The sequence below is a fragment of the Salmo salar genome, chromosome 14, assembly GCF_965601325.2.
Source record: "Salmo salar chromosome 14, fSalSal1, whole genome shotgun sequence".
NCBI classification, from domain to species: Eukaryota; Metazoa; Chordata; class Actinopteri; order Salmoniformes; family Salmonidae; genus Salmo; species Salmo salar.
Genome location: NC_138304.1, coordinates 14047603 through 14119691, shown reverse-complemented (window position 1 = coordinate 14119691; position 72089 = coordinate 14047603). Strand labels below are relative to the sequence as shown.

At 42.7% G+C, this 72089-nt stretch overlaps 4 protein-coding genes and 1 non-coding gene across 5 annotated transcripts in view; 3 read left to right on the top strand and 2 right to left on the bottom strand.

The window, feature by feature from the left end:
• Positions 1-2752, top strand: part of plvapa (plasmalemma vesicle associated protein a) — a 5835-nt gene extending 3083 nt beyond the window's left edge. The window contains exons 4-6 of the mRNA XM_014139858.3: positions 1380-1698; positions 1800-1860; positions 2054-2752. Coding sequence (XP_013995333.1) covers positions 1380-1698; positions 1800-1860; positions 2054-2066 — 393 coding nt within the window. The 3' untranslated portion in view covers positions 2067-2752. The remainder of the gene's footprint in view (positions 1-1379; positions 1699-1799; positions 1861-2053) is intronic.
• Positions 2753-24705: 21953 nt separating this feature from the next.
• On the top strand, positions 24706-55525 carry LOC106569005 (anoctamin-8-like). The gene is made up of 17 exons (XM_045693913.2): positions 24706-25027; positions 30485-30595; positions 31779-31911; positions 36091-36229; positions 39139-39235; positions 39548-39664; positions 39878-40005; positions 40585-40746; positions 41935-42087; positions 42648-42774; positions 45057-45112; positions 45252-45326; positions 45428-46084; positions 46321-46512; positions 49805-49936; positions 50732-50842; positions 54155-55525. Exons 1-17 carry the CDS (start codon positions 24949-24951, stop codon positions 54827-54829), a joined length of 3144 nt encoding a protein of 1047 aa, XP_045549869.2. The 5' UTR covers positions 24706-24948; the 3' UTR covers positions 54830-55525.
• trnak-cuu (transfer RNA lysine (anticodon CUU)) lies at positions 41493-41565 on the top strand. Its single transcript has one exon. It is a non-coding gene; the product is annotated as a tRNA-Lys (tRNA).
• Positions 55526-57193: 1668 nt separating the features above from the next.
• LOC106568965 (DET1- and DDB1-associated protein 1) lies at positions 57194-62712 on the bottom strand. The gene is made up of 5 exons (XM_014139859.3): positions 62107-62712; positions 61641-61721; positions 61342-61393; positions 59353-59414; positions 57194-59228 (listed from the first exon to the last, which is right to left on the bottom strand). The coding sequence occupies exons 1-5, from the start codon at positions 62113-62115 to the stop codon at positions 59124-59126; spliced, it is 309 nt and encodes a 102-aa protein (XP_013995334.1). The 5' UTR covers positions 62116-62712; the 3' UTR covers positions 57194-59123.
• A 322-nt stretch (positions 62713-63034) lies between these two features.
• mrpl34 (mitochondrial ribosomal protein L34) lies at positions 63035-67199 on the bottom strand. The gene is made up of 2 exons (XM_045693916.2): positions 66985-67199; positions 63035-65762 (listed from the first exon to the last, which is right to left on the bottom strand). The coding sequence occupies exons 1-2, from the start codon at positions 67041-67043 to the stop codon at positions 65444-65446; spliced, it is 378 nt and encodes a 125-aa protein (XP_045549872.1). The 5' UTR covers positions 67044-67199; the 3' UTR covers positions 63035-65443.
• Between the last annotated feature and the right edge of the window lie 4890 nt (positions 67200-72089).

Sequence of the window (72089 nt, the reverse complement as noted above, 5' to 3'; positions counted from 1 at the left end):
GAGAGAAGAAGGGTTCTCCCATCCAATGACAATACAAAATCAAATATTTCAAAACATGTTAGGCTACAGAAAGGCCAAGGGCTGTAATAGCAGAATTTAAATTGTACTACAAATGTATTGGGGATGCATGGGACAGACTATGATAGAGTCACAGCAGAAGAGCTGTGACAAGTGTATGGCTCAAGGTATAATGTGTAGGCTTAGTGCCAGTGCCCCTCCCACACGCCCACTGTTTGATAAATGGGCGATGCGTTTTCAGAAAAGTGGTGTGACCTACACAGATCATTCCTTGGAAACATAGGGAAGATCTCCTAGGACCATTTAACTGCTATCTCACCTTTCACACAGGACTCTACCCTATGTTGTGTCATTTTGAGGGTGCGCTCCAAGCCTTTACCCCTTCACATAGGACAGTCTATTGTGCATTTTCTTTGCCACAGGAAAGCACCCACTTTTCTGTCTACCCTACGCCTGCAAACCGAGTGAGTGGGTTGCAAGTGCTGTCAGCCCGCCCGTTCATGCTTTCAGTTTGCCCCGGCGTCCTCCTGGGTACCTTGGAACCCAAACTCTGCCTGTATGCCTGGGGTCAGCGTCAAACTGTGTTGTCTCTCCCTGGAGCTTGTGGTTACACCCGCCTCTCCAAAATTTGTGTCCAGCATGCGTCTTGCGCATTTGCTTGGATGAAAGCGAGAGTATTGCACTAGAGCGACAACGACTCCTGCATTTTGTTTGGGCTCCTCCCTGCAAGAGAGGCCCCCTAACTAGTTAAAGGCTATCTTTGGATAGTGGAGGATATTGTATTGTAAAATATAATAGCAAGGCTTACAGCCCAGAAAGGGTCGTTCCACCAGAGGTATCTGAGGAACCAAAGGGGTGCTCATTTTTCAAATGAGCAACTCATAATCCTTTATATACATAGTTTTTTATTTTATTTTAGTCATTCAGCATACACTTTTCCAGAGTGACTTACAGGTACAATTAGGGTTAAATGCCTTGCTCAAGGCCAAATCTACAGATTTCCCCCCTAGTTTCCGACTTTTCAGTTACTGGCCCAACGTTCATAACCGCTAGGCTACCTGCCGCTCGAGCTTTGAAAGCCCAAGCTTTGATGATTTGAATCAGGCCTGTAGTGCCAATGCAAAAACGTGCATCCCTTTGGGTCCCCAGCACCAGGATTGAGAACCACTGCCATAGTGAGATAGCTCACATATATTCTCATAGAACCGCGGTTTACGAAAGTCACCTTAAATTATATGCTTTGTTTGTACTATTATTATTATCTGTGATTATAAATGATGTATAACTCATTCTTATATTTGACTATATTTTATGACAGTATTTTAACCTAACATCATTCTCTTTGTCTTATTATGTTTCAGACCGGAATCGGTAGCCCGGGTGCAACTGGTAACACAGGGGTGGGCTGGGTAGGGTCGAGTGCAACAGGGCAAGGTAACAGGGGGTCAGCTGCTGGAGCAGGTGTGATGGCAGGAATAGGTGGGTGGGGCGCATCTGCATCTGCAACAGGAAACAGCAATACAGTGTTTGGCAACACAGGAACGGGCGGGGCAGGGTCAAGTGCAACAGGAGTGGGTACTAGGGGATCAGGAGGGACAGGACTGAGTGGTGCCGGGTCACCATCAGGTGTTGCAAAGAAAATCGGACCAGGCTTGGGTAGCCCCAACGGTTACAGTTTAGGTAAGACATACTAGTATCAAGGCTTGATATAAACATCACTTCTTATTAAGACTGATATGCTATGGGTGATGGCTAATGATGTTGTTCTGTTGTTTCCACAGCAAATATCAATCAATACTTACGCGAGCTGCAGCAGTATTCCAAACCCAACTCCGGCTCAGAGTGAGTTCAAACCCCCTGTACAGCAAAGTGACCCGTAAATAAATGTGCTTGTGCCAAAAATTACCATGTTTCTAGACCTTTTAATTCAACATGGCTGAGAGAACATTTAGTGATAACATTCAAATGTGATCTGCTGCCTGCAGTAGACACAATGAACTGAACAAGTATTTCTATTGTTTCTTCTTGTCTGCAGAGTATCTGGGTAATCCATGGAATCTCAGAGGAAATTGGAGAAGGAATGGGACCCTCTACTATAAAACCCAGTCTCCTCATATTGAGTTATGGTATGTTAATACACTGAGTGTACAAAACAATAAGGACACCTGCTCTTTCCATGACACAGACTGACCAGGTGAATCCAGGTGAAAGCTATGAGCCCTTATTGATGTCACTTGTTAAATCCACTTCAATCAGTGTAGATTAAGGGGAGGAGACAATTGAGACACGGATTGTGTATGCGTGCCATTCAGAGGGTGAAGGGGCAAAACAAAAGATGTAAGTGCCTTTGAACGGGGTACGGTAGTAGGTACCAGTTTGTGTCAACAACTGCAACGCTTCTGGGTTATTCACCCTCAACAGTTTCCTGTGTGCATCAAGAATGGTCCACCCCCCAAAGGACATCCAGCCAATTTGACAGAACTGTGGGAAGCATTGGAGTCAACATGGGCCAGCATCCCTATGGAATGCTTTCTACACCTTATAGAGTCAAATCCCCGAAGAATTGAGACTGGGGGTGCAACTCAGTGTTAGGAAGGTGTCCTTAATGTTTTGTACACCCCGTGTATGTATAATATAATTTCTATCAGCAGCAGCTGCATTGTAATATATCATAAAAGAAGATCTGTTGCTATTGTGACATGTATTACATTTTTGCACTTTTTGGGGGCTTGAATGTCATTGATAAACAAATACGAATGTATATTATTTGAATATGTTGATTTAGTCAGGAAAAAGGCATGAAAGTCATAAATATTCTGTTTTTAATGTACTATACATACTTTTATTAAAACAAAAGGGTAGTTATTGTAACTCCTGTTCTATGAATGATGTGTGATGACCTCAATGTTTAAGGCACTACTTTTGAATTTCACACCGCTGATTTCAGAAACATGTACCCCATCCAAGACGGATATGAATTGTTTGTCCCCACTTGCGTCACCCATTGTGAGGATAATAGTCCCACTGCTGACAGTCCCTCCCCTTCGTCACGTTACAGACATCATTTACTGGAAGACAATTTTATCCGACCAAGATGTTTATGTTTATGTCTGCCAACCTGTCAGACCAATTGGAGCGGATGGGAGGGAAAGGTACAAACACTGGTGTATACAAAACCCAACATTAACAATACCTCTTGGGCTGGCTACAGACTATATATTTCCATACACTTAATAAGAACATGAAACAACTCTAATAAAAAACATTGAGAGACGGACGGATAAAGTTATCCATCAAATCTTCAGTATGTTCTTTCCCCAAAACCAGCCCCTAAAATAGCCTTGAACACCAAACAATGTTTTATTTTGTTATTGCTGTGTCTATGGGATATATAAACTATTGGAAAGAGTATCCCAGCAACCCCTTGTCCAATAATACAAACACTAACTTTATCAGTCTATAACAGCATTCTTGCTTCAATGGGACAATAGCATGCTTAAATTACATCTAGCAACATGCCAACCCAGATATTATACAGTATGCCATTAGGCCAACAGCTTTTATCCAAAGCAACTTACATTTTATCCAAAGTAACTTGCATGCATACATTTTTGTATGTATAGGTGGCCCCGGGAATCAAACTCACTATCCTAGCATTGCTAGAACCATGCTCTACCAACAGAGCTACAGAGGATCATCCATTGCGTGCCACAGTTCCATTTCAATTTGTCTCAAAGGAATCTCAAACGACCCATAAACCATTTGCACGGCGTTATTCTATTAAATTAGCACATCCTGTTCAATTCCAGAATCAAATCAAACCCTATCTGGCACACCATCTGGCATAAATTAAGCACAATTAAAGTAGAACAGTAGGACGACTGAGAAATGTTGGTGGCAAACACCCTGTTGGAAACAATGCCCAAGGGAACCAACTGTTAATTCAAACATTTTAAATACGTAAAGTGGTTTGACTGTTTACCAACTAATATATGGTAGAGTTCAGGACGAGAGACCTCTATCCTGTCTAAAGGAAATCCTTTGTTTAATTAACATCAAGTGTTTTTCCAGTCAGGACGATTGGACCTCCAATTCACCTTGAGAGAAGCCATGAGGAGATTGTATGTCTGTGTTCTGATCTGATTCCATGTGGTCCAGTGTGGCACACTCTGCCACACTGGACCACATTGTCTCTTACTCTTTCCATTGAAAATACCTGAGATAGAGACATCAATACTGCAGATGTTGCTGATTTCAAATAAATAACTTAAACTCATCAAACGTACGCTGACTTTATGAAGCAGTGTTACTGGTATCTAGCAAAATAGTGTAGGAGTGGTATCTAACCTGGTTGACTGTATTATTTTTTTTTTTAATAACTCAAGCTACCTAGCTGGCTAACTTGACTAACTTTGGGGTGGAAATGTCCACTTACTTACAGTTAGCCCTGTCCAGCCCTGCCCAGAGGTGCGCTAGTAGACAGATGCTGCTGAAACTAACCAAACAACCAAAATATGGACTTTAAAACTGGATCAATCAACAACAACCAACAAAAGAATAGAAAATCTTTTTAAAATGTATTATAGGTGAACATCCCTTTAAACCTGTGTCTACTCATCTTAATTTGATTTACAGTTGAAGTCGGAAGTTTGCATACACCTTAGCCAAATACATTTAAACTCAGTTTTTCACAATTCCTGACATTTAATCCGAGTAAGAATTCCCTGTTTTAGGTCAGTTAGGATCACCACTTTATTTTAAGAATGTGAAATGTCAGAATAATAGTAGAGAGAATGATCTATTTCAGCTTTTATTTCTTTCATCACATTCCCAGTGGGTCAGAAGTTTACATACACTCAATTAGTATTTGGTAGCATTGCCTTTAAATTGTTCAACTTGGGTCAAATGTTTCGGGTAGCCTTCCACAAGCTTCCCACAATAAGTTGGGTGAATTTTGGCCCATTCCATCTGACAGAGCTGGTGTAACGGAGTCAAGTTTGTAGGCCTCCTTGCTCGCAGCGCTTTTTCAGTTCTGCCCACAGATTTTCTATAGGATTGAGGTCAGGGCTTTGTGATGGCCACTCCAATACCTTGACTTTGTTGTCCTTAAGTCATTTTGCTACAACTTTGGAAGTATGCTTGGGGTCATTGTCCATTTGGAAGACCCATTTGCGACCAAGCTTTAACTTCCTGATTGATGTCTTGAGATGTTGCTTCAATATATCCACATAATTTTCTTTCCTCATGATGCCATCTATTTTGTGAAGTGCACCAGTCCCTCCTGCAGCAAAGCACCCCCACAACATGATGCTGCCACCCCTGTGCTTCACGGTTGGGATGGTGTTCTTCGCCTTGCAAGCATCCCCCTTTTTCCTCCAAACATAACGATCGTCATTATGGCCAAACAGTTCTATTTTTGTTTCATTAGACCAGAGGACATTTCTGCAAAAAGTACGATCTTTGTCCCCATGTGCAGTTGCAAACCGTGGTCTGGCTTTTTTATGGCCGTTTTGGAGCAGTGGCTTCTTCCTTGCTGAGTGGCCTTTCGGGTTATCTCGATATAGGACTCGTTTTACTGTGGATATAGATACTTTGTACCTGTTTCCTCCAGCATCTTCACAAGGTACTTTGCTGTTGTTCTGGGATTGATTTGCACTTTTCGCACCAAAGTACGTTCATCTCTGGGAGACAGAACGCGTCTCCTTCCTGAGCGGTATGACGCTGTGTGGTCCCATGGTGTTTATACTTGCGTACAATTGTTTGTACAGATACAGATGAACGTGGTACCTTCAGGCATTTGGAAATTGCTCCAGACTTGTGGAGATCTACAATATTTTTTCTGAGGTCTTGGCTGATTTATTTTGATTTTCCCATGATGTCAAGGAAAGAGGCACTGAGTTTGAAGGTAGGCCTTGAAATACACCCACAGGTACACCTCCAATTGACTCAAATGATGTCAGTTAGCCTATCAGAAGCTTCTAAAGCCATGACATCATTTTCTGGAATTTTCCACGCTGTTTAAAGGCACAGTCAACTTCGTGTATGTAAACTTCTGACCCACTGGAATTGTGATTCAGTGAATTATAAGTGAAATAATCTGTCTGTAAACAATTGTTGGAAAAATTACTTGTGTCATGCAAAGTAGATGTTCTAACCGACTTGCCAAAACTATAGTTTGTTAACAAGAAATTTGTGGAGTGGTTGAAAAACGAGTTTTAATGACTCCAATCTAAGTGTATGTAAACTTCCGACTTCAACTGCATGAAGAATTGCCTACTTATCCCGCTGTAGTGTTGTAGGTTCAGTAACATGAAAGCATGATGGGTAGTATTCACAATAACCTTTTTAGGTTATCTCTGCTTGTCTTCTACTGCCACGGGTCATTTGCTATTGGGCGTTCCCAGGTATCTGAGGCCGATTAGGTCAAAACCCTTCTAGATGACGCAGATTGGTGTCACAATGGTGTCTGAGAATACTGGGTTTGCTCTGGTCTGGGGGACTTTAGTGGCCATTTGGAGCCCAGAAAGGCCAGGGGCGCCACGTCTCCCCACTCCGCCCAAAGTGCAGGAAAGGAATGGCCGCTTATTATTGCTACCTCCTTCCTACCCGGGGTTGCAGAACTCTGACCCCTTTTGTCTCTGGCTACTAACGTTCCCTCTTGACCATGATTGCTAATTACACTTCCTATTTGGCTGGCCCCTTCAGTCCCGTGGCCGCCAGACTGGTAAAAACATTAGAGGGCAAAACCTTTCTCTTGTTGATAGTCGAGGCTGTGGTAAACAGTGGAAGCAGCTGGAAGGAAACAATGAGCCTCGATGGCGTCCCTGGATCTGTCCAACATACATAACCTGAGCTCACCTTGGCCTCTTGTGTCAGGTCAAGCACTTGTCATTGCATTACTATCAGTTACATCGGCACATTTCATTTTAGATGACCCAGTCATCTATGTTTTTTTGAGGGGGACCTTCAGTCCTGTATCGCTGCTCGGAAGTGTAGTATCTTTTCATTTCTAATCGTAAAGTTATTGTAAGCAATTGAAAATGTATACTAAATTTCTCACTTGTATTTCAAAACGAATGTTACAATCCTATTCAAACTAAGACTAAACGGAAATGTACAATGAATTCTAAATACATGATTAAAACCTTTTTCCCGGTACATAGACTCATGGCCTCTCCTCAACAAAAGGCTAACAAGATCATCAATAATCCTCAATGGCAATTCTGCTCGATTTTAGCATATCACCAGACTAGATTTACTGTAATCTATCAACCCCATTGATTTTCCATCAAACAGAGAGACCCAATTGTATTTCGCTAGAGTAGGGAGAGACAGTGGACTACAGATCACCAGTCAGACACTACCCCATATCTGGGCCCATTGCTGATCTAGGATCAGTTGAACCTTTTAGACCATAATTAATAAGATTATGTGGACATGGGGACCTGATCCTAGATCAACACTCTGACTCTAAAACCCTTTATGCATACCGGCCCAGATCCTTCACCCAGTGTTCCCTAGAGGAGGTTAGGGGCTAAAGGTAGCAAGCAGCCTGGCACCTCATCAGGGTTTTCTGGCTCTTGCCCTCTATACCAACCAATAAGAAGTGTATCTCTTTAGGCGTCTGCATACTAAGTTCAGTTTGTTCCTAACAGAACGTGGCCAGGCAAAGTGAACATTTTTGCCACGCATACTCCTTTAAAAGACCTTCGCTTGAAAAACTAGAGAAAAATAGTACTGTTTGTCCATCTTGAGATGCCGTAGCCAGTATACACTTCTTCAAGATAACTCAAGAAATCTGTGATTTTGGACATTTTTGCAGAGGAGATCTTAGTCAAGCAATTTTACATCTAGCTAAGATGTTTGGTGCAGTATTTCTCAAGTGAAGAAATGTGCATGAAAACTAGTTGTCTCTTGTTGAATGACAACAAACACTTAATTCAAGAATCCCTACTGTTGACCAATCACCGTCGAAGGGCCGTAGACTTCGGATAACAAAAACATGTTGCGTGCACAAACAGCCCAAAAAAACCTTGCCGAACACCAAAACGAACAAAAACGTCACAAAATGTCGTCATAATATATGTACAAACTGTTTTGGATGGGAAACATGCCTTTCTCACACTTCAACACAACTTCTCTCTAGCGGCCATTATATCGTAATGGAGGATCTGAAATACTGTATCTGATGGAATTGAGAAGTAGGATCTTCTACAAAGTGGTGCCTCCAATGGATTTCAGAGGGACTTTTTAAACACAAGCTATATCTATTGCAAAGACCGGTTTCTCATTGCCAATTGCATCTATAATAATGACTTGCGGATCACAACATCAGCTCATGCTCACCATTTTCTGTTATGCACAAGAGTTATGACAGGGTAGACTTTTTGATGTGAGGTAAGGGGTCCTTTTGACATAAAAGTACTCTGAATGGCTCATGTTCTTTCTTCTCTTACAGTACAATACAAATGTGGTTGGTTTGTGTAAAATATATATATATATATATATATATATATATATATATATATATATACACACTGCTCAAAAAAATAAAGGGAACACTTAAACAACACAATGTAACTCCAAGTCAATCACACTTCTGTGAAATCAAACTGTCCACTTAGGAAACAACACTGATTGACAATAAATTTCACATGCTGTTGTGCAAATGGAATAGACAACAGGTGGAAATTATAGGCAATTAGCAAGACACCCCCAATAAAGGAGTGGTTCTGCAGGTGGGGACCACAGACCACTTCTCAGTTCCTATGCTTCCTGGCTGATGTTTTGGTAACTTTTGAATGCTGGCGGTGCTTTCACTCTAGTGGTAGCATGAGACGGAGTCTACAACCCACACAAGTGGCGCAGGTAGTGCAGCTCATCCAGGATGGCACATCAATGCGAGCTGTGGCAAGAAGGTTTGCTGTGTCTGTCAGCGTAGTGTCCAGAGCATGGAGGCGCTACCAGGAGACAGGCCAGTACATCAGGAGACGTGGAGGAGGCCGTAGGAGGGCAACAACCCAGCAGCAGGACCGCTACCTCCGCCTTTGTGCAAGGAGGAGCAGGAGAAGCACTGCCAGAGCCCTGCAAAATGACCTCCAGCAGGCCACAAATGTGCATGTGTCTGCTCAAACGGTCAGAAACAGACTCCATGAGGGTGGTATGAGGGCCCGACGTCCACAGGTGGGGGTTGTGCTTACAGCCCAACACCGTGCAGGACGTTTGGCATTTGCCAGAGAACACCAAGATTGGCAAATTCGCCACTGGCGCCCTGTGCTCTTCACAGATGAAAGCAGGTTCACACTGAGCACGTGACAGACGTGACAGAGTCTGGAGACGCCGTGGAGAATGTTCTGCTGCCTGCAACATCTCCAGCATGACCGGTTTGGCGGTGGGTCAGTCATGGTGTGGGGTGGCATTTCTTTGGGGGGCCGCACAGCCCTCCATGTGCTCGCCAGAGGTAGCCTGACTGACATTAGGTACCGAGATGAGATCCTCAGACCCCTTGTGAGACCATATGCTGGTGCGGTTGGCCCTGGGTTCCTCCTAATGCAAGACAATGCTAGACCTCATGTGGCTGGAGTGTGTCAGCAGTTCCTGCAAGAGGAAGGCATTGATGCTATGGACTGGCCCGCCCGTTCCCCAGACCTGAATCCAATTGAGCACATCTGGGACATCATGTCTCGCTCCATCCACCAACGCCACGTTGCACCACAGACTGTCAAATCAAATCAAATTTATTTATATAGCCCTTTGTACATCAGCTGATATCTCAAAGTGCTGTACAGAAACCCAGCCTAAAACGCCAAACAGCAAGCAATGCATGTGAAAGAAGCACGGTGGCTAGGAAAAACTCCCTAGGAAAAACTCCCTAGAAAGGCCAAAAACCTAGGAAGAAACCTAGAGAGGAACCAGGCTATGAGGGGTGGCCAGTCCTCTTCTGACTGTGCCGGGTGGATATTATAACAGAACATGGTCAAGATGTTAAAATGTTCATAAATGACCAGCATGGTCAAATAATAATAATCATAGCAGTTGTCGAGGTTGCAACAAGCACGTCCGGTGAACAGGTCAGGGTTCCATAGCCGCAGGCAGAACAGTTGAAACTGGAGCAGCAGCATGGCCAGGTGGACTGGGGACAGCAAGGAGTCATCATGCCAGGTAGTCCTGAGGCATGGTCCTAGGGCTCAGGTCCTCCGAGAGAAAGAAAGAAAGAGAGAAAGAGAGAATTAGAGAGAGCATATTTAAATTCACACAGGACACCGGATAAGACAAGAGAAATACTCCAGATGTAACAGACTGACCCTAGCCCCCCGACACATAAACTATTGCAGCATAAATACTGGAGGCTGAGACAGGAGGGATCAGAAGACACTGTGGCCCCATCCGATGATACCCCCGGACAGGGCCAAACAGGCAGGATATAACCCCACCCACTTTGCCAAAGCACAGCCCCCACACCACTAGAGGGATGTCTCCAACCACCAAATTACCGTCCTAAGACAAGGCCGAGTATAGCCCACAAAAGAGCTCCGCCACGGCACAACCCAAGGGGGGGGGGGGGGGGGGGCGCCAACCCAGACAGGAAGACCACGTCAGTGACTCAGCCCACTCAAGTGACGCACCCCTCCCATGGACGGCATGGAAGAACACCAGTAAGCCAGTGACTCAGCCCCTGTAATAGGGTTAGAGGCAGAGAATCCCAGTGGAGAGAGGGGAACCGGCAAGGCAGAGACAGCAAGGGCGGTTCGTTGCTCCAGCCTTTCCGTTCACCTTCACACTCCTGGGCCAGACTATACTTAATCATAGGACCTACTGAAGAGATAAGTCTTCAGTAAAGACTTAAAGGTTGAGACTGAGTCTGCGTCTCTCACATGGGTAGGCAGACCATTCCATAAAAATGGAGCTCTATAGGAGAAAGCCCTACCTCCAGCCGTTTGCTTAGAAATTCTAGGGACAATTAGGAGGCCTGCGTCTTGTGACCGTAGCGTACGTGTAGGTATGTACGGCAGGACCAAATCGGAAAGATAGGTAGGAGCAAGCCCATGTAATGCTTTGTAGGTTAGCAGTAAAACCTTGCAATCAGCCCTTGCCTTAACAGGAAGCCAGTGTAGGGAGGCTAGCACTGGAGTAATATGATCACATTTTTTGGTTCTAGTCAGGATTCTAGCGGCCGTATTTAGCACTAACTGAAGTTTGTTTAGTGCTTTATCCGGGTAGCCGGAAAGTAGAGCATTGCAGTAGTCCAGCCTAGAAGTAACAAAAGCATGGATACATTTTTCTGCATCATTTTTGGACAGAAAGTTTCAGATTTTTGCAATGTTACGTAGATTGAAAAAAGCTGTCCTTGAAACAGTCTTGATATGTTCTTCAAAAGAGAGATCAGGGTCCAGAGTAACGCCGAGGTCCTTCACAGTTTTATTTGAGACGACTGTACAACCATCCAGATTAATTGTCAGATTCAACAGAAGATCTCTTTGTTTCTTGGGACCTAGAACAAGCATCTCTGTTTTGTCCGAGTTTAAAAGTAGAAAGTTTGTAGCCATCCACTTCTTTATGTCTGAAACACAGGCTTCTAACGAGGGCGGTTTTGGGGCTTCACCATGTTTCATTGAAATGTACAGCTGTGTGTCGTCCACATAGCAGTGAAATTTAGCATTATGTTTTCGAATGACATCCCCAAGAGGTAAAATATATAGTGAAAACAATATTGGTCCTAAAACGGAACCTTGAGGAACACCGAAATGTACAATTGATTTGTCAGAGAACAAACCATTCACAGAGACAAACTGATATCTTTCCGACAGATAAGATCTAAACCAGGCCAGAACTTGTCCATGTAGACCAATTTGGGTTTCCAATCTCTCCAAAAGAATGTGGTGGTCGATGGTATCAAAAGCAGCACTAAGATCTAGGAGCACGAGGACAGATGCAGAGCCTCGGTCTGACGTCATTAAAAGGTCATTTACCACCTTCACAAGTGCAGTCTCAGTGCTATGATGGGGTCTAAAACCAGACTGAAGCGTTTCGTATACATTGTTTGTCTTCAGGAAGGCAGTGAGTTGCTGCGCAACAGCTTTTTCTAAAATTTTTGAGAGGAATGGAAGATTCGATATAGGCCGATAGTTTTTTATAATTTCTGGGTCAAGATTCGGCTTTTTCAAGAGAGGCTTTATTACTGCCACTTTTAGTGAGCTTGGTACACATCCGGTGGATAGAGAGCCGTTTATTATGTTCAACATAGGAGGGCCGAGCACAGGAAGCAGCTCTTTCAGTAGTTTAGTTGGAATAGGGTCCAGTATGCAGCTTGAGGGTTTAGAGGCCATGATTATTTTCATCATTGTGTCAAGAGATATAGTACTAAAACACTTTAGTATCTCCCTTGATCCTAGGTCCTGGCAGAGTTGTGCAGACTCAGGACAATGGAGCTTTGGAGGAATACGCAGATTTAAAGAGGTCCGTAATTTGCTTTCTAATGATCCTGATCTTTTCCTCAAAGAAGTTCATAAATGTATTACTGCTGAAGTGAAAGCCATCCTCCATTTGCGAATGCTGCTTTTTAGTTAGCTTTGCGACAGTATCAAAAATAAATTTAGGATTGTTCTTATTTTCCTCAATTAAGTTGGAAAAATAGGATGATCGAGCAGCAGTGAGGGCTCTTCGATACTGCACGGTACTGTCTTTCCAAGCTAGTCGGAAGACTTCCAGTTTGGTGTGGCGCCATTTCCGTTCCAATATTCTGGAAGCTTGCTTCAGAGCTCGTGTATTTTCTGTATACCAGGGAGCTAGTTTCTTATGACAGATGTTTTTAGTTTTTAGGGGTGCAACTGCATCTAGGGTATTGCGCAAGGTTAAATTGAGTTCCTCGGTTAGGTGGTTAACTGTCCAGGAGTTGGCGGATGCTTTAGTCCAGGCCTGGGAGGAGATCCCTCAGGAGACCATTCGCCACCTCATCAGGAGCATGCCCAGGCTTTGTAGGGAGGTCATACAGGCACGTGGAGGCCACACACACTACTGAGCCTCATTTTGACTTGTTTTAAGGACATTACATCAAAGTTGGCTCAGCCTGTAGTGTGGTTTTCCACTTTAATTTTGAGTGTGACTCCAAATCCAGACCTCCATGGGTTGATAAATTGGATTTCCATTGATTATTTTGGTGTGATGTTGTTGTCAGCACATTCAACTATGTAAACAAAAAGTATTTAATAAGATTATTTCTTTCATTCAGATCTAGGATGTGTTGTTTAAGTGTTCCCTTTATTTTTTTGAGCAGTATATATATATATATATATATATATCTTAATCGACATTGAAATTACTAAAACCAAATGGAAACTGTATAGAAATGATAATGGACACATTTATAGTCTTACTCTGTCCAGCTTGCTAAGAGTCAGCGAAACGAAAGCTAGACAGTCAGGGAGCATCGAAAATTCCAGAAGCGATAGATAGACTACAGAGTATTTTTTTCTGAAAATGTTGACAGTGAGGAAATAATTTAAGTGCGGCCCTCCGAATGTGGCCCGCAAGGAAAATGAGTTTGACCCCCTGCTCTACATAGTAGGGGAGACCGCAGAACAAAGTAACACTTTCAGTCTTTTGCTTATTTGTGAAAAGATTATTTTAGTTAGATTAATGGTTTGTTTATACCTTACAGAGAGCATATCCAACTGACAATCTCTTACAAGAGAATATAAGCTATCAGAACCAATACTTAAAAAGAAAGTTGGAGAATAACTAACAAAATTACAATTAATGAACATTTACACTTAATCCAGTATAAACAAATTCCCAAATTCTACAGCACAACAGTGTAAAACTAATGACACTTTAACTGAACAGTGATAACACATGCAATTGCACGTGAAAACATGTGATCACTTGAAGTAAAAAAAATATATTTATAAGTGGAGTGTTCCAGAAACACATATTTTCGCATGTGAAATGTGACGTGAAGTGTTCCAAAAACACGTTTTCACATGTGAAATGTCACTTGAAGTGTTCCAAAAATGCGTGTTTTCACATGATTTCACATGTGACATGTCGTTTTCACATGTCATGTGTGTCACGGTAGTCGTAGGATTGAGACCAAAGCGCAGCGGGTATATGTACACTCATCTTCTTTTATTTGGACAAAGAAGGTAAACCAAAAACAAACACGTATACAAAAACACAACGACGATAGACAGTCCTGTAAGGCATAACGCTAAACACGGAAATAACCTCCCACAAAGTGACAGGTGAAAACAGGCTACCTAAGTATGACTCTCAATCAGCAACAACGATGTACAGCTGTTCCTGATTGAGAGTCATACCAGGCCAACACAGAAATACAAAACTAGAACAGCCCCTTAGAAATACAAACACAAGAACATACCCAACACCCCGGAACACATAAATCCAATACCCCTCTACAATACACACACACCCCGAACCACCTAAATCAACTACCCCCTCTACATAGACACTACACCAATAAACCCCAGAAACACTCTACACAAAATATCCCTCTATCTAAACACATACAAAACCATGAAAACAAATACCCTCTGCCACATCCTGACCAAACTACAATAACAAATAGACTCCTTTACTGGTCAGGACGTGACAATGTGAAATAATGTGATTTTCCACATCTGAAATCATGTGGTTTAATATGTGACAACATGAAACTACACTGGTAGCCATTGCTATTAATTTTGTGATACATTTCTGTCATTTTACACAAAATTTCCACAGTAATAGTGTTTTGCTATTTAATGTGAATCGCAATGCACTTGGGTACTTTTTAACTTAAAATGAACTTGGCACGCCTCACTTGCAATTGCATTTAAACTTATAGGATGCTCTTATGGCACATCTAAACAAATCCTGTAATTTTATAGTAGGTTACCGGCTACTGAGTTGCGGTGAAAATAGTCGAAACAACTTTTACATTTTTTTCTGATTGCTTAGGTACTATCTTTGAAACTAGGATATTTTTGCAAACTCTACACACTAACCACAAAACTGTACACCAAACCAGCAAAACGTTACACATTTCTTGCAAAAGCAAACAATTCTTGCAAAACTCTTTAAACTCTTTAAAAAATTGGTGTTATTGCGTCAATACAGTACACACAAACCATCATTTGAATAAGCACACGAAGCACCAATTAGGCACTGATAGTATAAATGAAAAACACTTGTGGCTTTTTCTTTTTCTGTGTGCAGGGCATAGCAGGTTGCAATAAATGTTTGTCGTACATGTAGTAAACAAACATACACACAGGTATCCAAATGTGTAAAGTATGGATGTGTATTCTGAATATAACACACTATCTATACAAATAAGGGGATGTTTTATTTTGTTTTCTCTGCAAATGTTCTAACATTCCTCAAACAACAAAAGCGCAGTAGAAGAAAACAAAAACATTTGTGCTAGAAAAAAAATGATTAGGCTACATCTTGCCTTCTTTGTGGCTCACTGTGTGGAAATAATCTGTCCCCCACTATTGTTTGTGGTGATATGCTCTGATATGATCAGCTATAATTAAAATACATTTGCATCTGACTGGAAGTGTGCAGAGACTTTTTCCTGTTTCTCCAGTTTTGCCTTTTGTCTCTAGCGCCTTAACAAATCAGCTTTGGGTGTGCGGTAGATTCAGTCTATTATCATCCTGCGATGAGCACAATTGCCATAAGGGTGGTTTCCATCTCTCAGTGGAGTAAGGACTGTTTGTTTAGAGCCCATGTTGAAGCTGGCTCTGACTAGTCTACTGCGAAGATTGGGGCCCCGTTTGTAGACAATTAAAGGGAGGGTTCCTTGAATTCCTGGTCGAGCTCTGGGTCTGAGGTGAGCATATGCCAGTGCTTCATTACTATGTTTTTAATCATATAGGCTTTGGGGGTAAATGTAGATATGCAAGTAATAGAATTCCTTACAAGTTAACACTTTTTTTTAGTATATCCTGGCGAGGTTTAGAGAGCGCAATTCGGTACGCATCTTACGCACAGTGGGTGGAGTAACCCCTGTCCAGAAAACGTTTGTTTCACGTTGACAGCTTTATCAATCAAGTCCTTTGTCGAATGACACACACGTCAATGCCTATAGAAATGGCTCTTGGGTAACCCTCTTTAAAGGGCACTAAAATGAGCGCTACTTTCTAGGAGAAAAGTGTTTCTGCCGGTCTCTTTCTGATATAGAGTGGCGATAAAGTTCCCAATTAGCAACCTCTATCCACATGTCCAAGAAATGGACCCGCTTGTGGTCATATTCAACATAGAACTTCAGGTCAGTGTTCATACTGTTCAAAAAGGAAGTGAATTCATGGAGTTATTGTTCAGTGCCAATCCACACACAGAGAATTTAATCTATATACCTGAATCATTTGAGGATCATGGAGAAGGGTTCCTGGTCTCATCACAGATAAACTTTTGCTCAAAATAGCACACATAAATTAGCATAATTAGGGGCAAAGGTGGAGCCCATAGCATTTCCACTAACTTGAAGGACAAAGTGTTTTTAAAAGGTAATGTAGTTGAGCTTGAGAACTCGAGAAGCCAGTTCACAGATAAATTCACTAGGCGGTGACATTTCTCCGTCACGTTCCTGTAGATAATATCCTAGGCCTTTTTCATGAGAGATATTTATGTAGAGCCAACATGATGTTGTCAGGGAGATTAGACAGTTCTGATATTTTGTTTTTCACATCTGTAGGATCTTTGACGAATGCTGGGAGTTTTTACAGAATAGGCTTAATGTCCAGTTTGAGTGTTTGTTGCAGCTCATTCTTTTCGTGAGCTACAGTGAACTGAAAAGACAAGCGACCCAAAGAGGTGTGTGCTTTGGGGACCTTTAACAGAATGTGACTGGCAGAACGGGTGTTGTATGTGGAGGATGAGAGCTGCAGTAGATATCTCAGATAGGGGGGGAGTGAGGCCTAAAAGGGTTTTATGAATAAGCATCAACCAGTGGTTCTTGCGACGGGTATACAGAGATGACCAGTTTACAGAGGAGTATAGAGTGCAGTGATGTGTGGAGCATTGGTGGAAAATCTGATGGCCAAATGGTAACGAACATTTAGCCTCTCGAGAGCACCCTTACCTGCCGATCTATAAATTACGTCTCCATAATCTAGCATGGGTAGGATGGTCATCTGAATCAGGGTTAGTTTGGCAGCTTGGGTGAAAGAGGAGAGATTACGATAGAGGAAACCAAGTCTAGATTTAACTTTAGCCTGCAGCTTTGATATGTGCCGAGAGAAGGACAGTGTACCGCCTAGCCATACTCCCAAATACTTGTATGAGGTGATTACCTCAAGCTCTCAACCCTCAGAGGTAGTAATCACACCATTTGGGAGAGGGGCATTCTTCTTACCAAACCACATGACCTTTGTTTTGGAGGTGTTCGAACAAGGTTGAGGGCAGAGAAAGCTTGTTGGACACTAAGAAAGCTTTGTTTTAGAGCGTTTAACACAAAATCCAGAGAGGCGCCAGCTGAGCATAAATAAGGCTTCCTACTGCCTGAGCTATGTTGTTGATGTTAATTGAGAGGACCGTAGGGCCTAGAATTGAGCCTTGGGGTACACCCTTGGTGAGAGGCAGCGGCTGAGACAGCAGATGTTCTGACTTTATACACTGCACTCTTTGAGAGAGGTAGTTAGCAAACCAGGCCAAAGACCCCTCAGAGACACCAATACTCCTTAGCTGGCCCACAAGAATGGAATGGTCTACAGTAGAGGTCGACCCATTTATGATTTTTCGATACCGATAACGATTATTGGGGGACCGGGGAGGGGGGGGGGGGGGGGGGGCTGCCGATTAATCGGCCGATTTTTATTTGTTTTTTGTAATAATGACAATTACAACAATACTGAATGAACACTTATTTTAACTTAATATAATACATCAATAAATCAATTTAGCCTCAAATAAATAATGAAACATGTTCAATTTGGTTTAAATAACGCAAAAGCAAAGTGTTGGAGAAGAAAGTAAAAGTGCAATATGTGCCATGTAAGAAAGCTAACGATTAAGTGCCTTGCTCAGAACATGAGAACATATGAAAGCTGGTGGTTCCTTTTAACAATAGTCTTCAATATTCCCAGGTAAGAAGTTATAGGTTGTAGTTATTATAGGAATTATAGGACTATTTCTCTCTATACGATTTGTATTTAATATACCTTTAACTATTGGATGTTCTTATAGGCACTTTAGTATTGCCAGTGTAACAGTATAGCTTCCGTCCTTCTCCTCGCTCCTACCTGGGCTCGAACCAGGAACACATCGACAACAGCCACCCTCGAAGCAGCGTTACCCATGCAGAGCAAGGGGAACAACTACTCCAAGTCTCAGTGCCAGTGACGTTTGAAACGCGATTAGTGCGCACCCCGCTAACTAGCTAGCCATTTCACATCGGTTACACCAGCCTAATCTTGGGAGTTGATAGGCTTGAAGTCATAAACAGTGCAATGCTTCAAGAGCTGCTGGCAAAACGCACGAAAGTGCTGTTTGAATGAATGCTTACGAGCCTGCTGGTGCCTACCATCGCTCAGTCAAACTGCTCTATCAAATCATAGACTTAATTATAATATAATAAACACACAGAAATACGAGCCTTAGGTCATTAATATGGTCGAATATGGCAACTATCATCTCGAAAACAAAACGTTTTCTTTCAGTGAAATACGGAACCGTTCCGTATTTTATCTAACGGGTGGCATCCCTAAATCTAAATATTCCTGTTACATTGCACAACCTTCAATGTTATGTCATAATTACATACAATTCTGGCAAATTAGTTCACAACGAGCCAGGTGGCCCAAACTGTTGCATATACCCTGACTCTGCGTGCAATGAACGCAAGAGAAGTGACACAATTTCACCTGGTTAATATTGCCTGCTAACCTGGATTTCTTTTAGCTAAATATGCAGGTTTAAAAATATATAGTTGTGTATTGATTTTAAGAAAGATATTGATGTTTATGGTTAGGTACACATTGGAGCAATGACAGTCCTTTTTCGCAAATGCGCACTGCATCAATTATATGCAACGCAGGACAGGCTAGATAAACTAGTAATGTCATCAACCATGTGTAGTTAACTAGTGATTATGATTGATTGATTGATTGATTGTTTTTTATAAGATAAGTTTAATGCTAACTAGCAACTTACCTTGGCTTCTTACTGCATTCGCGTAACAGGCAGGCTCCTTGTTGAGTGCAATGTAAAGCAGGTGGTTAGAGCGTTGGACTAGTTAACCGTAAGGTTGCAAGATTGAATCCCCGAGCTGACAAGGTAAAAATCTGTCGTTCTGCCCCTGAACAAGGCAGTTAACCCACCGTTCCTAGGCCGTCATTGAAAATAAGAATGTGTTCATAACTGACTTGCCTAGTTAAATAAAGGTGTTAAAAAAAAACGGCAAATCGGTGTCCAAAAATACCGATTACCGATTGCTTTGAAAACTTGAAATCGGCCCCAATTAATCGACCATTCCGATTAATCGGTCGACCTCTAGTCTACAGTATCAAAAGCTTTGGCCAAGTCAATAAAAAATAGCAGCACAACATTGCTTAGAATCAAGGGCAACAGAGACATCAATGAGGACTTTTAAGGTTGCAGTGACACATCCATCTGACCCAGATGTTTTTTTGGGGTCAAGTTTAAGGAGCTCCTTTAGCACCTCAGACTCAGTGACCACCTGCAGGGAGAAACTTTGTAGCTGGCAAAGATGGGTCTGCCCTACGGTTTATATAGGCTCTGATGGATCTTAGGTAGCGTATCGAAAACAGGTATGACAGAGAATTTGCGGGGCACGCCGGTCCGTTCGACAGGCTGCAGGGGCGCAGGTCGCGTGGGCGCGAGTCCAGTGCTCTCAAGCGGCGACAGCTCTCCTCGCCAATGCGGCCTCCCACGGCGGTGCTTCCGAGTTCCTGCGCCGGGCTGCCCACCGGCCACTTCTTTGGAGAATGAGTTGGTTTGGACTGACAAAAGATGAAAACATCCTGTTCCGCAATTCTACAGGTGTGAATGGAAGGATTCAATACTTGAGGTACAAATATACTCTTGTGTTTGAACACAGGGCCTTTGTGTATCATTGGAGTCATTAGACTTGCCAAATATATGCCTGATCGAAAAAGATAAGTCTTTAGCTCAAAAGAGTTTGTTTCATATGTGGGGACAAAAGAGAGGCCTTTACATAAGGTATGGTATCACATGTTGAAATGTTGCATCCCCATGTTGTAAAAGAAATCACGAGGTCATGTTCTCACATGTGCTCAAATGTTGTCACGTCATGGTATGACCTCTTGATATTTTGCATCCTCATGTTGTCACATTTATTTCACATGAGGTCATGTTCGCACATGTTGACATTATGCATCTCCATGTTGTCACATTTATTTCACATACAGTGAGGGAAAAAAGTATTTGATCCCCTGCTGATTTTGTACGTTTGCCCACTGACAAAGAAATGATCAGTCTATAATTTTAATGGTAGGTTTATTTGAACAGTGAGAGACAGAATAACAACAAAAAAATCCAGAAAAACGCATGTCAAAAATGTTATAAATAATTTGCATTTTAATGAGGGAAATAAGTATTTGACCCCCTCTCAATCAGAAAGATTTCTGACTCCCAGGTGTCTTTTATACAGGTAACGAGCTGAGATTAGGAGCACACTCTTAAAGGGAGTGCTCCTAATTTCAGTTTGTTACCTGTATAAAAGACACCTGTCCACAGAAGCAATCAATCAATCAGATTCAAAACTCTCCACCATGGCCAAGACCAAAAAGCTCTCCAAGGATGTCAGGGACAAGATTGTAGACCTACACAAGGCTGGAATGGGCTACAAAACCATCGCCAAGCAGCTTGGTGAGAAGGTGACAACAGTTGGTGCGATTATTCGCAAATGGAAGAAACACAAAATAACTGTCAATCTCCTTCGGCCTGGGGCTCCATGCAAGATCTCACCTCGTGGAGTTGCAATGATCATGAGAACGGTGAGGAATCAGCCCAGAACTACACGGGAGGATCTTGTCAATGATCTCAAGGCAGCTGGGACCATAGTCACCAAGAAAACAATTGGTAACACACTACGCCGTGAAGGACTGAAATCCTGCAGCGCCCGCAAGGTCCCCCTGCTCAAGAAAGCACATATACATGCCCGTCTGAAGTTTGCCAATGAACATCTGAATGATTCAGAGGACAACTGGGTGAAAGTGTTGTGGTCAGATGAGACCAAAATGGAGCTCTTGGCATCAACTCAACTCGTTGTGTTTGGAGGAGGAGGAATGCTGCCTATGACTCCAAGAACACCATCCCCACCGTCAAACATGGAGGTGGAAACATTATGCTTTGGGGGTGTTTTTCTGCTAAGGGGACAGGACAACTTCACCGCATCAAAGGGACGATGGACGGGGCCATGTACCGTCAAATCTTGGGTGAGAACCTCCTTCCCTCAGCCAGGGCATTGAAAATGGGTCGTGGATGGGTATTCCAGCATGACAATGACCCAAAACACACAGCCAAGGCAACAGAGGAGTGGCTCAAGAAGAAGCACATTAAGGTCCTGGAGTGGCCTAGCCAGTCTCCAGACCTTAATCCCATAGAAAATCTGTGGAGGGAGCTGAAGGTTCGAGTTGCCAAACGTCAGCCTCGAAAACTTAATGACTTGGAGAAGATCTGCAAAGAGGAGTGGGACAAAAGCCCTCCTGAGATATGTGCAAACCTGGTGGCCAACTACAAGAAACATCTGACCTCTGTGATTGCCAACAAGGGTTTTGCCACCAAGTACTAAGTCATGTTTTGCAGAGGGGTCAAACTTATTTCCCTCATTAAAATGCAAATCATTTTATAACATTTTTGACATCAAATCAAATCATCAAATGTATTTATATAGCCCTTCTTACATCAGCTGATATCTCAAAGTGCTGTACAGAAACCCAGCCTAAAACCCCAAACAGCAAGCAATGCAGGTGTAGAAGCACGGTGGCTAGGAAAAACTCCCTAGAAAGGCCAAAACCTAGGAAGAAACCTATGCATGCGTTTTTCTGGATTTTTTTGTTGTTATTCTGTCTCTCTCACTGTTCAAATAAACCTACTATTAAAATTATAGACTGATCATTTCTTTGTCAGTGGGCAAACATACAAAATCAGCAGGGGATCAAATACTTTTTTCCCTCACTGTAAATTTCACATGAGATCATGTTCTCACGTGTCACCTACATGTAACATGTAGTTTTATGTTGCTTCACATTAAATCACGTGATCACATGAAATGTATGTTTTTTTTCTCATAAGGGAGCCGTTGAAGTGTCACATGATGGGTATAGAGGGAACATGACTACATCTCATACATGGATATATTACACATCCACAGTGCATTCAGAAAGTATTAAGACCCCTTGACTTTTTCCAGATTTTGTTACGTTACAGCTTTGTTCAAAAAAAATTTACATCTTTTTTTTCCCCTCATCAATCTACACACAATACCACATTATGACAAAGCGACAACAGGTTTTAAATATCTTTGAACATTTTATAAGAATAAAAAAACTAAAATACCTTATTTACATAAGTACTCAGATTGTTTTCTATGAGACTCGAAATTGAGCTCAGGTGCACCGTGTTTCCATTGATCGCCCTTGAGATACTTCCACAACTTGATTGGAGTTCACCTGTGGTAAATTCAATTGATTGGACATGATTTAGAAAGGCATAAACCTGTAAGATCCCCCAGTTGACAGTGCATGTCAGAGCAAAAACCAAGCCATGAGGTCGAAGGATTGTGTCAAGGCACAGATCTGGGAGAAGGGTACCAAAACATTTCTGGAGCATTGAAGGTCCCCAAGAACACTGTGGCCTCCATCATTCTTAAATGGAAGAAGTTTGGAACCACCAAGACTCTTCCTAGTGTCACGGCTGTCGAAAGGATCGGACCAAAGTGCAGCGTGGTTGTAGTTCCACATTTTATTAAATCCGTGAAACTTTGCAAAACATAAATAACTGAATTTACAAAACAACAAACCGTGACGCAGAGAGAAACAAACACTACTCAAAAGATATAATCACCCACAAAACCCAGGAAGAATAACCCCTACTTAAATATGATCTCCAATCAGAGGTAACGAGGACCAGCTGCCTCCAATTGGAGATCAACCCCCCAAAAAAACATAGAAATAGAAAAACCAGAACCTAAACATAGAAATAGAAAACATAGAAAAACACCCCCTGTCACGCCCTGACCTACTCTACCATAGAAAATCACATCTTACTATGGTCAGGACGTGACACCTAGAGCTGGCTGCCTGGCCAAACTGAGAAGGGCCTTGGTCAGGGAGGTGACCAGACCCCTGCTCCAGAGTTCTTCTGCAGAGATGGGAGAATCTTCCAGAAGGACAACCATCTCTGCAGCACTCCACCAATCAGGCCTTTATGGTAGAGTGGCCAGACGGAAGCCACTCCTCAGTAAAAGGCACATGACAGCCTGTTTGGAGTTTGCCAAAAGGCACCTAAAGACTCTCAGACCATGAGAAACAAGATTATCTTGTCTGATGAAACCAAGATTGAACTCTTTAGCTTGAATTCCAAGCATCACGTCTGGAGGAAACCTGGCACCATCCCTGCGGTGAAGCATGGTGGCGGCATCATCATGCTGTGGGGATGTTTTTCAGCAGCAGGGACTGGGAGATTAGTCAAGATAGAGGGAAAGATGAACGGACTAAAGTACAGAGAGATCCTTGATTAAAAACCTGCTTCGGAACGCTCAGGACCTCAGACTGGGGGCGAAGGTTCACCTTCCAACAGGACAATGACCCTAAGCACAGAGCCAAGACAATGCAGGAGTGGCTTCGGTACAAGTCTCTGAATGTCCTTGAGTGGCCCAGCGAGAGCCTGGACTTGAAACCGATTGAACATCTTTGGATAGATCTGAAAATAAATATGCAGCGACGCTCCCCATCCAACCTGACAGAGCTTGAGAGGATCTGCAGAGAAAAATGGGATAAACTCCCCAAATATAGGGGTGCCAAGCTTGTAGCGTCATACCCAAGAAGACTCGAGGGTGTAATCGCTGTCAAAGGTGCTTCAAGAAAGTGCAGAGTAAAGGGTCTGAATACTTATGTAAATGTGATATTTCCGGGGGGTTATACATTTGCAAAAATGCCTAAAAACCTGTTTTTTCTTCCTCAATGTGGGGTATTGTGTGTAGATTGGTGAGTGGGAAAAACGATTTTATGCATTATAGAATAAGACTGTAACGTAACAAAATGTGAAAAAAGTCAATGGGTCAGAATACTTTCCTGAATGCACTATACATACAGTATGTTCAATAAGTAGCAAATTGTCTGTGACGCATGAATCCTATACCTGAATGAAGGCTACAACACAGATATAACTCCACAGTGCTTCCAGGAATCTTTGTCTGATTAGCCTTTTATGTTATGTCTAGCCTACATGATGGATGGAGTTGCAATAGAAGATGCCCTTTTATAGCCCGTTCATGTCACAAAACCACCTCACATAATGTTTTACTCGACTCCAATGGAAGGTAGCAGATATTTATATATTTGTTATCACGCATCATTGAAGACAGATATTGCAAAGCAAAAAGAGATCCACCTTTGCTGTAGCTCTACCATCAGTTGTCTTCATTCCTATATTAGACGGGACTTAGTGTCGACCTCCTAACTCCTCCTTCTTCACTGCTCAGTCAAGGAAGACTGGCGTGTGCAGTCCATCATCAGGTAGGTTAGGCGAGTATCCCCAACCTTGTTCATACAACGCTCATGGAACATCATCTTCCATAGTTGCAGTGCTGTCTTTCCAGCACAGGACCTGCACTTGATAGTGAATTCATGCACCAAACTTATGACGTGAGCGTGCGGTACCTAATACCGCCGCGTCTGTTAACAGAACTGTACCGCAGACAGCGACAGTGCAGGGGAGAGGATGGAGAAGACAGTGCCCACCGAAGAGAACAAGATAACTAAGCAAGAGCAAATATCTTCAATGTCGTCAGGTGTACTGGGTAAGTGTCTTGAGGAACACAGCATTTGTCGTCGTGACAGGGTGCGTAAATTCGAGATCGATGGTTACAGAGAGGATAATTATAAATGATGCTATTTGTGGTGGTAGACTATGATGCCGTGTTCTCATACATTCACGAAAAATGCAATTGACCCCAACCTTCGAGGTTAATCCCATAGTTTAGCCTTCATCTTTCATGCCACATGTTTTATTTATTTGGTAGTGCATCGTGTCCTATAACATTGTGCGCATTCCAATGAGAATGAGGAGGGCCAAGTTGCGGCTGGGCTGGCTTTTGTGGTCCCACAGGTGTAGCCTAGTCCAAGGCAATACAACTGCATTTTCATTCATTATATTGTTTTAATGTAGCCTTTGTATTTTGATAAATATTAGATGTTGATTATTTATTTCAGTGGTCTAGCTGTCAAAGTGGTAAAGTAATTGTCCAGTAAAAATCTCACTTTTAAAAGTTAATATTCTGTTAACTCATACACAAATAATGTTGTTGACTCATCCTATACTCCTATTTGTGGCCAAAGCATAAATGTGAGGGGGAAAAAAACACTTCAAAAGCCCAACCTCAAACTTGTGTCTCAAACAGACTGTTTAAAAATGCTTGATATTTCCTCACATATGATAATGTCATCATCCTAAGGAGGATGAGCTGGCCAATCAGCGCTCTACTTGCATGAATATTTTTAATGACCGGTATACGCCCACACCATTCTGTTGTTGGAGTATGCCCACACCATTCTAACACAGAAAAATTGAAAGGAAAAACTATTTCACTCATATTGTAATTAATTATAGGTCATATTTCATAGAAATCTGGAAACACTGGACAGTTACTTTAAACAGAAACTGTAAGATTAAAAACTAAATATTTAATGTTGGATTTTAGTAGCCTACAGTGGTTATTTTATTACAACTTTGTTCTCCTGAAAAACTGCATTGTGCATGACATTAAGCTACCACACATATTTCTTCCAAGTCCACATTTTTGTAGGCCTATACTTAAAGCTGCAATATCCAGGATATTCGAGTTTGGGAAACACTGCTCTACACTATACTTGCTTGTTTTGTCACATAAACTGAAATTAGGCAAACTATTAGAATTTTAGCAACCAGGAAATTAGGTAGTGATTCCTGCATATTGCATCTTTAACATTTACATTAAACTGAAACAACCAAACACACAGCCTACTCTGCATGTGTTTACTGGGGGCGGCAGGTAGCCTAGTGGTTAGCTAGGCTACCTGCCGAGCTGACAAGGCAAACATCTGTCGTTCTGCCCCTGAGCAAGGCAGTTTAACCCACTGTTCCCCAGGCACCGAAAGACGTGGATGTCGATTAAGACAGCCCCCCGCACCTCTCTGATTCAGAGGGGTTGGATTAAATGCAGAAGACACATTTCAGTTGAATACATTCAGTTGGACAACTGACTAGGTATCCCCCTTTCCCCGTTCCCCTCTACCAGTGAACACGCTTAGCCTACTCTGCATGTGTTTACTCTACCAGTGAACATATACCCAGGACACAATGATGACATATCATGAAGATGTCAAGGCGAGAACATCACAGATACATTTTACTGCATAGCATATTCTGTCACAACTATGTGGTAGAGGTGAGAGCTGACTGACTGGTATTTTTTGCAATGGTTGAAGAAAGTCCTCAAAGAGCAGCAGAGGAAACAGTATGGCACAGGATTTGGCCTTTCTGTGAATTTGGAGATGGAGGTCAATAGATAAGAATCCCATCATCTGTAATCTAATATATTATATTCTTGAAGTGTTCTGCTGCCAATGCCTAGCTGTCACTGTTATCTAGCAATGTGGGGGAAGCCTATGAGTAATGATGTAATTGAAAATAATTACTGGGGGATAATGATGGATGCTCAGAGCATGCATTCATAAAGCATCTCGGAGTAGGATCACTGATCTAGGATATGAATATGGGCCCAATGTGCTATTGGATGAGGGGACAGCCCATATTAAAGGCTTTGGACTGCATTTGTAAAAATGTTACTGTTAGACTAAAGTATTCTCCATTCAGTACACACACACACACTCATACACTTACACACATACAATTAACAAAATTGGGCAAAATTGAATTGGTCTTCAAATTAAAGCTTTGGTTAGGAAAATAACACCATAGTAAAGGCATTAGGTACTAGGGCTGACCCCATTTAGTCGACTGGTGGATTGTTTGGTCGATAGGCTGTTGGTCGACCAAGATTTCTTTAGTCGAGCAGTAGCAAAAAATTATAATTTCATGGTGTACAAGACACCTGTTTGATTCGCGCCTGTCTGAGTGGACTAATCCATTGTGGAGGCCATGGGGATGGCACAGTCCATTACTAAGACATGTGCTACTGAAATTGTATATGGTTATATTACATAAGAACAATGGTGCAACACTAATAAAAATAATATTATTTTATAACAAATGTGCTTTCTCCCGCATTGGATAGCGGTCGCTGTCCGCAGTTCTGAAACATCAGTGCGCTGTTGAATTGGCGCCTTTTCCTAGACCATGTTGCTATGTGCATAATAGCAAAGTTAACCTGCATATTGGTGTTGAGAACAATGCGGCGGAGGCAGCAGCGGAGTTAGGAGACGAGAAAACAGCACTTGCCTTAATTGTCTAAGAAAAGTGAGAGGAGAGAGGAAACGCCAACTTAATTAGGTTTATAATCAATGCCTAACTGTTAAATGTGTCTGGCTTTATAAATCATACATATATATCTACAGAAATAAGACAGATCCTGCTTCTGTTTGAGTGTTTGTTTAATAGCCTACTGATTCCGTGAGCACCAAGACTCATGCAACCACAACTTGTCGGATAAACAATTTCACAAATCCGTCTGTTTTTAATCTTTGCAATGCTGTAATAAAGGCTTTACAATTTTTTTTCCGTTAGAACAGCCTCTCTGGTATTACTTAGAATGTATTTAGTGATGTTTACACTCTTCCAAATTGTCAGAAAAATTATATTTATAATAATAACATTCCTTTTTCTTGATCTCCTTCTTATTGTTGTTACTACTATTATGATCCTCATTATAATAATAAGTAATGTCATTATCATTAGTAGGCTTAGTATAGCAGCCTTGTATAACCACCATCGAGCTGTAGGCCAAAGAGCGCATCGTGTTTAGTCTTAATACCGTAACTTACTGAGGCCTATATTTCAATACTTATATAGGCTACTGTGTCAATCAAGCATTCCTTCGTTCATGTCATCACACACCATATGAGTCATTCCATATTTGAAATAAAATCATACATTTTAGTTTGAAAATAAATAAAATAAAGAGACCCTTGAAAAATTTGCGTAAATAATAAATAAACCGTTCCATTTTGGAAATTGCATTCAACTGTTTTTAGTATTTAGGTTAAAGGTAAAAAAAAAAATTGAATTTAAACATTACAACAGACTCTCTGGTACGCTTATCATTTTTATAGTGTTGTTTACATTGTTCCAAACAGTCATAAAAATGATATTGTAATCTAACAGCACCTGTTTGGCACAACTAATATGCACGCAGACCAATGGGGCGGCACACAATTGGCCCAGCGTCAGGTTAGGGGAGGGTTTGGCCGGCAGGGATGTTCTTGTCCCATCGCGCTCTAGCGACTCTGGTGGCGACTCTGGCACGCTGAAACGGTAGCAAGGTGTGCAGTGTTTCCTCCGACACATTGGTGCGGCTGGCTTCCGGGTTAAGCGGGTGTTGTGTCAAGAAGCAATGCGGCTTGGCAGGGTTGTGTTTCGGGGGACGTACGGCGCTCAACCTTCACCTCTCCCGAGTTCGTACGGTAGTTGCAGCGATGAGACAAGACTAACAACCAATTGGATACCACGAAATTGGGGAGAAAAAGGGGGTAAAATTATTTTTAAAAACACACAAGAAAAACTAAAAGAAAAACACATAGGATATGTCTATATACGGAAAAATACACGTTTTAAAATTTCGACCAATCATTAAAAAAGAAAATCACAAAAAGAAATTAGTCGACCTAGAGTCGTCTGGTCGAAAGAACAGGTACAATCACAAAGGAACGTTTTCTATATTTGCTGATAGATGTATTTTACGTGCTGCTACTATACTGAACAAAAATATAAACGCAACATGCAACAATTTACAGGTCATATGAGGAAATCAGTAAATTGAAATAAATTCATTAGGCCCTAATCTATGGATTTCACATGACTGGATATACAGATATGCATCTGTTGGTCACAGATACCATTAAAAAAAAGCATGGTCTGCGGTTGTGAGGCCGGTTGGATGTACTGCCAAATTCTCTAAAACTATGTTTGAGTCGACTTATGGTAGAGAAATTAACATTAAATTCTCTGGCAACAGCTCTGGTGAACATTCCTGCAGTCAGCATGCCAATTGCATGCTCCCTCAAAACTTGAGACATCTGTGGCATTGTGTTGTGTGACAACACTGCACATTTTAGAATGGCCTTTTATTGTCCCCAGCGCAAGGTGCACCTGTGTAATGATCATGCTGTTTAATCAGCTTCTTGATTGATAATTCTTGATTTTATTCTCTCAAAATTTGAGAGAAATAAGCTTTTTGTGCATATGGAACCTTTCTGTGATTTTTTATTTCAGCTCATGAAATATGGGACCAACACTTTACATTTTGCGTTTACATTTATGTTTAGTATAGTATAGCTACTAGTCCCTTAACAGTCCCAGCACTAGAAATCCCGGGTATGGAGCTGTCATAGGTTTAAACATTGTAACTTGTCAGTGAAGATAAAAGTATAAGATATGGTTGTGCAAGAAAGGGGAAGGATAGGATACATTTCACAGCACAAGCTATACACGGCTCACCCACTACAGCCTAGTGGTGTTTGTGGGTGTCTGTATGTGTGTGAGAGAGAACAGGACTACTTTTCATGCCAGTAATAGGTGGCTTATGAGTGAGCTCCCACTTCAGTGGGTAAATGCACTGACAAGAGCATTCGATATTCTCATTGTTATCCTGTTGTTTGACCTGATTAAGTTGTAGCCTGTGGTTTGTACCTCCAATGTAGTGGTTGGTTTTCAAGAGCAGTTTTCAAAAGCTACCCTACAAGTACTGCAGCTTAGTAGAGTAAACACTTGTTTGGTGTTTATGTAATGGTGAGCCTCATGTTCTGTTGTGCAAAAAACTATGGTGAGCCTTTTCTGATTCTTTCATGATTTGGGGTGATCTGTGCGCATTTCAAATTGTCTGAGGAGAGAAAGGCGTAACAAACTGCTTTGGCCTTGTTGATGAGTAGAAAAGTGACAAAGCTGGCAGTGAGGATTTGGCACTTTGGTAGAATCCTCCCTCTCTCCTTCTGTCACCTCTTTCCCCATTACACCGCACTAATGAGAACTGTTCTTACCCTCCATCTGTCTATGCATCCCCCCTTTGCCCTCTCTCTCCTCCCTTCTACCTCTCCCCCTTTAGAAAAATTGTTTGGGAAACGCCTCTCGCAGGCCAGGCAGTACATCATGTCCCATAAATCCTGGCTGAAAATGGTTCCCACGGAAGACTGTGATATCCTAATGACATTCTCAGGTACACTTAATCACCACAATCACCTTCTATGGTTCAGTCCCCTCAATCATGATGGGAAATGTGGACGGGAATCTTATTATCTGTTGTGGGCAATGAGCCAATCACTCAGAGACGTGACATGGAACAGTTCACGGGGACTACTGAATCACATCCATTACCTCAGGGCTGCCCAACCCTCTTCCTGGAGATCTACCGTCCTGTGGGTTTTCAGTCCAACGCTAATTTAACACACCTGATTCTACTAATTAGGTGCCCAACAAGACCTTAACTAGCTGAATCAGATATGCTAAATTAGGGTTGGACTGAAAACCTACAGGACAGTAGATCTCCAGGAAGAGGGATGGACAGAAGACCTACAGGACAGTAGATCTCCAGGAAGAGGGTTGGACTGAAGACCTACAGGACAGTAGATCTCCAGGAAGAGGGTTGGACTGAAGACCTACAGGACAGTAGATCTCCAGGAAGAGGGTTGGACAGAAGACCTACAGGACAGTAGATCTCCAGGAAGAGGGTTGGACAGAAGACCTACAGGACAGTAGATCTCCAGGAAGAGGGTTGGACAGAAGACCTACAGGACAGTAGATCTCCAGGAAGAGGGTTGGACAGAAGACCTACAGGACAGTAGATCTCCAGGAAGAGGGTTGGACTGAAGACCTACAGGACAGTAGATCTCCAGGAAGAGGGTTGGGCAGCCCTGCATTACCTGTATGTTTATTACAGAGTAAGGTACTCTAGGATTCTGCACGTGCTGTGGGAATGCATGCTACACATGGATCAATTTCAGTAATCAAAGTCAAACCAAGTTTCCAACATGGATCAAAATTGTATATTAATTATTGCACTGATTCCTGCTAGAAGGGATGACATTAATGCAGTGGTGCCTTGCCCCATATACTCTCAGGTGTTTACCTTATTTGATTGGATTTACCTTTCCACGGCTCCGTCCTCCCACGGTTACTGCTGCTACTTCTGCCAAGCTCTGGAGAATGTCGTTGTTTCAACATCCTTATTTGAATACACTCATTAAATGGCTCCAAGAGTGTCTGATGAATGACTAGAATATAAAGTGTAAAAAAATGGTCAAGCAATTGCGACAGGTTCAATATTAATGCATGGAAATTGGCTCCTACATAAAATGAATGCAAAAGCTGATATAGAAACTGACCATTTCTTTTTTTTGTAGACTCCATAGACGACCACACCTTGCTATGGCTGTTGAACCATATCCGACTGGGAATCCCACAAGCTACAATCCAGATCAGACAGCATCAACACACACAGGGATATGCGTTCTGCATTACAAGCTCATTCGAGAAGTAAGATATCCCACTTCTGACCTGACATTTTTGTCAGAAATTAAATGGTTATATGTTAACTATCTGAGCTGACCCTTTTGCACTGTCTCTTTGCACACTCACAGAACTCTACACACTCTTGCACACTGACACTCCAATGCACACAAAACATGCACACACATTTATATTGACACATGCACATGCACTCACATACTATCACGTTTCAGGAGAAGACCCAGATGCAGACAGTGTCGAAGTAACAAAAGTTTATTACTAGAACAGGAGGCAAGCCAAACGACCGGTCAAGGGCAGGCAGAGGTCAGTAATCCAGATCATAGTCCATAAGGTACAGAACCTTGGGAGAGGTGAGTGCAGACAGAGGAAAAGCCAGGGTGCTGTAACCCCGGATAAAGCGGCAATAAAAGTTGGCAAATCCCAGGAAACGTTGCAGTTGCACTCTGGATGTAGGCTGGGGCCAATCCTCCACCGCTCTCACCTTCCCGGGATCCATCTGTACACTTCCTGCAGCGATGATGTAGCCCAGGAAGGGGATGGTGGAGCGATGGAATTCGCACTTCTCTGCTTTCGCAAAAAGCTGGTTCTCCGGTTGGCGTTGGAGAACGTGTCGGACGTGGAGCACATGTTCCTGTGCGGAGCGGGAGAAAACGAGGATGTCATCGAGGTAGATGAAGACAAACCTGATCAACATGTCGTGGAGAACATCATTCAACAGAGCCTGGAACACATCAGGGGTATTGGTAAGGCCAAATGGCATGACCAGATACTCGTAGTGACCGCTGGCCGTGTTGAAGGCAGTCTTCCACTCGTCCCCTTCCCGTATCCTCACCAGGTGGTATGCGTTCTGTAGGTCCAGCTTGGAGAACACGGTGGCCCCCTGGAGCGGCTCGAAGGCCGATGAGATGAGTGGTAGCGGGTAGCGGTTTTCAAGTGATGTCGTTGAGGCCCTGGTAGTCGATGCACAGCTGCAGGGTTTTGTCCTTCTTCTCCACAAAGAAGAACCCTGCGCCGGAGGGGGAGGCAGAAAGACGGATGAACCCTGCAGCTAGGGAGTCCTCAATGTAGGTCTCCATAGCCTTGGTCTCAGGACCCAACAGAGAGTACAGTTGTCCCCGGAGCGGAGTGGTGCCAGGGAGAAGGTCAATCCCGCAGTCATAGGGTTGGTGCAGGCCTTACTGAACACCTCCGGGAGGTCCTGGTACTCCGCAGGAATGGTCGGAGAGGTCCGGAGAAATTCCGAGCCGCCAGGAAGATGTCCCGGGGCAGGCTGCACTGACTTCAGGCAATGAGAGTGGCAGAACGGGCTCCAGCCCATGTTGGCACGAGCAGACCAGTCTATAAAGGGATTGTGTCGCTGGAGCCAAGAGAATCCCAATACAACGGGAACATGAGGAGACTTAATAAGCAGAAATTGGATTTGCTCGCTGTGGTTCCCTGACACACGTAGGTTGATGGGGTGGTATTGTGGGTGAACAGGCCTATAGAGTGCCCGTCCACCGCTCTAATGTCCATGGGAATGGAGAGGGGCTGAGTGGGAATTCCCAGCTCGGACGCCATGGTAGCGTCCATAAAGCTCTCATCGGCCCCAGAGTCGATGAGTACCCAGAGATTTGGGCTGGTTCCCGCACAGCAAGATGGCATGAATCAATTTTAGAATAAGGCTGTAACTTAACAAAATGTGGAAAAAGTCAAGGGGTCTGAATACTTTCCTAAGGCACTGTATACATGCCCCTGCGCCCCTATGGGCATGATGCTTCTGAGTAGCAGCGAGGACCTGCAGTGTTCAAGAAATGGCACTTTAAATAATGCCACTTTAATAATGTTTACATATCTTACATTAGTCATATCACGTTTATACTGTATTTTATACCATCTACTGCACCTTGCCTATGCCGCTCGGCCATCGCTCATCCATATACTTACAGTTGAAGTCGGAAGTTTACATATACACTTAGGTTGGAGTCATTAAAACTCGTTTTTCAACCACTTTCTTGTTAACAAACTATAGTTTTGGCAAGTCAGTTAGGACATCTACTTTGTGCATGACACAAGCAATTTTTCCAACAATTGTTAACAGACAGATTTTTCCACTTGTAATTCATTGTATCACAATTCCACTGGGTCAGAAGTTTACATACACTAAGTTGACTGTGCTTTTAAACAGCTTGTAAAATTCCAGAAAATGATGTCATGGCTTTAGAAGGTTCTGATAGGCTAATTGACATCATTTGAGTCAATTGAAGGTATACCTGTGGATGTATTTCAAGGCCTACCTTCAAACTCAGTGCCTCTTTGCTTGACATCATGGGAAAATCAAAATAAATCAGCCAAGACCTCAGAAAAAATATTGTAGACCTCCACAAGTCTGGTTCATCCTTGGGAGCAATTTCCAAATGCCTGAAGGTACCACGTTCATCTGTACAAACAATAGTACGCAAGTATAAACACCATGGGACCACGCAGCCGTCATTCCGCTCAGGAAGGAGACGCATTCTGTCTCCTAGAGATGAACGTACTTTGGTGCGAAAAGTGTGAATCAATCCCAGAACAACAGCAAAGGACCTTGTGAAGATGCTGGAGGAAATAGGTACAAAAGTATCTATATCCACAGTAAAACGAGTCCAATATCGACATAACCTGAAAGGCCGCTCAGCAAGGAAGAAGCCACTGCTCCAAAACCGCCATAAAAAAGCCAGACTACGGTTTGCAACTGCACATGGGGACAAAGATTGTACTTTTTGGAGAAATGTCCTCTGGTCTGATGTAACAAAAATAGAACTGTTTGGCCATAATGACCATCGTTATGTTTGGAGGAAAAAGGGGGAAGCTTGCAAGCCGAAGAACACCATCCCAACCGTGAAGCATGGGGGTGGCAGCATCATGTTGTGGGGATGCTTTGCTGCAGGAGGGACTGGTGCGCTTCACAAAATAGATGGCATCATGAGGGAGGAAAATTAAGTGGGTATATTGAAGCATCATCTCAAGATGTGGAAGGCTACCTGAAACGTTTGACCCAAGTTAAACAATTTAAAGGCAATGCTACCAAATACTAATTGAGTGTATGTAAACTTCTGACCCACTGGGAATGTGATGAAAGAAATAAAAGCTGAAAGAAATAATTCTCTCTACTATTATTCTGACATTTCACATTCTTAAAATAAAGTGGTGATCCTAACTGACCTAAGACAGGGAATTTTTACTAGAATTAAATGTCAGGAATTGTGAAAAACTGAGATTAAATGTATTTGGCTTAGGTGTATGTAAACTTCCGACTTCAACTGTACATGTACATATTCTCATTCACCCCTTTAGATTTGTGTGTATTAATTAGGTAGTTGTTGTAGAATTGTTAGATTACTTGTTAGATATTACTGCACTGTCGGAACTAGAAGCACAAGCATTTTGCTACACTCGCAATAGCATCTGCTAATCATGTGTATGTGACCAATAAAATTTGATTTGATTTGATTTTGTGTCGCCTGCTGAATTGAATTGTAAGGCGTTTCGCCGCAGAGAATCATCTGGCTCCTGTATCTGTGAGACACTGGGCTGGTCTGTTAGCTCACAGGGTCTCTTAGTGAATAGGTCTGAATACTTTCCGACGGCACTATATAGTATGCCCCTGTGCCCCTATGGGCATACTGTATGGTATGCCCCTGTGCCCCAATGCCCCTGTGCCCCTATGGGCATACTGTATAGTATGCTTACTTACTCATGTTCTTCTCATTTCTTCTTTTTATTTCTTGTGTGTTCTACTGTATGTCATTTTTAGTGCTACATTGATATTTATTACTGCATTGTTGGGGTTAGCTTGCAAGAAAGGCATTTCACTGTACTCGTGCATATGACATTAAAACTTGAAAACTTGATAATTACCTAATAAGTACTATTTTGTTTCTGTGTAATTGTTTGAAACAAGCACCACTATTTGGCAGCCGAAGTACTCACATTGTTACCACATCATTCGTAAACATCAAATTCGTAAATAGTGACCTGGTTCCAGATATTTGTGTTCTGTGTTGCAATGTTCGGTATCACAGTGACCATAGGAGGAGTTGGCAAGACAGCAAAGTCAGATATGGGATCAGGATAGGTAAATAGAGACTGAAACAGGACTGTAAATTAAAGGCAATATCTGACCCGCTAAAATCCTAATTCCCCTCATTCTCCATTTCTCCTCAGCTTGCTGCGTGGTGCAGAGCTGTTGGGAATGCACAAAGTGGTGAAACCACAGTACGGAGGCGGAACACGCAGGTTTTCCTGTGAGGAAGATAACATCTATGAGAACATAGAGAGCGAGTTGTGCTTTTTCACCTCACAGGTTTGTATCCGTTATGGGCATAATCTTCAAACATATTTAAACATCTCTGATATACACTTCATTTCCTAAAGTATTTGGGCACCTGCTCGTCAAACATCTCATTCCAAAATCATGGGCATTAATATGTAGTTGGTCCCCCCATTGCTACTATACTGCTCAAAAAAATAAAGGGAACACTTAAACAACACAATGTAACTCCAAGTCAATCACACTTCTGTGAAATCAAACTGTCCACTTAGGAAGCAACACTGATTGACAATAAATTTCACATGCTGTTGTGCAAATGGAATAGACAACAGGTGGAAATTATAAGCAATTAGCAAGACACCCCCAATAAAGGAATGGTTCTGCAGGTGGTAACCACAGACCACTTCTCAGTTCCTATGCTTCCTGGCTGATGTTTTGGTCACTTTTGAATGCTGGCGGTGCTTTCACTCTAGTGGTAGCATGAGACGGAGTCTACAACCCACACAAGTGGCTCAGGTAGTACAGCTCATCCAGGATGGCACATCAATGCGAGCTGTGGCAAGAAGGTTTGCTGTGTCTGTCAGCGTAGTGTCCAGAGCATGGAGGCGCTACCAGGAGACAGGCCAGTACATCAGGAGACGTGGAGGAGGCCGTAGGAGGGCAACAACCCAGCAGCAGGACCGCTACCTCCGCCTTTGTGCAAGGAGGAGCAGGAGGAGCACTGCCAGAGCCCTGCAAAATGACCTCCAGCAGGCCACAAATGTGCATGTGTCTGCTCAAACGGTCAGAAACAGACTCCATGAGGGTGGTATGAGGGCCCGACGTCCACAGGTGGGGGTTGTGCTTACAGCCCAACACCGTGCAGGACGTTTGGCATTTGCCAGAGAACACCAAGATTGGCAAATTCGCCACTGGCGCCCTGTGCTCTTCACAGATGAAAGCAGGTTCACACTGAGCACATGTGACAGACGCGACAGTCTGGAGACGCCGTGGAGAACGTTCTGCTGCCTGCAACATCCTCCAGCATGACCGGTTTGGCGGTGGGTCAGTCATGGTGTGGGGTGGCATTTCTTTGGGGGGCCGCACAGCCCTCCATGTGCTCGCCAGAGGTAGCCTGACTGCCATTAGGTACCAAGATGAGATCCTCAGACCCCTTGTGAGACCATATGCTGGTGCGGTTGGCCCTGGGTTCCTCCTAATGCAAGACAATGCTAGACCTCATGTGGCTGGAGTGTGTCAGCAGTTCCTGCAAGAGGAAGGCATTGATGCTATGGACTGGCCCGCCCGTTCCCCAGACCTGAATCCAATTGAGCACATCTGGGACATCATGTCTCGCTCCATCCACCAACGCCACGTTGCACCACAGACTGTCCAGGAGTTGGCGGATGCTTTAGTCCAAGTCTGGGAGGAGATCCCTCAGGAGACTATCCGCCACCTCATCAGGAGCATGCCCAGGCATTGTAGGGAGGTCATACAGGCACGTGGAGGCCACACACTACTGAGCCTCATTTTGACTTGTTTTAAGGACATTACATCAAAGTTGGATCAACCTGTAGTGTGGTTTTCCACTTTAATTTTGAGTGTGACTCCAAATCCAGACCTCCATGGGTTGATAAATTGGATTTCCATTGATTATTTTTGTGTGATTTTGTTGTCAGCACATTCAACTATGTAAAGAAAAAAGTATTTAATAAGATTATTTCATTCATTCAGATCTAGGATGTGTTATTTTAGTGTTCCCTTTATTTTTTTGAGCAGTGTATAACAGCCTACACTCTTCTGGGAAGGCTTTCCACTAGATGTGGAAACATTGCTGCAGGGACTTGCTTTCATTCAGCCAAAAGAGCATTAGTGAGGTCGGGCACTGATGTTGGGCGATTAGGCCTGGCTCGCAGTCGGCATTCCAATTCACCCCAAAGGTGTTTGATAGGGTTGAGGTCAGGGTTTTGTGCAGGCCAATCAAGTTCTTCCACACCGATCTCGACAAACCATTTCTGTATGGACCTCGCTTTGTGCACGGTGGCATTGTCATGCTGAAACAGGAAAGGGCCTTCCCCAAACTGTTGCCACAAAGTTGGAAGCACAGAATTGTCTAGAATGTTATTGGAGGCTGTAGTGTTAAGATTTCCCTTCACTGGAACTAAGGGGCCTAGCCCGAACCATGAAAAATAGCCCCAGACTATTATTCCTCTTTCACCAAACTTTACAGTTGGGACTATGCATTCGGGCAGGTAGCGTTCTCAGATTCGTCCGTCAGACCAGCAGATGGTGAAGCGTGATTCATCACTCCAGAGAACGCTTGTCCACTGCTCCAGAGTCCAATGGTGGCGAGCTTTACACCACTCCAGCCGACGCTTGGCATTGCACATGGTAATCTTAGGCTTGTGTGTGGCTGCTCAGCCATGGAAATCCATTTCATGAAGCTTCCGACAAACAGTTCTTGTGCTAACATTGCTTCCAGAGTCAGTTTGGAACTCGGTAGTGAGTGCTACAACCGAGGACAGATGATTTTTATGTGCTAGGCGCTTCAGCACTCGGCGGTCCGGTTCTGTGAGCTTGTCTGGCATACCTACCACTTCATTGTTGGTCCTAGATGTTTCCACTTCACAATAACAGCACATACAGTTGACCGGGGCAGATCTAGCAGGGCAGAAATTTGACAAACTGACTTGTTGGAAAGGTGGCATCCTATGACAATGCCACGTTGAAAGTCACTGAGCTCTTCAGTTAGGCCATTCTGCTGTCAATGTTTGTCTATGGAGATTGCATGGCTGTGTGCTTGATTGTATTCACCTGTCAGCAACGGGTGTGACTGAAATAGCCGAATCCACTAATTTGTAGGGGTGTCCACATACTTTTGCATATATAGTGTATGTGCTGTTGCTGACTTTTACCTTGTTCCCTTAATCTATGTGGTTGTTCCGCTCTTACCTTGTCTTTAGGAGCGTCAGAGTATCATCAAGTACTGGCTGGATAACCTACGTGCCAAACCAGGGGCGGTCCTTCACAACATCCACTTCCTGGAGGGACAACCAATCAGTAAACTGTTATTTTTGTATTTCATCAATCCCTTTCTCTACAGCATAACAACATATACAGTAAGACGGCTTCATTATTGACTGATAACTATGTTGATTGATCTCAAACGTTTAAATATGTTTGGAGAGTAGGGACATGAATAATGTATTCCTCTATTGCTCAGTTGGTAGAGTTTGTAACGTCAGGATAGGGAGTTAGATTCCTTGGACCACACATACATTAAAAAAAACATTTTTTTTTAAATATACGCATATGACCGTCAGTTGCAATGGATAAAATCATCTGATGAATGGTATTCACTTTTTATTATAGTTCCAGAGCTGGTGGCCAGAGGAGTAATCTGTCAAGTGTTTCCTCTACACGAGCAACGGATCCTCAGTCAGCTGATGACGTCATGGGTCCAAGCTGTCTGTGAGAGACAGCCTTTGGGTGAGCAGCACCTGTTGAGACAATACAGCATTACATATTGTTACAATTATCTGCACTACAAATGCAATATCAATGGAAAGATACACATTTCTTCAAATGATCATTCACTAGCTGAAGCCAATAACCCATTTTGTCTGTCTTTTGTCCATGTTGTTGGTCCATGTCTGTTGGTCCATGTCTGTTGGTCCATGTCTGTTGGTCCATGTCTGTTAGATGACGTCTGTGATTACTTTGGGGTGAAAATCGGAATGTACTTTGCCTGGCTGGGCTTCTACACCAACTCCATGCTGTACCCTGCAGTCGTTGGCTTCCTGATGTGGATCCTGGCAGAGGCTGACCAGGTAGATGATCCAGCATCACATGCCTCAATGGAGACCACACACTGGCCAATAAACCTGTCAATATACAGTAACTAATGTATCATACACAATGTAGTTCAGCCTACTACCTAATCTGCCAGTGACAGTGACATAGGAGTTGGCAAGATAGCACAAACAGATCGTGGACTAGGCTAAATGTAGCTAACATACACAATGGGATTTCACAGTTATACAATACAAATGACTCACCTGTTGTGGGAATATGTGAAGGTGTTTCTTTTCACAATCAATGCATAAAACAGCATGTAACAAAACATGGATGTGTTGGCCTATACTTCAAAACTGTATCACCCACCACAGCTCTTACTATCCCTGTGACATGGCAGGTAGCCTAGTAGTTCAATTCCCCAAGCCGACAAGGTGAAAAATCTGTCGATGTACCCTTGAGCAAGGCACTTTTCTCATCTAATTCGCTCTGGATAAGAACGTCTGCTAAATGACTTCAATGTAAAATGATACAGTCCATTGTTCTTTTGAGTTACTGTACAAAGGTCCCTATGATTTGTATGTATCTCATGTGGCTCACCCACTCGCCAACAGACCAGCCAGGACATCTGCTGTGTAGTGTTTGCCCTTTTCAACGTGGTGTGGGCGACGCTCTTCCTGGAGAGATGGAAGCGGAGAGAGGCCGAGCTGGCATACATGTGGGGAACACTGGACACACCTGCCGAGCCCCTTGAGGAGCCCCGTCGCCAGTTTCGGGTGAGTGTCCTATTATTGCATCCTATTAATTTCAGAGTTAGGCTGAGATTAATCTCTCGCGGACACATCTATGTAAACATAACTGGTACCGTAGAATCTGTCGGGAAGGAATGGGATGCGTGGGGTAATGAGCAGCAGTCACTGGTTATTTGGACATATCACGATTTCAAAGGTGTTAGAATCTTTCGAATTTTAGAAGGGGATGGAACATTCGGGGATGGAACGTGCAAAGAGAGAGGGTGGAGCTCCTCGTTCTGGTTCCGCTCCTTGTTCTAGCATCTCTTCATCTCTTCTCTTAAAATGTTTGGACCCAGAACTTGATCGAGCAGCGGACCAATTACGCAATACTTTAGTTCTGGAGATTAGTCCGAGATTCAATCTGAGGCGCGTTGTGGAGCCATTGACATTTAAAGGTACTTTCCGAATTGAGCCAACATCTGCTGTGGGAACATTGCATTTAAAAGACGTATTGTCGATAGCGCTCTACAACACACCTTAGATTGAATCCCAGCCTTAGAATACTACCAGTGCTTTTTGGTTCCTTCAGGACTATGGCCAGAGTACAAATTCCATCACCAGCCTCAAATAGCTTTTCCAGGGTTGTTCCAGGGCCAGAGTTTACAGGTCTACAGTGATAAGTAATATGAGCTCTAGGCTTGGAGAGTGTTGTGTGAATTCCAAGGGTTGGGACAGGGATACATGCCTCCTGAGATTTCTAAACGGGCAGTTGTCACTGTTGCTATCAGGCCCGGCTAGCTCAGTCGGTAGAGCATGAGACTCTTAATCTCAGGGTCGTGGGTTCGAGCCCCACGTTGGGCGTAAATATTTTAGCTGGTGTTCCTGATCTTCTCAACTACCATTGTGTCTTTGGGGGACACATGACTCCTGTGGTTTCTAAACAGGCCGTTGTCACTATTTCTATCAGGCCTGGCTAGCTCATGTGGTAGAGCGTGGGACTCTTCATCTCAGGGTTGTCGGTTTGAGCGCCACATGGTGTGGAAATATGTTAGATGCTTCTCAACTACTGGCTTATTTTTGGGGGACACATGCCTCCTGTGGCTTAAAAAGCAGCAGCTAGCTCAGTCAGTAGAGCATGAGACTCTTACTCTCAGCGTTGTGGGTTTGAGCCCCACGTTGGGCGCAAGTATTTTAGTTGGTGTTCGACTAAGCCTGCATCTCTGTGTGCAGGGTGTGAAGCGATGCAGTCCAATAACAGGCTGCGAGGAGTTATACTACCCACCCTGGAAGAGGACAATGTTCAGGTGGATGGTCAGCCTCCCCATCTGTCTTCTCTGTCTCTGCTTTGTCTTCTTAGCCATGCTTGTCTGTCTGGAGATGCAGGTAAGAGACAGGAAAGTCAACAGGAAATAGTCTCATCAGACATATTCCCAAAGTTATGATCATCAAACATGGTCTGGTATTGCAAAAAGGTTCAGGGCGGCAGCTTAATTCCCATTAATAATATGTATTGCTGACACGTTTAGAGGGGAGCTCCTTTCATCAAAGCACTTGGTAGTTTTAATGTCAGGTACGATTAGTGCATTTTTTTATATATAGATTTTTTTCTTTTAACGAGGCAAGTCAGTTAAGAACAAATTCTTATTTACAATGACAGCCTAGGAACAGTGGGTTAACTGCCTTGTTCAGGGGCAGAACGACAGATTTTTACCTTGTCAGCTCAGGAATTCAATCTAGCAACCTTTCAGTTACTGGCCCAACACTAACCACTAGGCTACCTGCCGCCCCATTTAAATACACTATCCCATTTAAATCACATGCAAGCCAATTACATTTTGAGAAGTAAGCACTTTTAAAATAAAAGAGAATGGCTACAGTGCTAATTAACCTGTCTTTCTGTAATTAAATATACCTATGTTGTGGTTTATCTCCTTTTTTTATAGGAGTTTGTGATGGAAATTAAGGAATTACCCAGTATCACAAGATTCATTCCTAAAATGTTGCTGGCCATCGTTGTGACTGTATGTGATGAGGTGTATAGGAAGATTGCCCATTGGCTCAATTATATGGGTAAGCTGTGCAGCTGAGATTCATTAACATCAGCACCAGGTGAGGAATGATTGGAACAGTGAGCACCCATCTCAGAATAGAAGTACGTGTCTAGGATGTCCATGTAATCTTATTCATTATGATATGCAAGGCAAAACTGATCCTAGATCAGCATTCTTAGTCTGAGATGCTTTAAGAATACTGGCTTTGATCTCTATAGATGGGTATACTACGATGCAAGCTAGATCTACAAAGGGTTTTCAAAAGATAGCCAGCTTCAGTTAGCTTTTCATCCGTATTACGACTGTGGACAATGGTGTAGTGGAGGCTATACGCAGGTATATGCCGTATACCCACTTTTTTTTCAGTCGGCATTGCATATACTAATTTCTTAATCCCCACTGATGTGTATCAAATTAGTGATGTGGAGGTACACGAAGTATAAATTAATAAGGCTGATGGAAAAGATCTGAATGTTTCGCTTAGAATTTTTATAAAATCGTATTTTTTCACATTTTAAGTGCAGCAATGTGCATATGGTGGTAGTGTAGGCCCTGCACGCAAATGTTCCAAAATGCAATTTGTAGGAAAACACCGTTCTAAAATGCTCACCGCAAGCAAGCGGTTTCATGGACAGAGATATCTGTTTGAATTTTAGAAAGGGGGAGATCTAAAGATGCAACAACTATCATGGGTTGCTAATACTGTGTGACTAGGATAATGCCTTTGGCTGCTAGACAATGAAAGAAAGTTGATTTGAAAACAAATAGAACAGGAGAGCAAATATGAGGAAGTGTTTAAAAAAATTGATCGGTTTTTGGCTTGGCTACTTTGAAACAAGGTAAGACATGCCTCACAATATGAAGTAAAAACGTCCATGTTTCAAACAATTAAGGAATAGGAAAAATATATTGGAGCAAATGATAGGCCTAACTGTCTTCTTGTAGATGGAAAGGCTTTCCCAAAAATCTTCTCAATTAAATGTTAACTAGGTATAAAGTAGCCTATGCCTACCTGGCAGAATAATATATTGATTATTTGCATCAATACAGTGGCCATTTGTTTTGCAAACTCCATCTCATGTGCGCTACTGAAACACCGCTAACCAAACATCAGTGCTAGGAGCCTGCACACTTGAATAAAAGGGTAACAACACAAAAAAATGTAAATGTCTCAGATTCTTCCCAGACATCAAAAGTGGTCACCTGATGTGGTTTAAGCATTGTTGTGGACTAGAACATAAAATGTGTTGTTTTTCTATGAATAAAAGTGTGACTTTGAGAGCGAAAAAAAATCTGAAACCTGTGAATTTCTGACTCAGTTGACAGCCTCATTTATCTATTTCAATAGTAGGCCTACTATTAGCCTACTTGCTCAATACAACTTGGGTTGGCTTGACTGTGAAACACCAATATGGGATTTATCATTTTAGATCATTCAGAGTACGTCACGGTTTCTCATAGAATTTTTCACACAAGGGCGCCTTTCCTTCACCGGGCGGGCCGTTTGGATTTTGTTTAGCAAAATTAGAGTATACCCACTTCTCCAGGCACCGCAACGCCACTGACGGTAGATATTGCTCGTCCACCTGCCACTAACTCTAGCAGACTTGTAACTGTGCGTGCATGTCGCACGTGGCTAGTCGAATGCCAAACTCTTCATTGAGGCCATGCTGAAACATCCATGGGCAATTCAGTGCCACATTTTCCTTTGTGCCGAAGTCAAAATTTAAGAAAAGTTATCTTGCAGATTTAGCAGGCTATGGTGTGAAATAGGCTTTTAGAAGTCCCGTCTTTATTTTATTACTTATTGTTAATGCTGTTTTTGTTGTGCTTATTAATGTGTGCTTTTTTCCCCATTCCTATCGATAAAATAATTTTTATTAAGTATTTTAACATGACTATTTCTTAACACACACAAAAACAATATTTAAATCAGTCCTTTTCCTCAAATGAAGATGCCGATGATGCAATCTTTGTCAAAGGGAGGAAATCTGTTTTAATTGGTCCTCAACTTGCAGCTCAGACATTTCATTCAGGATTAATAGAGTTAGCCCTGAGTTAGCCAGCCCTGGAGCAGGTTAGTTCTGAAGGAATCGTTGCCATATAAATGTACCTGTCTAAAATGTGAGCCACTTTCGTAGTACCGGTTATCCCGAGTTGAACTCAAAAATTGACCAAAGTTACCTCGCTAACTCCTCAAACCAGGTACGTAGTGTTGTACAAAGTGATCACACAGGTTTGTTCAGTAATCAGTATCAAATGGAGCAATGTCTTTTGATGATTGGTATTATTTTCTTACAGAGAACTACAGACTTCAGAGTGCCTATGAGAATAATCTCATCATTAAAATGGTTTTTGTAAGTTAGATATTTCTTATTTTTTTATTTAGACCATACTAACCACTGTTATTCACAGGGGTGTATTATTGACTAACACTTTTGTATATATGTTTATAAATGGCATGTCTGATTTAAAGTCCTTCTCTTCATTTTGCAGTTTGAGTTTATCAATTCTTACCTTAGCCTTTTCTACATCGGATTCTACCTCAAGGACATGGAGCGACTGAAGGAGGTAAAATCTGTCAATTAGATTCGGATAATGGAAAACATGATTGAACAAAATTATTTTCCCCAAAGAATAGCAACTGAATATCTCACACTGTCTCCTCACAGACGCTAGCCACTCTCCTGATCTTCCGCCAGTTCCTCCAGAACATCAAGGAAGTGCTCCAGCCTTATCTGTACGAGCATCACAAACTAGGAGTATTTACCCCCAAGGTCGTGTGGGAGATTCTCCAGGCCATAGTGCTCAAGTACAGCCGCCTGGCTCTAGGAAAGGCCCAGGCTTCATGGACTATCCAGTCCCTGCTAAGCCCCAAAGGCCCTGCCACACTTCCTGGACAGACAGAACAGAAGAAGAGAGGAGATCTAAAAGCTGGCTATAGGTTTACAGAGGCAGAGTGGGACATAAATTACACACTGAAGCAACGGAAGATTAGCTTCAATGAGAAGGTGCATGTTGCCAGGGACATTGCCTTGGCGACCCAGCCAGAGGACAGCTTCTTGGAGGACAGTCCCACGTTGGTGGAGGAGGGCATGGATCCTTCCAGCATCTTTGAGATTGTCACTGACATTGACACTTATGAGTCCTCTGAGACCAAGGAGACTAGTGTCTCCCCACCAAATGGCTATGACACGCTAGTATGTCAGAGATGGAAGAGTCCAATCCCAGACAAAGAGGCAACAAAGTCCTGGATTGAACCGCCTGATGAGCCCAAGTCTGTCATTCTCAGCCAAGCAGAGGTTGAGAGCTGCATGCAGACATATGAGGTGTGTCTTAGTCATCAGATCTGTTGTTATGAACTTGACCTGCTGTCGGTTTATATTGGACACGAGTTTAGTTTAATTTAATGGACTTGGACAGTATTTCTGGCTAGTGTTAGTAGCTGGTGCATGCAGCAGTACATTGAAATTTAAAGTAAAAAGTGATTTGAAACACAAATGCTATTCTATGTGACTTTGTGACTGTGACTTTAACCTCTAACCTTTGACCTCTGACCCAACAGGACACCCTGCAGGACTACCAGGAGATGTTCATCCAGTTTGGCTACGTGGTGCTCTTCTCCTCCGCCTTCCCGCTGGCTGCCATGTGGGCCCTCATCAACAACATCATCGAAATCCGGAGTGACGCCTTGAAGCTCTGCACAGGCCTGCAGAGGCCCTTTGGCCAGAGGGTGGAGAGCATTGGACAGTGGCAGGTCATTGGTCGCTCACATCTGAGCCCGTATTGAAAATATGTTTCACAGTAGGAGTGTTGATCTAGAATCAGGTCCCCCTTGTTCATATAATCCTATTCATTATGATCTAAATGGCAAAAATCATCCTAGGTCAGCACTCCTACTCTCCAATATGAGTTTATCCTGGAATAACCCAGGACATAGAGTATATTCACATAATTTAGACATACAGTATATAGACGTACACTGAGTGTACAAAACATTAAGAACACCTTCCAAATATTGAGTTGCACCCTCTCTGAACAGCCTCAATTAATCTGTGCATGGACTCTACAAGGTGTCGAAAGCATTCCACAGGGATGCTGGCCCAAGTTGACTCCAATGCTTCCCACAGTTGTGTCAAGTTGGCTGGTGGACAGTTGAGTGTGAAAAATCCAGCAGCGTTGCAGTTCTTGACACAAACATGTGCGCCTGGCACCAACTACCGTACCCCGTTCAAAGGCACTTTTTTTTCCTTTTGTGTTGCCTTTCACCCTCTGAATAGCACACAGTATATAGATTTACACTGAGTGTATTGATGTCACTTGTTAAATCCACTTCAATCAGTGTAGATGAACGGGAGGAGACAACAGGTTAAAGAAGGATTTTTAAGCCTTGAGACAAAAGGAAAAAAGTGCCTTTGAACGGGGTACGGTAGTTGGTGCCAGGCGCACATGTTTGTGTCAAGAACTCCAACGCTGCTGGATTTTTCACACTCAACTGTCCACCAGCCAACTTGACACAACTGTGGGAAGCATTGGAGTCAACTTGGGCCAGCATCCCTGTGGAGTCATTGGACTCTATGTAAACTGGAATCTTCTGGGATATGTTCCGGTCAGCCTCAGAGAACAACATCGATCTATACGCTGACTCGTGAGTGAGTTTATAAAGAAGTGCATTGGAGATGTTGTACCCACTGTGACTATTGAAACCTACTCTAACCAGAAACCATGGATGGATGGCGGCATTCATGCAAACCACCGCATTTAACCATTGAAAGAGGTCTGGGAATATGGCTGAATATAAACAGTATAGTTATTCCCTCCGCAAGGCAATCAAACAAGTGAAATGCCAGTACAGGGAGAAATTGGAGTCGCAATTCAACGGCTCAGACACAAGACATATGTGACAGGGTTTACAGGAAACCACGGACAACAGAAAAAGACCAGCCACGTCACGGACACCAACGTCACACTTCCAGACAAACTAAACAACTTCTTTGCCAGCTTTGAGGATAATAAAGTGCCACCGTCACGGCCCGCTAACAAGGACTGCGCCCACCCCTTCTCCTTCTCCATGGCTGATGTGAGTAAAACATTTAAACATGTTAACCCTCGCAAGGCTGCTGGCCCAGACGGCATCCATAGCGGTGTCCTCGGAGCATGCGCAGACCAGCTGGCTGGTGTGTTTACAGACATATTCAATCACTCACTATCCCAGTCTGCTGTCCCCACATGCTTCAAGATGGCCACCATTGTTCCTGTACCAAAGAAGGCAAAGATAACTGAACTAAATGACTACCGCCACGTAGCACTCACTTTTGTCATCATGAAGTGCTTTGTGAGACTAGTCAAGGATCACATCACCTCCACCTTACCGGACACCCTTGACCCACTTCAGTTTACATACCGCCCCAACAGGTCCATAGACGTTGCAATCGCCATCACACTGCACACTGCCCTATCCCATCTGGACAAGAGGAATACCTATGTAAGAATGCTGTTCATTGACTACAGCTCAGCATTCAACACCATAGTACCCTCCAAGTTCATCATCAAGCTGGAGGCCCTGGGTCTCAACCCCGCCCTGTGCAATTGGGTCCTGGACTTTCTGACACACCGCCCCCAGGTGGTGAAGGTAGGAAACAACATCTCCATTTCGCTGACCCTCAACACTGGGGCCCCACAAGGGTGCGTGCTCAGCCCCCTCCTGTACTCCCTGTTCACCCACGACTGCGTGGCCATGCATGCCTCCAACTCAATCATCAAGTTTGCAGACGACACAACAGTAGTGGGCTTGATGACCAACAACGACGAGACAGCCTACAGGGAGGAGGTGAGGACACTCGGAGTGTGATGTCAGGAAAACAACCTCTCACTCAACGTCAGCAAAACAAAGGAGATGATCATGGACTTCAGGAAACAGCAGAGGGAGCACCCCTCTATCCACATCGAAGGTACTGCACTTCGAGAAGGTGGAAAGTTTTAGTTCCTTGGCGTACACATCACAAACTGAAATGGTCCACCCACACAGACAGTGTGGTGAAAAAGGCACATCAGCACCTCTTCAACCTCAGGAGGCTTGGCTTGTCACCCAAAACCTTGACAAACTTTTACAGATGCACAATCGAGAGCATCCTGTCGGGCTGTATCACGCAACTGCACCGCCCTCAACCGCAAGGCTCTCCAGAGGGTGGTGCGGTCTGCACAACACATCACCGGGGGCAAACTACCTGCACTCCATGACACCTACAGCACCCGATGTCACAGGAAGGCCAAAAAGATAATCAAGGTCAACAACCACCCGAGCCACTGCCTGTTCCCACCGCTACCATCCAGAAGGCGAGGTCAGTACAGGTGCATCAAAGCTGGGACCGAGAGACTTAAAAACAACTTCTAACTCAAGGCCATTAGACTGCTAATCAGCCATCACTAACTCAGAGAGGCTGCTGCCTACATTGAGACCCAATCACTGGCCACTTTAATAAATGGATCATTAGTCACTTTAAACAATGCCACTTTAAATAATGCCACTTTAATAATGTTTACATATCTTACATTACTCATATCATATGTATATACTGTAATTATACCATCTATTGCACCTTGCCTATGCCGCTCGGCCATCGCTCATCCATATATTTATATGTACATATTCTCATTCACCCCTTTAGATTTGTGTGTATTAGGTAGTTGTTGGGAAATTGTTAGATCACTTGTTAGATATTACTGCACTGTCGGAACTAGAAGCACAAGCATTTCATTACACTCGCATTAACATCTGCCAACCATGTGTATGTGACCAATAACATTTTATTTGATTTGAATAAGGGATCATAGCTTTCATCTGGATTCACCTGGTCAGTCTATATCTTGGAAAGAACAGGTGTTCATAATGTTTTGTGCACTCAGTGTATATTTACCCCACCTGCAATTAAGCTCATAGAACCATTTTAGAATCAGGCATTTCAAGCATCTCTGCAAAAAAGCATGCTAACAGTTATTTATTTCATAAAGTTATTTTTCCTCAGAGATTTCACTCTCTCTGTGTGCAGACAGCAATGGAGGCCATGGGCTTGATAGCCATTATGGTGAACTGTTATCTCATTGGCCAGTGTGGTCAGCTGCAGCGTCTCTTCCCCTGGCTGAGCCCTGAGATGGTCATCATCTCCATCGTGGTACTGGAGGTAAAACGCAGCCAGCCATTTTGTCTTCACTCTGTGACACCTAGTAGATCGATGCCACAACTACAGACAACAATCGTAGAAATTGTGGTACTTTTTATATACTACCTTTATCAAAACCAAGGACACTGTACATAAATCCACAAAGATTACAGAATATAAAACAATGGAGCATAGCAAAAAAAGAAGGAGGAGGTGTTGTCTTTAAACACAAGTGAATAGCCTTCACTCAAAGATGACATCTTGTTTTGAATATCAATTGCAGCATTGTACAAGAAGTTAGATCCACATTGTGCTGTCTTCAAAATTAAAAAGGAAAGGACAGGTAATTGAGAAAAACTATTGCTAAAATGTTTGTGCCCAATGTGCGTCTCAAACCCACAACCCTGAGAGTAAGCGTCTCATGCTTTATTGGCTGATCTAGCCGGGCTTGAGAAGAGCAAGCAGCTCCCTCTACACACCACACACAGCATTGCAACATCACACATACTCTATCCGCTCTGATATAGGTTAAGATCACATTATTCATCAATTGTACACAAGGTCTAACCGAAATTTGACTTCCGCTTTATCCCAAACCCTCCGGAAGACGCACGTACATTTATAGGTTAGAGAGGTTGGAGCAGGGGGCTGCCACATTGGATGCCCGCAGAGCAGTTGTTGTGGGGGGGGGGGGTTAAGTGCCTTGCTCAAGGGCACAACGGCAGGCAATGGCATCTAGGATTTGATACCAGCAATCTATACTTTTCTGTGTTCTCATGTCAGTGTTTGTTTCCTTTCTTGTTTTGGGATATACAGCATTTTGCCATCCTCCTCAAATACGTCATCCATGTGGCCATCCCTGATATTCCTGGATGGGTCGCAGATGAGATGGCCAAACTAGAGTACCGTCGAAGGGAGGCTTTCAAGGTACAGTTGCATAGCTCTAAAAATCTTTTGGTTAAATCCACAGAGCAAGCTGTACTTTGCATCTCACCCTTGTCAATCACTATCATCCTCCAAGTTTGTGTCCTTTTGGTGGATTTTCTTTGCATTTTCTGATACATATAGCCACTGTAGGGAATCCTTTTGTACTGACAAAAGTATGTATGACACTTCATTTGAACCCTCTGGTAACGTTGGCCTTCATAATAACATAATGCTGTCATAATGTCATTACATAACATATTTCATACAGTCATGAAAGCTGATGTCAGCATATGGCATCTAACTTTACACAGTCATGAAACAAATCAAAGATGGTCACAAGCTAGGTTTCCATCCAATTGGTGACAGATTTGCATGTATTCTAGAATCTGCAAATTTCCCCACCAGTGGTATGTTTCCACCAAAAAAAAACTGTGCGTGATGATGTAGTGCACACAAAATTTACTTTTTCATGTAAGTTTACAGTACCAGTCAAAAGTTGACACTCCTACTCATTCCAGGGTTTTTCTTTATTTTTACAATTGTCAACATGGTAGAATAATAGTGAAGACATCAACACTATGAAATAACACATATGGAATCATGTAGTAACCAAAAAAGTCAAATGAAAAATAAAAATATATTTTATATTTGAGATTCTTCAAAGTAGCCACCCTTTGCCTTGATGACAACTTTGCACACTCTTGGCATTGGTCACCTGGAATGCATTTCAATTAACAGTTGTACCTTGTTAAAAGTTAATTTGTGGAATTTATTTTCTTAATATGTTTGAGCCAATCAGTTTTGTTGTGACAAGGTAGGGTTGGTGTACAGAAGATATCCCTATTTAGTAAAAGACCAAGTCCATATTATGGCAAGAACAGGTCAAATAAGCCAAGAGAAACAACAGTCCATCATTACTTTAAGACATGAAGGTCAGTCAATCCAGAAAATGTCAAGAACCTTCACAGTTTCTTCAAGTGTAGTCGTAAAAACGATCAAGCACTATGATGAAACTGGCTCTCATGAGGAATGCCACAGGAAAGGAAGACCCAGAGTTACCTCTACTGCAGAGGTTAAGTTCATTAGAGTTTCCAGCCTCAGAAATCGTAAATTAACTGCACCTCACATTGCAGCCCAAATAAATGCTTCACAGAGTTCATGTAACAGACACATCTCAACATCAATTGTTCAGAGGAGACTGCGTGAATCAGGCCTTCATGGTCGAATTGCTGCAAAGAAACCACTACTTAAGGGCACCAATAAGAAGAAGAGACTTGCTTAGGCCAAGAAACATGAGCAGTGGACATTAGAACGGTAAAAATCTGTCCTTTGGTCTGATGATTCCAAATTTGAGAATTTTGCTTCCAACCGCCACGTCTTTGTGAGACGCAGGGTAGGTGAACGGATGATCTCCGCATGTGTGGTTCCCACCGTGAAGCATGGAGGGGGAGGTGTGATGGTGAGGGGGTGCTTTGCTGGTGACACTGTCTGTGATTTATTTAGAATTCAAGGCACTCTTATCCAGCATGGCTACCACAGCATTATGCAGCGATATGCCATCCCATCTGGTTTGCACTTAGTGGGACTATCATTTGTTTTTCAACAGGACAAGGACCCAAAACACACCCCCAGGATGTGTAAGGGCTATTTGACCAAGAAGGAGAGTGATGGAGTGCTGCATCAAATGACCTGACCTCCACAGTCACCCGACCTCAACCCAATTGAGATGGTTTGGGATGAGTTGGACTGCAGATTGAAGGAAAAGCAGCCAACAAGTGCTCAGCGTATGTGGGAACTCCTTCAAGACTATTGGAAAAGCATTCCAGGTGACTACCTCATGAAGCTGGTTAATAAAATCCCTTGTGGTAGGCTATGTTATCACATGCAGTCATAAGGAAGCATTCTGCGACAGGGACAGGAGTGGCAACAAATAATTGTGTTTTGTACAGTTAACTGTACAAAACAGCACTACAAGACAAGTTGCCATGCTGCTCTTTTGAGAATTTAGTTGATCAAATTTGATCAGCGGAGAACGAACGCTCTACTCTTACATGCTGACCAGACCGCTCACGCGCATGTTGATTTTGTCCACCTACACCAGACACGATCAGGACACGCAGGTTGAAATATCAAACCGAACTCTGAACCAACTATATTAATTTGGGGACAGGTCGAAAAGCATTAAATATGAATGGTAATTTAGCTAGCTAGCTTTCTGTTGCTAGCTAATTTGTCCTGGGATATAAACATTAGGGTGTTATTTTACCTGAAATGCACAAGGTCCTTTTTTTCCTGGATATTTGTAGAATTTTGACCCATTTTGAGTCAAAATTGTGTGTTTTCTACTCCGACAGTTAATCCACAGAAAAAATGGGACATTTTGTTAGTTTCTAATAATCTCTCCTACTTCAGTCTTCTTCTGTGGACTTTATATGACGGTTGGCAACCAACTTTAAGGTGCATTGCGACCACCAACTGGACTAGAGTATGGACCTCAGTTCAGCTTTCAATCACCCACGTGGGTATATGCTCCTAAAACCAATGAGGAGTTGGTAGAGGCAGGACTTGCAGCGAGGCGGGACTTGCAGCGGGTCAAGCGTCAAAAATAGAACCAAGTTATATTGTAGCACCTGGCTATGCAGACGCTCGTGAGCAGTTTGGATGAAATGATTGAATGACATGTATGTGTACATTTATTTTGCAGTGCTCGCATGCGTAATGAGAGTGGTGTGGTCAGCATGTTATGGTGACATTTTCACGCACCACTGACGTTTGTCCAAAGACCCGCCGAAATTCAAAGTTTGAAGTAGGAAAAAAAGTGGACTAAACGGTGAATGATATCCAAGGCCTAAGAAGAAGACTTTCTTGGGCTGTTGTGTTTTTGAAGGAAGACATGGCTGGAGTTTCGGCGTGGAAGAGTGAGTCGGAAATGGCAGCGAGTAGTGCCGACCTAACAAACTGTAGTGTAGCCTAATAACTGTTTCCCGAGTCGTAGTGGGAGGACCACATACCATATCATCGGGTGTCTCCAAATGTACGATGATGTGATGGTTATTATATCAATATTTGCATATCAAGGCATTTCCACCGCCATTTCCAGCATAATGCATTTTACCGACACAAAAAGATCCCATCATTTCGAATGAACAAATGATCTGTCGGCATTTAGAAAATTACACTGAAACTTATGATATATGACTTTACTCGCATAAAAACTGTGGATGGGAACGTGGTTACAGATAGTGTTGCTTGCCAATTCTGCTTTCTTTCTGCCACATATTATACATACAGTATTACCTTGTTCATATGCAGAAGCACGAGCGTCAGGCCCAGCAGCACTCCCAGCAGCAGCTGAGGAGGCAGCTTGAGGAGGAGGAGCTGCAGCGTCAGGTGGAGCTCCAGGCCAAGGCCCAGAAGGAAAGCGAGTACCACAAGGCTGACAACCAGCATCACCATGAGAAGACCCAGTGGAAGCCTGTGGACAAGCCCAAGAGACCCAGCTCTCTGCTGGGCAACAGCAATGTAATGAAGCTCAAGCAGATCTTCCCCCAGCAGGGGAAGTTCTCCTCGGGCACGGCCCTCTCCCCTCAGTCCCTAACCGGGGGAGAAGCCAAACTAGCAGGCTTCCTCAGCTTCAAGTTCCGGAAGTCTCCGGAGTTGAAGAAGGAGCCGTTGTCGGTAACACCAGCACCGGGGACTGTGGTGACGGCTGCATCCATGAACCAGGAGAGGTCCCAGTCCCCCAACAGGACCTTCAGCCCAGGGAAGATGTTCAGCTTTAGCAGATCAGAGGGGGCAGTGGTGTGTGTGAACGGGCCTCAGCCGTCCAAACCAGGCGATGCTACCCCCCAAACGACTCCTAACAGTCAGCCCACCAGGCAGGACCTGAATACAACTCCCTCAGGTGAGTTGTTACCCTCGTCTGAGAGCGAGAGGGGAGAAACAAGACAATCTAACGATACTGTCACTTCTGGCTCAAAGTGTTAGTCAATCATCATGGCAATATGTAAAATGTAAGAAAGGGATGCAAAGAACAATAACTTAATTCTTGTCAACATGGTTTAGGTCATACTGAATAAACTAAATAAGCTAAGATGTAATGTAAGGTCAGAATGTAAGGTCACGTTTTGGGTTCATTCTCCACCATCCAAATGATATGACAGTAAATATAGGCTATATCTGTTCTATATACTGACACCCTAAGTGGATACTATGTACAAATTGTAACAGTTTACCCCCTTGAATGAGGCCCGCCCTAGTACCATAACTAAATGCAGTTATAAGACTGCATGACTTGTGGTTCTGATCATCATGAAGCAATTCTGTAAGATCTGGATGGCAGTTTATTCCATCCCATATTTTGTCTTTCCATTCATCAGATTTGATGTGTAAAAAGCATGGCGAAACATCTGCATGCCTGAAATAAATGTCTTATTAAGCACCTTATTAGCCAAAGACAACTTCTATTCCTGCAATAGTACAGAATGAGTACATTCACTGTGACTGACAGATATTCTATTTTTCTCTTTTTCTTTGTTTTTCTATTAATTATTTTATTACATGAAATAGTGAATGTACCTCAATGATGCAAAACACACTCCAATAAACTTCATGAGACCAGAGGAATTGTAATGCATCACGTTTTGAACACATTCTACCACACCAAGGATGATAACTATGATATAAAATAGAATACACTATATATGGAATATATATATATATACAAAGTATGTGGACACAGCCATGCAATCTCCATTGACAAACATTGTCAGTAAAATGGCCTTACTAAAGAGCACTATCATAGGATGCCACCTTTCCAACTAGTCAGTTTATCAAATTTCTGCCCTGGTCAACTGTACGTGCTTTTATTGTGGAACTGTGAAGTGCAACAAGTGGAAACATCTAGGAGCAACAAAAGCTCAGCTGCGAAGTGGTAGGCCACACAAGCTCACAGAATGGGACCGCTGAGTGCTGAAGCGCTTAGCGCATAAAAATCGTCTGTCCTTGGTTGCAAAACAAACTACCGAGTTCCAAACTGCCTCTGTAAGCAACGTCAGCACTATAACGGTTAGTTGGGAGCTTCATGAAATGGGTTTCCATGGCCGAGCAGCCGCACACAAGTCTAAGATCACCATGAGCAATGCCATGTGTCGGATTGAATGGTGTAAAGCTCACCGCCATTGTGGCAACAGTTTGGGGAATGACCTTTCCTGTTTCAGCATGACAATGCCCCGTGCACAAAGCGAGGTCCATACAGAAATTGTTTGTTGAGAGCGGTGTGTAAGAACTTGACTGGCCTGCACAGAGCCCTGACCTCAACCACATCGAACACCTCTGGGATGAATTGGAACACCAACTGCGAGCCAGGCCTAATCGCCCAACATCAGTGCCCGACCTCACTAATGCGCTTGTGGCTGAATGGAAGCAAGTCTCCGCAGCAATGTTCCAACATTTACCGGAAAGGCTTCCCAGAAGAGTGGAGGCTGTTATAGCAGCAAAGGGGGCGACCAACTCCATATTAATGCCCAAGACTTTGGAATGAGATTTTAGATGAGCAGGTGTCCACATACTTTGATCATGTAGTGTAGCTTAAAGTCTGGGTAGGAGGCAAGGCAATGGATATGTCTGCAAGAACACGAGGGTAGCCTGATGACCTTTTATTGAATAGATTGTGTCTTTGGTCTTTGTAGGTGTAACCAGTGTGAAATGGCTAGCTAGTTAGCAGTGCGCGCTAGTAGCGTTTCAATCGGGTGACGTCTCTCACTCAGAGAGACCTTGAAGTAGGCCTAGTTGTTTCTCTTGCTCTGCAAGGGCCGCAGATTTTGTGAAGCGATAGGTAACTGCTTCGAAGGTGACTGTTGTCGATGTGTGCAGAGGGTCCTTGGTTCAGGCCCAGGCTGGGGCAAGGAGAGGGACGGAAGCAATCCTGTTACAAGGGCTTCAGACGGTGTAACAGATGATGATTTGATAGATGTAGCGACCTGGCACTGTAGTCAATAACCCCTCTCTAGTGGTCCGTGCTGTTTGGTTGAGAGGACTTAATCACTGCAGACGGGGTATTTAAAGGGCTAGCCCCACCCCTTTCCGGAGTTGGTGAGCTGGTTGATTAGTTGACAGGTGTGTCTGGCGACTAACAAGAAGCAGGCTCCCCTTCAGGTATATTCGCACATATAACTATAACATGAGCTAGCATGGCGACTTCTTTATCATGTAGCCTGCCTATTCCTACCATCTGTAGTTACATTCTTGACTAGCCCCCTTTGTGTGTATACGAAATATGTTACAGTGAATTCCAACATGAGAAAAAAACACCTCACAGATGCTCAGTAGAAACAAACATTCATAAGCAAATCAACACAATACCCAGGTAACTTTATTGAGAACATCTTTTCAGAGGGTCATTTCCATATGAATTCAGTCTAGCTGACGATCAGCTACCATTCTGTTCCTTGGTGATGCGAGCTGTCAACGTGTTAATGTTGAGAATGTGTTTGTTTCTTTATAAAGTAAGATGAAGCACTCCTTCGTTCAATTCTCAATAGTAAACAGCGTGATAACCTTAATAGACACTGTGTGCTGTGATTTGAACTGTGTGAATGTGCCAAGCCCCACATTCACACAGTTTAAATCACAGCACACAATGTCTATTAAGGTTAACTTACTTTATCAACAAAAAAACAAACAAAAAATTCTCAACATCAACACATGTAGACAGCTAGCATCACCAAGGAACATAATGGTAGCTGATCGTCAGCCAGCCTCAAGATCACCTCAAACAAGATGAGCTGACGCCACCTAAAACATATGGCCTGCAGAGTTTATACTGTACATGCGTTCAAACAACAATTAAGTGTGACTGTTTCAGGTAAGATATGATTATCTAATGGTTCTAAAGGTTCTGGACACTGCGAGTCCTTGAACTATTACCTGATAATGGTCTAAGGTAACAAACCATGTATACACAGCCCATAGTTTTGGACAGGATTCACAACTACACTACCAGATCGTTGTAAATAGCAACAGAGGGATAGAGAGCATATCAGGAACAATACGCCCCATTTTAGTATTTACACTTGTCAAACTATGCCCCACATCAACAGTTTAACATCAGCGGGTTATTTCTGAGACAAGATTCTATACACCTGAATGGCACATTTACCCCACATATTGACTTAAGTCCTTTTAGCAAGGCATATCCTATAGGTTCACACAGATCGATTGAGCTAAGTTGCAACTCAGCAGCTATGCTTTTACTTGTGGAGCCATGTAATGTTAAGAGTCAGGTAAGTCCACTTCCCTATACTATCCAGACACTTATCTGCATCAAGATAACTTTTCTAGATGTGATGACAATCTAGCTGCTAGTGGTAGATTGTAGCACATCTACGGGGAAACAACGTTTATGCACATTGACAAACATCGAGCATCGTGTGTTATGTATTGCTGCAAAATTGGTCTGTTTTTAATACTGTAAAAGGGTTTGCCCCAATATGAGCCTGTAGGAGCATTCTCCATATTCACACCATTAATCCCCTCGTTAACTCAACAGTGTGTGCATTTCCTCCACTGTCGTCACAATGTAAACAGAGTGAGGGTCCTTAATTGATCAAGAAACATTTCCATTAAGGCAAATAAATCACTAGGAGACGTCAACACTTTCAGGAATGCAGCCTTCTGAGGCAGCATTCCCCATAACAACCTGAGACTAATTCAATCTGAAGTCTAGACACAGTCTTCCCTTTTCAGTAACGGTAACAATTGTTGGGGATCTCACAAAAATCCTTCAGTGTTATGGTATACCTCCATCATCGTATTTTTCTCAAACTAAAATAAGAGGCTGTGGAGACCATATTCTATTTACTCCAAGCCCAGAAGGATGTACATAAATGGCATAGAACCTAATTGATTAAAAATGGACATGACTTTAAAACATGCAGGACAAAATACACATAGTACAAATAAACTAATGAAAGCAAACAAGGGCACTGAAAATGCTCCTCACGTAAAAACATGGTCAAGCAACAATTAAATATGAGTCCTAGGGTGGAGGAGGTAATGTTATTGTTATAAAGACAGAGCTTTTCAGCTATGTGCCAATCGAAGACTTATAAAAGGACAGTTAAGGGAAAATAAAAAAATGCTAAAGTAAATAAAATACAAAGACAAAACTGTCAACATCCCAAGATCATGTTGTACGATGTAGGAAGTGGTATGTCCTGTCTGTCAAATGCAACGTTGCCTGTGTGCTTCTTTATCTGTAGTTCTGTGTGTGTACAGCACTCTATGAGTCCTCATTCAATTCCCGACTGTCGGTTCTGGCAATTTTCCGTGGGGGTGCAGTGTTCTCCCCCTCAGCTTGATCCTGCTCCCGCTTTTTGGCCGCATTCTGTCGAGACAAAATACAGAGAGGGGTTGGAAAACTAGCTCACCTACAGTAAACTACAATACAGTGTCTATATCGTGTGAAGAAACAATGCATTAGGAAGGTATCAACTTCCTCAATATTTTACCTTTTTGTCCCACTGTTGGTGAAGATATCTCAATAGGATATTTGTCTTCTCTGTGACAATGACTTAGAAGAAAAAATATCAGATCAAAAAACAATATAAAAATCACAAGAGAATGTACAGTACCAGTCAAAAGTTGACACACCTACTGATTCAAAGGGTTTGTCTTTATTTTTACTATACTGTAATAAACTTTGCTAGGTCAGCAAATAACACACTTGTATACCGGAATTGGAATATATGCATATAAAGCAGTTTTATCTGCTGATGTTCAGAATTTGTATGGCACGCATTACACAGGTGGACATTTCAATTACAGTACCAGTCAAAAGTTTGGACACACCTACTCATTCTAGGGTTTTTCTTAATTTTGACTATTTTCTACATTTTAGAATAATAATGAAGACATGAAAACTATGAAATAACACATATGGCATCATGTAGTAACAACAATTTTTTTTTTAACAAATCAAAATATATTTTCTATTTTACATTTCAAAATAGCCATCCTTTGCCTTGATGAAAGCTTTGTACACTTGGCATTCTCTCAACCAGCTTTATTAGGTAGTCACCTGGAATGCATTTCAATTAACAGGTGTACATTGTTAAAAGTTAATTTGTGGAATTTCTTTCCTTCTTAATGCATTTGAGCCAATCAGTTGTGTTGTGACAAGGTATGGGTGGTATACAGAAGAGAGCCCTATTTGGTAAAAGACCAAGTCCATATTATGGCAAGAACAGCTCAAATAAGCAAAGAGAAACCCATCATTACTTTAAGACATGAAGGTCAGTCAATTCGGAAAATGCCAAGAAAGGAGGAGATGGAGGTGTGATGGTGCTTTGCTGGTGACACTGTCAGTAATTTATTTAAAATTCAAGGCACACTTAACCAGCATTCTTCAACGATACGCCATCCCATCTGGTTTGCGCTTAATGTGACTATCATTTGTTTTTCAACAGGACAATGACCCAAAACACACCCCCAGGCTGTGTAAGGGCTATTTGACCAAGGAGGAGTGATGCATCAGATGACCTGTCCTCCACAGTCACCCGACCTCAACCCAATTGAGATGGTTTGGGATGAGTTGGACTTTGGAATGAAGGAAAAGCAACCAACAAGTGCTCAGCATATGTGGGAACTCCTTCAAGACTGTTGAAAAAGAATTCCAGGTGAAGCTGGTTGAGAGAATGCCAAGACTGTGCAAAGCTGTCATCAAGGCAAAGGGTGGCTACTTTGAAGAATCTCAAATATATTTTGATTTGTTTAACACTTTTTTGGTTACTACATGATTCCATGTGTGTTATTTCATAGTTGTGATGTCTTCACTATTATTCTACAATGAAGAAAATAGTAAAAAAAAAGAAAAACCCTTAAATGAGTAGGTGTGTCCAAACTTTTGACTGGTACTGTATATCAATGAGCGTTTGGATGAGGAAAGTATCCTCTACAAGACAGAATGTTAAATAAAATGAGTTAACTTACTTTCCTGGTTGTCCATGTGGTTGGTTCTTTTGCAGGTAGGAATGTGAGACAATATATCAACAGGAAAGTATCATTACATCAACTTTTCAACCGTTGGTAATGCGTTCAGATTACTATCCCCTGAAGCATGTGTTTCAGGTGATAAAAATGCATGCATAAGACACATGCATACTTCCCGAGCTCGTGCACGTGTATACATGGTTCTGCGCATGCTTCAGGTGATCGAAATCTGAACACACTGCCAGCGCTTTGAAAAGTTGATGTAATTATACTTTCCTGTGGATATATTGTCTCACATTCCTACCTGCAAAAGAACCAACCACATGGACAACCAGTAAAGTTATACTATCCTTCTATTGAATCCAATACAATGCAACGTTGGGTCTAAAGGCTAATCAATAATGTGTAACCTTTATCTGTCAAACTACACAACATTCAGATCCGAAGTACACACTAGCACGCATATACTGTGAGAACAGAGTATCATTTGAATCTGATGGGACACTCACTCTGTTCTGATGGATACTCCCGAGTTGGGAGATACACCGAGGGCCTCCGGTTCTGAAAGATAGACAGAAATAGGTGAGAAATAGGTGAGAGAGTCTAAATCAAGTATGTGTCCACTAACTGACTAACCCAAACAACAGGCGAGAAATATAAAGACCAATTACAATATGCATTGTTTGGCACTAAATTCAATATCTATTTTGGCCATTAGCAATTCATGCTCTCTGGTGACAACGCAAAAACAATCACATTAATTTGGAATTACTTTGACATACAGAACTAAGGGCAAGAAGACACTTACTGACGCTTTGCAGACAGAGTCTGCATGAAATCTGCTGAAATTGCTTTTGTTGTAGACAGGTAGTCCTTTTAAAAACTCTGCCTGTTTAGGAAAGAATGCAAATGTGAGAAATGAACCTAGCTGACTAACGTTACTCTAGCTTTTTAGGATACTTAAATTCTGAACATTGGGATTGGGAAATATCTTCCTGGGTAGCCAACTGAACAATTGTGGTACCTACCCAAATGACATTGGCCTAGCTAACTAGGCTATCAAGGGACAACATAACATTAAGCATATATTATTCAACTTTCTTTTTTCTAGCTGTCATATGCTGTTAGCTAAGCCAGCTTGATGACGAATAAGTAAACACTGGGCCAAAATTGAACTAGTTCATAGTCAAAACAGGGTAACTTAGTTAGCTAGCAGTCAACTGTAAACATAATATTTTGTAGCTTGAAAGCTACATAAAAGAAAAAGACGTTACCTTATCCATGGTGGCTTTCTACCACAGAAAGACAACAGACTAAAAGATGATGCGTTAGCTGATGCGCGTGGAAAATGTTAGCTACAGTAACACGAACATGCGTAGCTTGCTAGCTTAATTAAAGCAAAATACGCTTTACAGCGTTGGCTATCTGAAATATTCAAGATTGCACAAAGTACAAGGAATGTGTGCATCAATTCCTAGTCATTTACAAGTATTTTATAAGCTAGCAAGAACACCAGTTTGCTAACTAGACAACCCGTTATTTCTATCTAGCAACTCACTAACGTTAGCTAGCTTGCTACTAGACAGTGTTTTGTCGTAGCTAAGAAACCGCTGGTTGTTTACAAGTTCGCGTAGACTATGACACAATCAAATCATGAGATGTTTTTTTGTGAAATTCGGTTTGAGATAGTCAAACTATGTTGAATCGAATAATCATGCATACTTGATGGCTGGCTAGCTCGCACGCAAGTTAGCATAACAATTCCATATACTCCATATTTGTTGCTGGTCCGTATATGGGCGTTCCTCTTCTTCTTGCCTGGTGCTCCATTGGCTGCAGGAGAGGATGGGCGGTCGTAAAAGGACAATGCTCAATGGTTCACTAGTTTTCACACGAGAAACCAGCCCGCCAATAGGAAGAAAGGCTTCAGATCCCGTCAAGTGATTTGATGGCGAAGAGGCAGTGATAAGCAGTAGCTAGCCATGGCATACAAATTCATTGTTATTCAGTATCAAAGTTTGTGAAATTATTCTCACAAGGAGATATTAACACAGACATAGAGATATAAAATACGTTAACCATGGTTTTCTGGTTTTCTTCCATCACTCATTCATGCTAATAAAAATGCTTATTCCCCCCCCCCCCCCCCCTGAAACACAGTACTTTTACTTAAGCAAGATACAAACTTGAATGACAACTGTGTATCAGCATGGTATGAAGGTCCGAAGATGTATTTATTTCCGCAGCAACTAAATAGCTTACACAAACAGCACAGATGCTTATATCCCAGCACTTGCATATTAAAAGTCCAATATTCAAATTCAGGAACTAGTTCAACCGCACCACTGCATGTTGACAGGTGCATAAGTAAAACTACTTTTGTCACAGTTGCTTCCATATGCCATTTATGCTAAATGGACTTACTGCACCAACCTACCAAGTCTTTCCAAGATTGAGTCTGAAATAGATGAGAAAGACATTGAAAATCCTTTTCATGGTCAAATACATCTGCCTTCCAGTAGAGGCTACTCATAGGATGAAGGGGAGGACCATCCTCCTCAGTGAATTTCATAAAAATAAAAATAATAAAACATATAAAAAGTTGTCCTTTTTTGATAAAACAATATTAAATATTTTCACCTCACTAAATAATTGATTAAAACATACTGTTTCGCAATGAAGGTCTACAGTAGCCTCAACAACAATCTGTAGGATAGCACCACGGTCTAGCCGGAGGACAGCTAGCTTCCGTCTTCCTCTGGGTACATTGACTTCAATACAAAACCTACGAGGCTCATGGTTCTCACCCCTTTCCATAGACTTACACAGTAATTATGACAACCTCCGGAGGACGTCCTCCAACCTATCAGAGCTCTTGCAGCATGAACTGACATGTTGTTCACCCAATCAAAGGATCAGGGAATAAATCTAGTACTGAAATCATAAGCTACAGCTAGCTAGCACTGCAGTGCATAACGTGGTGAGTTGACTCAAAGACAGAGAAAGACAATAGTTAAACAGTTTTGAACAAATGTATTTCTTCCAAACTGAAGAAGCAAATGAGAGATTGTCAATGTTTTTCACTTTCAATTTCACTTACTTAACTAGAAAATGCTGCTAGCTAGTTTAGCCTACTCAAACAGAGGGATGCTATGTTAGCTAGCTGGCTATGACTATCCAATACAACACTGGAACTCTGTCAAGGTAAGCTTTTGATTTTACAAATGTATTGCCACTGTGGCCCGCCGGTGTAAGTGCTAAACTGCTTATTGACTGTACACTATAATGTTACTGAATGATTGTAGCGGGTTTACTAATGTGTTAGTTCTATTTGCTATTTTGACTATGACGTTACTTTAGCTAATATGGTGACAAAGATGTAGGCTGTGTGTAGTGGTTATATGGTTTGGCTTGGAAAGATTTTTTTCGGCTGATGTGAAGGGATAAGGTGAGAGGAGGAGAGTGCATAGATGAGAGAAGGAATACGACGTGGCTGATATGAAAGTGAACTGTGTTTACGCGTGATCAGGGGTGTATTTACTCCGCCGATTCTGTTGAAAAACGGAACGGGATAAACGTAACTGAATTTGTTCAATAGAAACTCGTTTGCAACTGTTGGACTAATGACTACAACCTATTACAGCTAGATGCAGGCAAGAGTGTGCAAGGTGGTATTGAATGTGTCACTGTCACGTCAAATTTCTCTCTCAGCCTACATTGTAAACTTTCATTCATAGGCTAGGTTGTGCAACCTAATGATGTTTAGCCTAAACCTATCGCTGTTACACTGAACTGGGTGAATGGAATATGAATGAGTCATCCAACATGCTGTAAGGGAAATAAGGCCACGCTCATGATAATTTTTTTGCGTCCTCCCTCATCTTAAATGGCACTGACCGCCACTGCTGCCTTCACATATCCAATAACTCAAGACAGCCAGCTCTACACAAAACTGGACCAACATGTCTGCAGGTTCTTAGATTGCCTAATAAATCATAACTTGATTTCACATAAAAGTTTCCTTACAAGCCAGAATGTTGAATAAAATTACATCTGAATTTACTCTACTGGTTACCTGTGTGGTTGGTCCTTCAGCCACTCAACATTTTTGACAAAATATACATAGGAAAGTGTTGTTTACCCCACTTTTTAGAGCGCAGGTACTGCCGTTGAAATGTATATCACCTGGAACATGCGGAAAACCATGTCAACACCTGCAGACGTTGGTTACATGCATGCATCACGTGCATGTACTTCCATCTTGTGCATGTGCCTTTGGTCATGAGCAAACAAATCTTGATTGATACACACAGAGACCCACGTTTCAAAGTCATGCTAATAATACTTTCCTGTGGATATTTTGTCAAATTTCTACCGACACCACAGACAATCAACAGAGTAAGTTCAAATGAAGTTTATTCAACATTCTTACTTGTAAAGGGACCGTTTGGAATGTTTTAATGTAAATGTGCATGGTGTTGACTACATAATTGGAAGGCATCGCCATGTTTTGTGCCTATTTTTTTTTGCATCTTCCACATGGTAGTAAAACCTGGGCACCTTTGCACCACAACTTTGATAAGTTTACTGACAAAATAGTCCATTGGGTGCTTAGTGTGAGAGGGATTTCCGTCCTTTTAGCATCCTACGGAGAATCACCTCGATGCCACCCTGCGTGCTGATCCTCTTGATCCAGCCGTGGGTCCGCTTCCGCTTTATATTCTTGGGCTGGTACTCGGTGCCCCGCTTCCCTGTGCGAACCTGCTGGTGGTGCCAGGGGAGTTGCTGGAACACTCCTGCCCCCTCTGCCTGTGATGTGAGAGGACCACACCGAGAGGTCAGGGGAGGTACACTGGCCCGGGACAGAACCCCATCACTCAGTGATCGCAGCTGGGCGCCACTGGATCCTGGAAGCTGTAGTGCAAAAATCCTGCTGGATAATAAGAGTATGAAATGTCAGTTTCATGATTTAACCATGTAAACTATTCAGCAGAGTGCTAAGGCATTCAAGCTTTAGGAAAATATGGCTGTTGGTTTGTGAAAGTTTATATCTAGCTAGCTTAGTTTGCTTTTTAAAGCAGACTTGGTCATAAGGGTTAGTTAGAATGTGTTCATGGATAGCTAGTTCACTCAAAGTTCAATCATTGGAAGGAAAACACAAGCAGGCAATATTTGTCTGATTTATCAGGCTATAATTCACAATTAATTGGTATATACAGCCTGAAACATTGGCGTGCAAAATCAATCAAGCCAGATTGTTGAGAAAAACCATCATTTTAACTTACTATACCGGTTGAATTTTGAGACAAAATATCCACAGGAAAGTATTGTTTACTCTAGCTACAGATTGTACACCAGATAATGTGATATGGATACCAAAAATCTTTGGTTATTACTGGAAGTTACAGGTTTGCCTATACAAAACGGTGCTATAGATTTTTCAACTAACCTGGTATTGGTGATACTATCTTGGTTCTCGATTCAGCCAAATATGTATCTTCAAAAATGTCTGTGTCCAGTTGCATTTGGTGCGTTTGAATTTAGAAAATGATCCATTATAAAAAAAAAAAAAATAGAAAATTGCTCCAAGAAGTAATCCAACATTGTCTATTTCAAAGACAGGTATCATGACATGCAGCCCTTTGGAGTGGACACCCACCTGTCTCAAACAATGAGATAAGATTTGAAATAGAGAAGCTGGCGGCGTGCACATCGTTTGATTACTTAATCGAGCAATTAAAAAAAAAAAAAGTTTAATAATGGAGCTTTTTCTAAATTCAAATTCACCACCTGCAACTGGACAAGCGTATTGGACGATAGTAAGTTCAAATGTACATTTTATTCAACATACTTGGCTTTTAATGAAAATTAACAGCCTGATTAATCACACAAGCAACATATTTGACATGGTTAGAGGTGGGTGTAATTAAACTAGCTTCGTTACAGTCGAAGCCACAATCAAACGTGCAAAGAAAGCCTGCAACACTGCTGCAGCATCATTTAGGTACATATCTAGCCCAAGAATGTACCGTTAAGGTGTACATATCCAGAGTTAGCCTAGCTAGCGCTAGTTTGCCGAGTTTGAACCTCAAAATACCTTGCCATGACTTCTCAAACATTCCATTTTATATTAATTTGAAGAATGTAATTACCTGGTGGAACATATCACTCCATGAAACCGGTAAACCGACGACCTTATAGTATTCATCATATACAATATTCACGTTTTTTTCATTGACATTGAAACAACATCAACGCACAGTTTCTAAACCATGAATGTAATCGAATTGCGAAATAGCCTCGTTCCATTCAGAGCTATGATTGGCTTGCGTTTTTCATCCAATCGAAATGCGTGTTACAGATACGAGCCAAATATTTCACCGGATTTATAATGTATTATTATTATTTTTAAATTCCGGATGTATAAATATGAAGTATCCGGTTGGCGTTTCCAATCACTACAAAATATACTCCACGGTATACGATGAAGTCAGAGCGTACCCAGGGTAGCTGTAAAGTGATAAGAGGAAGCCCAGTGGCCGTGAGTTGGAGAAGATGAAGCGAGATGGATTTTGGCCGACATTCTGAAAATGTTCTCAACGGTGAAACATTTGATCTCCTTACAGTTTTCTGTTTCCAACACTAGAATCTGTAACAAACAGAGTGGACTGTATTTTGTAGACTTTACCCATTGCCAAAGTAAAACAACATTGCGTTGTTTAGAAGGAATTCAAGGGCCAATTGTTATTGCGCACTTAATAAATGCTAGAACATGCCAATATGATCTCACTAGCGCGTGCTTGGCTCTGCCCACTATGGGTGCGTTCGTAAATGTACTTCTAGTTATCTACTAACTCACCCTATGATGAATTTGCTCCAATTGTAAACGACAGCCTCTGGTCTATCTTGGGTTAGTTATAAAAATCTTTGGTATTTTTTTATTTATTTGTCTTCTTCATTGGGGGTTTTATGGCAGACTACATCCAAAAGGTTGTATTGCAGCCGCCTACTGTGCGGAATGAAAAATAAAAATATCCTATAAGCTACAAATACTCATTAACTACCTGAAAATCAGCCATCAAAATGCTCCCTCCTTCATCTGTTAAATCCTTAAGAGTCTATTTGTCAGACCATGAGACATCCCGAAAATCAGTATTTTCGTGAAAACGTCTGGTGCTTCTGAACTGTTTGGCCGACAAACTAATATGACCACTCTATGGAAAGGGGAGACTCAGGAACACAATGGTTTTCTCCGGACTCGTCTGAAGGTAACCCATACAAATGAATGGAAGTATGGAGGTAGATTGGTGCCAACAAAAGTAAGGGGTTAAATATGTGTCAAAAAAACATTTCCTGAGCTTTATTATAACTCCTACATATAGGACACACACTTAATGTTTTTTGGCTGTCTTTTTTGCCATTTCTGAATGTGTTATTCAATGCGCTTCTATGGGCTATAAGGGTAAAAACCTAATTCAATATTTTATCAAATGCATTTTATACTTGAAGGAGTCCTAAAATTCAAAATGAAATGGCTAAATGATCCATGGTATGACCATCTTAAAAAAATCCATATGTTAGCTTAGTAGAACCAATAAATTATCCATGTCTGGTCCCTACACAGGCTTAGGAGCTTGGGAGATCGTCACATTTTCCGTCATCAATAACCCTTGCAAATTTACATTGTAGAATAATAGTGAAGACATCAAAACTATGAAATAACACACATGGAATCATGTCGTAACCAAAAAAGTATTAAACAAATCAAAATATATTTCATATTATTCAAAGTATCACCCCCAGAAACCTGCTCCTTTTACTCTCTGTTCCAGACGTCCTAGACGATCAATTCTCATAGCTTTAGCCGTACCCTTACCCTAGTCCTCCTCTGTTCCTCTGGCGATGTTGAGGTGAATCCAGGCCCTGCAGTGCCTAGCTCCATTCCTATTCCCCAGGTGCTCTTTTTTGATGACTTCTGTAACCGTAATAGCCTTGGTTTCATGCATGTTAACATTAGAAGCCTCCTCCCTAAGTTTGTTTTATTCACTGCTTTAGCACACTCTGCCAACCCGGATGTCCTAGCCGTGTCTGAATCGTGGCTTAGGAAGACCACCAAAAACTCTGAAATCTCCATCCCTAACTACAATATTTTCAGACAAGATAGAACTGCCAAAGAGGGCGGTGTTGCAATCTACTGCAGAGATAGCCTGCAGAGTTCTGTCCTACTATCCAGGTCTGTACCCAAACAATTTGAACTTCTACTTTTAAAAATCCACCTCTCTAAAAACAAGTCTCTCACTGTTGCCGCTTGCTATAGACCACCCTCTGCCCCCAGCTGTGCTCTGGACACCATATGTGAACTGATTGCCACCCATCTATCTTCAGAGCTCGTGCTGCTAGGTGACCTAAACTGGGACATGCTTAACACCCCAGCCATCCTACAATCTAAGCTTGATACCCTCAATCTCACACAAATTATCAATGAACTACCAGGTACAACCCCAAAGCCGTAAACACGGTCACCCTCATAGATATCATCCTAACCAACTTGCCCTCTAAATACACCTCTGCTGTTTTCAACCAAGATCTCAGCGATCACTGCCTCATTGCCTGCATCCGTAATGGGTCAGCGGTCAAACAACCTCCACTCATCACTGTCAAACGCTCCCTGAAACACTTCAGCGAGCAGGCCTTTCTAATCGACCTGGCCCGGGTATCCTGGAAGGATATTGACCTCATCCCGTCAGTAGAGGATGCCTGGTTATTTTTTTTAAATGCCTTTCTCACCATCTTAAATAAGCATGCCCCATTTAAGAAATTTAGAACCAGGAACAGATATAGGTCTGGAGAGAACCAAGGGCTGACTGCCCTTAACCAACACAAAAACATCCTGTGGCGTTCTGCATTAGCATCGAACAGCCCCCGTGATATCCAGCTTTTCAGGGAAGTTAGAAACCAATATACACAGGCAGTTAGAAAAGCCAAGGCTAGCTTTTTCAAGCAGAAATTTGCTTTCTGCAACACAAACTCAAAAAAGTTCTGGGACACTATAAAGTCCATGGAGAATAAGAGCACCTCCTCCCAGCTGCCCACTGCACTGAGGATAGGAAACTCTGTCACCACCGATAAATCCACTATAATTGAGAATTTCAATAAGCATTTTTCTACGGCTGGCCATGCTTTCCACCTGGCTACCCCGGTCAACAGCACTGCACCCCCCACAGGAACTCGCCCAAGCCTTCCCCATTTCTCCTTCTCCCAAATCCAGTCAGCTGATGTTCTGAAAGAGCTGCAAAATCTGGACCCCTACAAATCAGCTGGGCTAGACAATCTGGACCCTTTCTTTCTAAAATTAACTGCCGAAATTGTTGCAACCCCTATTACTAGCCTGTTCAACCTCTCTTTTGTGTCGTCTGAGATTCCCAAAGATTGGAAAGCAGCTGTGGTCATCCCCCTCTTCAAAAGGGGACACACTCTTGACCCAAACTGCTGCAGACCTATACAAACAGATTACCGACCATTTCGAATCTCACCGTACCTTCTCCGCTACGCAATCTGGTTTCAGAGCTGGTCATGGGTGCACCTCAGCCACGCTCAAGGTCCTAAATGATATCTTAACCACCATCGATAAGAAACAATACTGTGCAGCCGTATTCATTGACCTGGCCAAGGCTTTCGACTCTGTCAATCACCACATCCTCATCAGCAGACTCAACAGCCTTGGTTTCTCAAATGATTGCCTCGCCTGGTTCACCAACTACTTCTCTGATAGAGTTCAGTGTGTCAAATCGGAGGGCCTGTTGTCCGGGCCTCTGGCAGTCTCTATGGGGGTGACACAGGGTTCAATTCTTGGGCCAACTCTCTTCTCTGTATACATCAATGATGTCGCTCTTTCTGCTGGTGAGTCTCTCATCCACCTCTACGCAGACGACACCATTCTGTATACTTCTGGCCCTTCTTTCGACACTGTGTTAACTGACCTCCGGACGAGCTTCAATGCCATACAACTCTCCTTCCGTGGCCTCCAACTGCTCTTAAATACAAGTAAAACTAAATGGATGCTCTTCAACCGATCGCTGCCTGCACCTGCCCGCCCGTCCAGCATCACTACTCTGGACGGTTCTGACTTAGAATATGTGGACAATTACAAATACCTAGGTGTCTGGTTAGACTGTAAACTCTCCTTCCAGACTCACATCAAACATCTCCAATCCAAAGTTAAATCTAGAATTGGCTTCCTATTTCGCAACAAAGCATCCTTCACTCATCCTGCCAAACATACCCTCGTAAAACTGACCATCCTACCGATCCGCGACTTCGGCGATGTCATTTACAAAAAAGCTGGGATCCCCGTACTATACAATCGCTCTCCGAAAAGTATTGGTGGCCTACCTTGGCGCAGGACGTTACTCGTTACATCAACTCCTGTTCTGTGTGTGCCCAAACTGTCTCCCCGGTACGCTCCAGCAAGGCAACTCCTTCCCGTGCCTCAGCATCCCTTGTCTCATCTGTCCATTGACTTTGTTACCGATCTCCCCTCTGACGGTTTCACCACCATTTTGGTGGTTGTGGACAGATTTTCTAAATCAGGGCGGTTTATTCCTCACTCTGGTCTCCCTACCCCTCTCCAGGTTGCTGAGGCACTGTTCCATCAGGTCTTCCGGAGGACATCGTCTCCAACCGTTGCCCCCCATTCACGTCACGGTATGGAGGGCTTTCATGGAGAAACTGGGGGTCATGATCAGCCTCCCTTCCGAGTACCGGCCTCATTCCAACGGGCAGGTGGAGAGGATTAACCAGGAGCTGGGGAGGTTCCTGAGGAGTCACCACCAGGACCGGCATGGGGAGTGGGCCCGATTATATTTATAAAATGTATATATTTATATATATTTATTCATTCATTTTATTTATTTTTTATTTTTTTCCTGGGCGAAATGTGCCCAGAATTCATTACGTCACTCCTCCACCGGACTTATTCCCTTGTGTGTCCTGGGTTATCAGCCTGCCCTGGCTCCATTGACTCTGAGCCAGACCGAGGCCCCTGCGGTGGATGACTGGTTCCTCCGGCATGCAGAGGTTTGGAGTGAGGCTCCAGCGTGCCGTCCGTTGTCAGAAGGAGCAGGCGGATCGCCACTGCAGTGAGGCACCCGCGTTCCATCCTGGTGATCGCGTCTGGCTCTCCACCAGGAACCTCTCACTCTGCCATCCCTGCAAGAAGCTGAGCCCCGGTTTGTGGGGCCTGAAGGTTCTCCGGAGG

What these genes read in the sequence shown, in the direction of transcription:
- LOC106568965 (XM_014139859.3), bottom strand. An exon ending in ACTCTGTCTGCAAAGCGTCA is followed by an intron (nt 61,394 to 61,640) that starts GTAAGTGTCTTC and finishes TCTATCTTTCAG; the next exon opens with AACCGGAGGCCCTCGGTGTA. An exon ending in GGAGTATCCATCAGAACAGA is followed by an intron (nt 59,415 to 61,341) that starts GTGAGTGTCCCA and finishes TTTTCTTCTAAG; the next exon opens with TCATTGTCACAGAGAAGACA.
- LOC106569005 (XM_045693913.2), top strand. Translation starts at nt 24,949, where the DNA reads ATGGAGAAGACAGTGCCCACCGAAGAGAACAAGATAACTAAGCAAGAG. An exon ending in AGCCCCGTCGCCAGTTTCGG is followed by an intron (nt 40,747 to 41,934) that starts GTGAGTGTCCTA and finishes CTCTGTGTGCAG; the next exon opens with GGTGTGAAGCGATGCAGTCC. An exon ending in TCATCATTAAAATGGTTTTT is followed by an intron (nt 45,113 to 45,251) that starts GTAAGTTAGATA and finishes TTCATTTTGCAG; the next exon opens with TTTGAGTTTATCAATTCTTA.
- mrpl34 (XM_045693916.2), bottom strand. Translation starts at nt 67,043, where the DNA reads ATGATGAATACTATAAGGTCGTCGGTTTACCGGTTTCATGGAGTGATA. An exon ending in GGAGTGATATGTTCCACCAG is followed by an intron (nt 65,763 to 66,984) that starts GTAATTACATTC and finishes ATTATCCAGCAG; the next exon opens with GATTTTTGCACTACAGCTTC.